Source organism: Ornithorhynchus anatinus, chromosome 6 (assembly GCF_004115215.2).
Source record: "Ornithorhynchus anatinus isolate Pmale09 chromosome 6, mOrnAna1.pri.v4, whole genome shotgun sequence".
In the NCBI taxonomy this organism is placed as follows: domain Eukaryota; kingdom Metazoa; phylum Chordata; class Mammalia; order Monotremata; family Ornithorhynchidae; genus Ornithorhynchus; species Ornithorhynchus anatinus.
In genome coordinates this window covers 21,615,001-21,682,209 of record NC_041733.1, presented here as the reverse complement: position 1 = coordinate 21,682,209, position 67,209 = coordinate 21,615,001, and the positions used below count along the sequence as shown (strand labels likewise).

At 53.7% G+C, this 67,209-nt stretch overlaps 3 protein-coding genes and 1 long non-coding RNA gene across 6 annotated transcripts in view; 1 reads left to right on the top strand and 3 right to left on the bottom strand.

Moving 5' to 3' along the window:
* CACNA1F (calcium voltage-gated channel subunit alpha1 F) overlaps positions 1 to 26,818 on the bottom strand; it is a 34,454-nt gene extending 7,636 nt beyond the window's left edge. Inside the window, exons 1-41 of the mRNA XM_039912444.1 lie at positions 26,794 to 26,818; positions 26,225 to 26,483; positions 25,266 to 25,424; positions 24,152 to 24,294; positions 23,492 to 23,644; positions 22,443 to 22,639; positions 21,261 to 21,364; positions 19,320 to 19,498; positions 18,032 to 18,115; positions 15,775 to 15,859; positions 15,499 to 15,525; positions 15,110 to 15,270; positions 14,621 to 14,846; positions 13,908 to 14,115; positions 13,095 to 13,215; positions 12,232 to 12,316; positions 11,986 to 12,049; positions 11,880 to 11,931; positions 10,865 to 10,997; positions 10,255 to 10,384; positions 9,886 to 9,945; positions 8,788 to 8,894; positions 7,986 to 8,073; positions 7,617 to 7,724; positions 7,343 to 7,395; positions 6,827 to 6,973; positions 6,452 to 6,653; positions 6,101 to 6,259; positions 5,741 to 5,851; positions 5,370 to 5,453; positions 4,836 to 4,856; positions 4,470 to 4,598; positions 4,175 to 4,240; positions 3,633 to 3,724; positions 2,575 to 2,734; positions 2,192 to 2,319; positions 1,356 to 1,452; positions 996 to 1,098; positions 689 to 790; positions 401 to 531; positions 1 to 19 (exon numbers count right to left, since the gene is read on the bottom strand). The exon at positions 1 to 19 is cut by the window's left edge and continues 86 nt beyond it. Coding sequence (XP_039768378.1) covers positions 1 to 19; positions 401 to 531; positions 689 to 790; positions 996 to 1,098; positions 1,356 to 1,452; positions 2,192 to 2,319; positions 2,575 to 2,734; positions 3,633 to 3,724; positions 4,175 to 4,240; positions 4,470 to 4,598; positions 4,836 to 4,856; positions 5,370 to 5,453; positions 5,741 to 5,851; positions 6,101 to 6,259; positions 6,452 to 6,653; positions 6,827 to 6,973; positions 7,343 to 7,395; positions 7,617 to 7,724; positions 7,986 to 8,073; positions 8,788 to 8,894; positions 9,886 to 9,945; positions 10,255 to 10,384; positions 10,865 to 10,997; positions 11,880 to 11,931; positions 11,986 to 12,049; positions 12,232 to 12,316; positions 13,095 to 13,215; positions 13,908 to 14,115; positions 14,621 to 14,846; positions 15,110 to 15,270; positions 15,499 to 15,525; positions 15,775 to 15,859; positions 18,032 to 18,115; positions 19,320 to 19,498; positions 21,261 to 21,364; positions 22,443 to 22,639; positions 23,492 to 23,644; positions 24,152 to 24,294; positions 25,266 to 25,424; positions 26,225 to 26,483; positions 26,794 to 26,818 — 4,762 coding nt within the window. The remainder of the gene's footprint in view (positions 20 to 400; positions 532 to 688; positions 791 to 995; positions 1,099 to 1,355; positions 1,453 to 2,191; positions 2,320 to 2,574; positions 2,735 to 3,632; positions 3,725 to 4,174; positions 4,241 to 4,469; positions 4,599 to 4,835; positions 4,857 to 5,369; positions 5,454 to 5,740; positions 5,852 to 6,100; positions 6,260 to 6,451; positions 6,654 to 6,826; positions 6,974 to 7,342; positions 7,396 to 7,616; positions 7,725 to 7,985; positions 8,074 to 8,787; positions 8,895 to 9,885; positions 9,946 to 10,254; positions 10,385 to 10,864; positions 10,998 to 11,879; positions 11,932 to 11,985; positions 12,050 to 12,231; positions 12,317 to 13,094; positions 13,216 to 13,907; positions 14,116 to 14,620; positions 14,847 to 15,109; positions 15,271 to 15,498; positions 15,526 to 15,774; positions 15,860 to 18,031; positions 18,116 to 19,319; positions 19,499 to 21,260; positions 21,365 to 22,442; positions 22,640 to 23,491; positions 23,645 to 24,151; positions 24,295 to 25,265; positions 25,425 to 26,224; positions 26,484 to 26,793) is intronic.
* A 2,884-nt stretch (positions 26,819 to 29,702) lies between these two features.
* Positions 29,703 to 36,283, top strand: CCDC22 (coiled-coil domain containing 22). Of its 2 annotated transcripts, XM_029067077.2 has the most exons (17): positions 29,703 to 29,857; positions 30,099 to 30,276; positions 30,627 to 30,759; positions 30,955 to 31,061; positions 32,177 to 32,252; positions 32,486 to 32,658; positions 32,884 to 33,093; positions 33,240 to 33,308; positions 33,427 to 33,546; positions 33,845 to 33,964; positions 34,045 to 34,161; positions 34,295 to 34,396; positions 34,482 to 34,589; positions 34,737 to 34,832; positions 35,054 to 35,113; positions 35,219 to 35,293; positions 35,488 to 36,283. In XM_029067077.2, exons 1-17 carry the CDS (start codon positions 29,808 to 29,810, stop codon positions 35,599 to 35,601), a joined length of 1,908 nt encoding a protein of 635 aa, XP_028922910.1. In that variant the 5' UTR covers positions 29,703 to 29,807; the 3' UTR covers positions 35,602 to 36,283. The 2 variants fall into 2 exon arrangements, with proteins under 2 accessions (XP_028922910.1, XP_028922911.1); XM_029067078.2 differs by lacking the exon at positions 29,703 to 29,857 and having other exon boundaries at positions 30,210 to 30,276; positions 30,677 to 30,759.
* FOXP3 (forkhead box P3) lies at positions 36,193 to 61,831 on the bottom strand. 2 transcript variants are annotated; one of them, XM_039912391.1, is made up of 13 exons: positions 61,736 to 61,831; positions 46,527 to 46,731; positions 45,079 to 45,183; positions 44,853 to 44,991; positions 43,612 to 43,786; positions 43,098 to 43,202; positions 41,911 to 41,998; positions 41,548 to 41,628; positions 41,040 to 41,187; positions 38,551 to 38,627; positions 38,188 to 38,289; positions 37,463 to 37,584; positions 36,193 to 36,743 (listed from the first exon to the last, which is right to left on the bottom strand). In XM_039912391.1, the coding sequence occupies exons 2-13, from the start codon at positions 46,713 to 46,715 to the stop codon at positions 36,659 to 36,661; spliced, it is 1,416 nt and encodes a 471-aa protein (XP_039768325.1). In that variant the 5' UTR covers positions 46,716 to 46,731; positions 61,736 to 61,831; the 3' UTR covers positions 36,193 to 36,658. The 2 variants fall into 2 exon arrangements, with proteins under 2 accessions (XP_039768325.1, XP_039768326.1); XM_039912392.1 differs by lacking the exon at positions 36,193 to 36,743 and adding an exon at positions 36,992 to 37,029.
* A 1,087-nt stretch (positions 61,832 to 62,918) lies between these two features.
* Positions 62,919 to 66,224, bottom strand: LOC120638455. The gene is made up of 2 exons (XR_005660127.1): positions 65,889 to 66,224; positions 62,919 to 65,404 (listed from the first exon to the last, which is right to left on the bottom strand). It is a non-coding gene; the product is annotated as an uncharacterized LOC120638455 (long non-coding RNA).
* Between the last annotated feature and the right edge of the window lie 985 nt (positions 66,225 to 67,209).

The window sequence follows — 67,209 nt, the reverse complement described above, 5'->3', positions numbered from 1 at the left end:
GCAGGCTCTTCAGTCCAGCCTGGGGGGAGAGGGCAAAGGTCAGAAACAGCCCTGCCTTCCACACTGGCTCCATGCGCCTTGTCTCCCCCGCCCCCCCCCCCCACGCTTCCACAGATGTCAACTCCCCTGGGGAAACAGGAACCATTGTTCCCTGGGTTTCCCAACGTAAAGGCCAAACCTTTGGACCCACAGCCTCCGTCATCCTGGGGCTCCAACAGACCCAGAGTGTCCAAGCAGGGCTAAGAGTCTGTAAAGATCAGCTCTCCGAAGGCTGTTCCCCTCTCCCGTGGGCCCCCGCATCCCGCCACCCCCTTAGAATCCCTCACTTGAATTGAAAAGTTGTCCCCTCTATCTTTCCTCCCTCCCCAAGTGTGTCCTGGCCAGCCCCATTCCCCACCACCTGCAGGGCAGAGGAACGGCTGGGCGAGGCCTCGGAGCCCAGAAGACCTCTTTCCTTCCGCCGCCTGAACTTGCGGAAATAGTCCTGAATCAGGAAGGTGGCATAGAATTTCCCCACGGTGACCTCCTCCTCTGGGGAGAGAGGGCAGAGGTCAAGGAATGCTGCCCCTCTTCCACTCCTAGGGTTCCCATCCCAGGGGGAGAGAGGGGCAAATGGGTCTCCAGAGAGTCTCCGGGAGACCCTGGCAGTCCCGCTGGGATCCTGGGCAGAACCTGGTGGGGAGCTGACCTTCGGGTGTGGGTATGACCTCATCCAGGAGCCTCGGTTTGGTGCGTTTCCAGATCTTTTTGATGACGATGCGCAGCTCCTGATTGGCCAGATCCAGGTTCCCTGGAGTTGGTGGGGCCGGGCAAGGGCCGAGAGAAGCCGAGGGAACCCAGGCCCAAACAGGGAGAGGGACATGTGAGTGGAGAGGTCCCTTCACCCCCCCTGCTCCCTTCACTGTCCTCCTCTTCCCCCAGTCAGCTGAATTTCCTCCTGTCTTTCTCCCTCCCCCGGGGGCTCCCAACCTCCACCGCTTTCCACTTCTCCTCACCCTCAGTCTTGATCCGCAACGAGGTCCTCACCAGGGCGAAGAGCGTGGCGTTGAACGTGACCGTCCCATCTGCATCGAGGGGCATGTTCATGGCCACGAGCCTCTGTGGGACACGGGGACAGAGCTGAAATGGGGGAAGAGGGAGAGGGGCTGGCCGGACGGTGCACCTGACCGCCTTTCTTCTCCTCTAACAACTATGGAGAGAGGTGAGGTTGGTCCCAACCCCCGGATGCCCCCTTCTCCCCCAGAGCCCCCCTAGGCTTCACCCCAGCAACCCCTCTAGGGAAAATAGAGTCCATTGGAGTTCTGGGGGAAGAGGCTGGAACTCCAGAGAGGGGAGCAGGACAAGTGGAGGCCAACCTTGCAGGCTACCCGGTGAGGACAGAGCTTGCCAAACCCCAGAGGAGGCTGGATCCGACGCAACAGAGCCACCACATCCAAATGTTTGATGCGGCCTCTATGGAGAGAAACACCAGCATTCCCCTGGCTGTCCCACCCCTTCTACCTGGATTTCCACATCTCCGCTGTCTTCCCTGATATCTGCTTCTTCTCCCCTTTGCTTCCTATCCTGGCTCCCCACTCCTCCCTCTTTGCCGCCTTCCTGTTTAGGGCCCCTCCCCTCGCCGCTCTCCTACTACAACCCAGCCCGCACACTTTGCCCCTCTGGCGCCAAGCTACTCTCTGTATCATGATCTTTTCTATCTCGCCACCGACCTCTCGCCCACATCCCGTCTCTGGTCTTGAACGCCCTCCATCTTTGTAACCGGCAGACAATTCTCCCCACCTTCAAAGCCTTATTGAAGGCACAACTCCATGAGGCTTTCCTTGACTAAGCCCTCATTTCCTCTTCTCCCATTTCCTTTTGCTCTCATTTTATTCACCCCCTACTCAGCCCCACAGCACTTATGTAGATACGAACATGCCCAGAATTCATTTACTTCTTGTAAAGTCTGTCTCCTCCTGGAGACTGTAAACTCACTGTGGGCAGAGAACATGTCTACCAACTCTGTTTTATTGTGCTCTCCCAAATGATCTGCACACAGTAAGCACTCAATAAATACGATTGATCAGCTGATTGATTGATCAAGGAGAAAGAGAGAGTATTTGGGTCAGACCAGCTGGGATGGACCTAGGGACTGAATTTATGGGTCCCCAGTGGCTCTCGGGGGTAGGCGGGAGAAGGCCCGGTCTCATACTTGGCAGCCGGGTCATACTCAGACCAGATCCTCTTGAATTCATCCAGGTGATGGGGCCCTAGGATGGACCAGTCACGGGTCAGGTAGTCAAAGTTGTCCATAATGACAGCCACAAAGAGGTTAATGATCTGGGTGGCAGAAACAGGAAGGGTAGGGTCAGACTCAGGGGCCAGTCAGATTGAGGAGGGATGTGGGGGCTCATGATCAACTGGTATGGAGATATGGAGCTCTGGGGTGTGAATGGTGGGTCTGAGAGGGGGTCAGCTCTCAGAGCTGCAGGCATGGAGAGGCTCAGGGAGGGCCAGTGGCATGAGGGACCTGGGGGCTTGGGGATCGAGGGGGAGTTTGGGGTGAAGGTCGGGGCGGGGGGTGTCGGATCTCACCAGAAAGGCACAGAGCATGAAGAAACTGATGAAATAGACAATCGCGAAGTTGCTGCCGCAGGTGAACTCCTCTCCAGGACCATAGTCGGATTCAGGGTCACAGCGTTTTCCCGGCAGGCTGGCCAACATGATCTCTTGCCATGCCTCCCCAGTGGCACACCTGGGCATGAGCCATGCGGGACGAGCCAATTAGGGAAGGGGGAAAGTCAAACCACGGAGGGGTGGTGGAAGCCAGGCAGAGCTAGCAGGTTCACCCCGCGAACGGACGGGTCAGCCCGAGGAGGGACAAGTTGCCCAGCCCAGGGCATCAATCACCTTGAGGATAGGGGTGTGGGCAGAACGGGCAATCCAGGAAGGAGCTGGGCCTATCTCAAGTTCAATTGGTTGATTAGTGTTTTTTTATGGCATTTGTTAAATGCTTACTATGTGCCAGGCACTGTACTAAGCACTGGGGTAGGTACAAGCTTATCAGGTTGGACTCAGTCTCTGTCCCACATGGGGCTCACAGTCTTAATCCTCATTTTACAGATGAGGTAACGGAGGTACAGAGAAGTGAAGTGACTCGCCCAAGGTCACACAGCTGACCCGTGGCAGAGCGGGGATTAGAACCCAGTCCTTCTGACTCCCGGAGCCGTGCTCTATCCTCTAGGCCACGCTGCTTCTTAGGGTTTGGACCAGGATCCTCAAGGGGGCGGAGGCAGTTTGGGTAGGCACATAACCACTAGTGGGAGCGGATGGGGTGGGGGGAAACCAGCCCAAGGAGGAGAAGGGGAGGGCTAGGCCGGATTGGGGAGAGAAAGCTGGCTGGGCTCAGTGGAGAGGCCAGTGCTGACTCTTCCCCTGGAGGGCCGGTACACTCCTGACTGACCAGGGAGGCTGCAGAAGACCAGGGAGGACTAGGGAAGGGCTACCGTGGGCTGCAGCGAGCCGGGGAGGGCCAGAAAGGACTGAGGAGGGCTGGGAAAGGCAAGAGAGGGCCGCAGAGGGCCAGCAAGGGCCGGGGAGGGCTGGTGGAAGCACCGGGGAGGGTTGGGAAGGGCCAGGGAGGATCACGATACCTGAAGAGCAGGAGTACGGCCTGGGGGAAGGTCTGGAAGTTGTTGTTGCGATTGATCTGGGTCCCATCCTGCATCGCCACCTTCCCAAAGGTCTTGGAGAGCAGAAGGAGGGTGGTCACAGCGCTTACCTCCGAGCCCCTGGAAGCCCCATCCTCATCTTCTGCCCGACTCCCCTCGATTCTGATTGCGTTTTCTAATCTGCTTGCAGAGTTCTTCTAGGACTCCAGGACACAAGACCCCCGAGGATACGGATTTGAACAAATCCAGCTGCTTCGAGTATTCTGAAACCATTTCTCGGTCTCTTCCCATTCTAGCTTGGCTTTCTGGTCTCCGGGTCAGGTGGACCACCTACCTGCTGATTACTGGGGAAATCTGCTCCGTGTCTGGGTTTGGGGCAGTCCTGCCCGGTACCCCCCGGGGATTGGGGAGCTGACTGCCAACCCGGGCCTGAGGATCCATGCTCCCGACTTGGCGTACGAGTTGGTTGTCCTGCGTGTGTCCCCCATATTTCGTGGGGGCCAGCCCCCCAAAACCCAGCTCACCTGCATGCCGATGACAGCATAAATGAAGAATATCATAGCTATGAGGAGCGCTACGTACGGCAGAGCCTGGGGTCGGGCAGAACAGGGAAAGACGGAAAAGAAGGGAGAGAAACAATCAGGGCTCTGAAGGGAGAGGTGGAACCAGAAGACCCAGCATGTCTTGTTTTCCTCAGGCAGAGCAGTGCATGCTGAGAGTGAGACTTCCAGAAGAAATAGGGAATTTGTGTGTGTGTGAGAGAAAGAGAGAGCGAGAGAGAGGGCGTGTGTGTGTACTTGTGGTGGGGGATCATTCTACCTGGAAGGATTTGATAAATGTCCACAGCAATGTGCGTATGCCTTCACCCTTGCTGAGCAGCTTCACCAAGCGCATGACACGGAAGAGGCGGAAGAAGGTGATGGAGATGCGAGAGCTGTCCTCCGAGCTCTGTGGGGGCCAACCGGGGAGTCCCTCAGACCAAGCCCCTGTCACCCATCCCACCACAGCTGTGTCCGGCTCCACCTTTTTGATGCCCATTCCTGACAGGGGAGGGGATGTTGGGGAGAAAGGGAGGGACATTAAGGCTAAGGAGTAGCTTCAGCTTTCTCTTCCCTGATTTGACCTAGTTTAGGGTGAGGAGGAGGCAGAAGGGAAAAAGGGGGAAGTTGAGAATTTAGATGTTACCTCCCCCAAGTGTCCTCCATTCTAGAGTCAGATGGGAGAATGACAGAGCGGATGTCGATGGAGGCGGCGGAAGAAATGACGGAACGCCGGGATGGTGGAGGAGAAGATGTGGATCGTGGAGGGGGATGGTAGAGGGAGAGATGAGAGAGATGATGAGGGTCAGCGGGGGGGGGGGGGACGCTAGGGTGAGATTGGATTCGGAGGCCACATGAAAACGGTTTCGAAGAGCGGCAAAAAGCTGAGACAACCTGGGAGGCACAGAGCACCTTGGGTAATGGGGACCACCGGGATTAAATAGACCCCAAAGGGAGAAGTGGTGTAGACCCTTGCTTGTCAGGACCCCTGGTCAGAGAACAAGGGGGGGAGCGAAGGGGTCTGGCTGATGTCACGGGATCTGGGGCGGCAGGAGAGCTGGGTGTCCAGGAAGGGTTGGGAACACCCGGGTCTCTGGAAAGGGAAGGACGCCTGGACCCCAACTAAGAATGGGAAGACTCTAGAGGGTGGGCGTCCTCGGGGATGCCCCGCGTTCCTCACGTTGACTTCGGTCACAGCGATGTCCACCAGGCTGCCCACGACAATCAGTGCATCAAACGTGTTCCAGGCATCACAGAAGTAGTGCTGTGGTAGGGGAGGAAATGGGGTGCAGGGGAAGAGGTGTGATTTGGGGGCCAGGGGAGCAGGAGGGAGGGAGACGGCACCTGGGGGAAAGAGGCAAGCTGTCCGACGAATAATGGGGGACAACGGGAACCGGGCGGGGGACGGACTCCGTTTTCAGGGGAGGCTCCCGATGGACGGAAGGGCCCGTGTCTGCCCAGGACCCCAACCTCAGGTCCACCGGCTTCCTCCTAAGGGGCTGGACAGAATCCCCACCGGAAGGGTGGGCCCGGCCAGCCGGGCAGGCGCACCTTGGGCTTGAAGGCGATGATCTTGAGTAACATCTCCGCAGTGAAGAGCCCGGTGAAGACCATATTGAGGATATCCATGGCATAATTGAAAGGGGCAGTCTGCTCATAGTGCTGAGGAAGGGCAGGAAGCAGGGAAGGGGAGGAACAGCGGGGGATTCGGGCATCTCATCGGCCGCTCAGTCAGGACACGGAAACGTCAACCGGTGGCTACGGCCCCAGAGGGACCGGGAGAGTGGATGGGGGGGGAAGGTGGAGGGAGCCTGGGGGTCGGGGCGGAGGACCAGTTTGGGGAAGGGGGGGAGAGGAGGACTGGGTCGGGGAATAGGTGGTGGGGGAAGAGTTGGTACTCGGTGGGCTGACCTGCATGGCAAGGGCAATGGTGTTGAGAAGGATCAGCACAAACATAATGTATTCAAAGGCAGTCGAGTTGACGGCGGCCCAGACGCGGTGCTGGGTTGGGTTCTTGGGGATGTAGCGGCGAAGTGGTTGAGCCTTGAGAGCATATTCCACGCACTGGCGCTGGCGGGATGGGGCAGAGCCAGGGGTCAGGGGCTGGGGGAGCCCCGAGGAGGGACGGCTGATCCTCCAGGGCACCCCGGCGGTCGGGGATGAGGAGGGGAGAGAAGTCAGGTGGACCAGACGAGGGGGTCGGGGTGGGGGTCGGGGTGGGGGCCGGGGGGTCCCGGCGAAGGGAAGGTCAGGAGGGGACACCTGGTTCTTATCCAGCTCGCAGTTCTTGTACTCCTGCTCTCCCTGGGCCCGGAAGGTGATGATGACGAAGCCGACGAAGATGTTCATCATGAAGAAGGCGATGATGATGATGTAGACGATGAAAAAGACAGAGATCTCCACGCGGTAGTTGTAGATGGGACCCTGGTTCTCTGCGTGGGCGTCAATGGCCTTATACAGCAGACTGGGGGGAAGGAGGTGAGGGCGGGGAGGTCCTCGTCTGCTCCCCTCGTCTGCCCTAGAAAGCACTCCACCCGGACCCTTCTTCCCTTCAGTCCCTCTCTCTGTCAACCTGTCCTCCCTCCAGCCCCCGGCACGTGCCCTTTTCCGTCGGCGGCTCCCCCCAGACCCACTTACTCGGGCCAGCCCTCGAAGGTGGAGACGGTGAAGAGCGCCATCATGCCCGCCAGTACGTTGTCAAAGTTGAAATCGCTGTTGTGCCAGACCCGCTCTCTCACCATGGGGTGGTTCACGTCTCCGTCCTGGTACACGATGAATGTGCCTCTGTGGGGACAGGAGGCTCGGGGCTGGGGAAGGCACAGGGGCCCTCGGCTGGGCCCTTCACCTCTGGTAAGAAGGCCCCCACTCACGGCAGACCCTCAGGGGTCAGGAGTTGCCGAGGGGAAGGGCAGGGGGAGCAGAAGGGGCCGCGCCCTGTAGGACTGTGGGGGTGTCCGATGGTTCGTGGTGGGAACGCTGGGATGGGAGGCTAAACCAGGAGTTTGGAGCTGGGGGAGTGGGCTGGGGTCATCTGCACTATGGGAAGAATCTTTGGATCCATGGCGGAGTCTCAAGGAGGATCTGGGGGAGAGAGATCTTGGGGATCTCTGCAGTGAGTGGGGACCCCCGAGGAAGGTCTCTGGGCTCACTTACTTGCACTCCCCAGGATTGTGCTTGGCCTCGTCAGTGCAACTATAAAACTTCCCCTGCACGAGAAAGTGAACCGGGGAGGTCCCGAGGACTCTCGCTTTCCCCGCTCCTTCTCCACTCCGTCCTTCCCCTTGGAGCCCCTTGGAGCCTCTTCCCACTCCTCTCTTCAGTGGGGGTCCAGGTTCCCTCCCTGGGACCCCAATTCCCTAACCTTTCCATCCCTACCCACCCCAACACCGTGGTCCACCAACTCCCCACCCCTCTGGGCCCCACTCACCTTGAAGAGCTGCACCCCGATGCAGGCGAACATGAACTGCAGCAGCGTGGTGACGATCATAATGTTCCCGATGGTCCGGATGGCCACGAACACGCACTGCACCACGTGCTGAGGACACGGCATGGGACACAACATCCCGCCCGGTTACAGACCGAGGACCCCGGGACCCAGGACACGGGATGGAGACAAGGAGACGAGGTCTGGAACCCAGAACTCAGAGAGTCCCAGGGAGAGGCGCGTGATCCCAGATGAAGAACAAGGACTCGGAGAGAAGACGCACACTTGGAAAGGGCCTCAGGAAGGGAGTGCCCTGGGGCCCTGCATTCCCTCTCTCCGTTTCTGCCCCGCCGCTACAACCCAGGGAGGTACCTTGAGACCCTTGGCCCGATTGATGGCTCTCAGGGGCCTCAGCACCCGCAGCACCCGCAGGATCTTCACCACTGAGATGGCGCTGGAGCTATAATGATAATGATGATGACGACAGCGGCCTCTGTTAAGGGCTTACTGTGTGCCAAGCACTAGGCTAAGCGATGCGGTGGATAGAAGATCAGGTTGGACTCTGTCCTTGCCCCGCCAAGGGGCTCAGAAACTGAGTGGGAGGGAGAACAGGAATTTAATTCCCATTTTACAGATGAGGAACCTGAGGCACCGCAGAGGAGTTCAGTGACTTTCCCAAGGTCACAGCGGGAAATGGAACGGAACGGAAATGAGGTTGATGCTTCAGAACTAGGGCTGGCGGCTCACTCCTCCGGGGACGTTTTTGGGTCACTGAGTGGAAGGTCCGGGGAGTTATTGATGGATGGCTTTTAAGGGCCGCTGACAGGAAGGCTTGGAAATTATTAATAATACATTATTAATAATAATTATAATGGCAATAATGATAATGGTATTTGCTAAGTGCTTGCTACGTGCCAAGGTCTGAATTAATCACTGTAGTAGATACAAGATGATCGTCAAGAGGGACACAGTTCCATTCCCACATGGGGCTCATAGTCTAAGGGGTTGGAGGATTTCTGAATGGAGTCATTGAGCCTGGAGGTCACTGATATGGATTTAGGGTCCGGGAGGCATTGTGGAAGTTGGGGTGTCACATTTTTGGGGTTAGGCATGGAGGTGGGAGGGTCGGGGATGGGATGGCTGAGGATTTCGGTTGAGGGTGGGGGTAACTGACTGGATGCCGAAGGAGATGAGGGAGACACTGACGACCAGCAGGTCCAGCAGGTTGAACCAGTTGCGACAGAAGGAGCCTTTGTGGAGGAAGGCACCGAAGGCCGTCATCTGGAGGGATGAACACAGTTGTCCCTCAGGACGCTCCGGTAGCCCTCAGGCTCCCTGCCCAGGGGGATTCTGCCCACCTGTTTCCACACACACAATGCTCCCACATCAGACACTTTCCCCAGGGGACCCTTAGCCCTACTGCCCTGTTGGAGCTCCACCCTCCAACTGGGAGGAGTAGAGTGGGGTAGGGAAGGCGAGGCAAGCAAGCGACAGTAAGAGCCGGAGCCATGGAGAGTGGAGACAATACTAGTAATAGTAATAATGATAATAATGATAATTATGGTATTTGTTAAGCGCTTACTCTGTGCCAAGCACTGTTCAAGTCCTGAGGTGGAGACAAGCAAATCGGGTTGGACACACGTGTCCTGTCCCACGTGGGGCTCACAATCTCGATCCCCATTTTACAGATGAGATAAGTGAGGCACAGAGATGTAAAATGACTTGCCCAAGGTCACACAGCTGACATGGTGGAGCCAGGATTAGAACCCATGACCTTCTGACTCCCAGGCCCGTGCTTTATCCACTCTGCCATCTAGTACTAATGCTAGTAATAGCTACGGTAGTGTTTACTGAACTCCCACCGGATGCAGTGGACTGTTCTAAATGCTTGGGAAAGCCCAACAAAGAAATGATGCGTTGGGTGCCCTTAAAGGACACGCCGAACAGGGGAGACGGCGCAACTTTTGGGGCTCTGTTTAGGGATGCAGTGCTTAGGGTCAGGTTAGGGTTAGGTCAGGGTCAGAGACACGATCAGGGTGGAGATGGATTAACTGACTGTGGTGCGATTTGCGGTCAGGGTCAAGATCAGCATCAGAGTGGGGACGGTTATGGGCCAGGGTCACAGGTTCGTAGGTGAACTGGAGCCAGGGGTGTGCTGTTAGGGTGAGGTCGGGTGTTATTGGGGTCGGGGCTTGGGAGAGGGAGGTAAAAGATGGGGCGAGGTGAGAGTCAGGGTCCGCTCTGGGGTGAAGGTCCAGTTGGCCCTCATTACCTTGAGTAGGATCTCCACAGTGAAGATGGAGGTGAAAGCGTAGTCAAAGTAGCCCAAGATCTGCGGGGCAGAAGAACAGCCCCCGGGGGGGAGAGAGAGTGTGGGGAGGGTCACTGAGAGACTCCAGCTTCTCCTCTCCCCCACAACTCCCAATGATCCCACCACCCCACAGTCTCTTCCTCTCTCAGCCTCTGCCCCTCTCTCCTTCTTTGTCCCCGGGCCTCCCCACTCTCTCTTTCTTATTCCTTTTTTATCCAAGTCTTTCTTCATGCCTCTCCTCATCTCTCTGTCTCTAGCTTCCAGTGGAAAGTCTCAGATCTCTCTGTGTCTTTTGGAGTTTCTTCTCAGGGCTCCCGGCTTGGTCCTCACGTGGTTCCGGAAGGAGTGAGCCCGGATGGGGTCCTCGGCGGCTAGAGAGACGCTGCTGAGGATGATGAAGACGAGGATGAGGTTGGTGAAGACATGGTGGTGGATCAGCGCGTGGCAGCCGACCCGTAATCTGGAGAACACATTGGGGTGTCGGTGACCGAGGCCTGTCGACTTCTTCTCTGACTAAAGGCCCCCCTGTTTCTTGTCCCTCAACCCCCTTTCCTAACCGTGGTTACCCCAACCCCACTCCCATTTCATCTATCTCTCTAGGCTGTAGGTTCATTATGGGAAGGGAACGAGTCTGCTAATTCTCTAGTGCCGTATTCTCCCAAGTGCTTAGTAGAGTGCTCTGCACAAAGTAAGCGCTCAATAAATACGATTGAATGGATGAATGAATGAATGATTGATAGATTGATCTGACCCAGCCTCAACACCTCCCACTCAGCTTCTTCTTCCAGTCTTGTCGTCGGCCTGCTTCCCGCTTCTCTAGTAATGCGATCTGTACGCCTCTAACTTTTGATCGGAGCTCCTGGGGCACCCCCCCCCCTTTTCCGCCCCTCAAGACTTCCTTGCCCCCTTGTATCTCTGTGCCCCCTCTACGGGCACTCACGGGTTGGTTTGGCTGAGGCAGAAGAAGGAGCTGCCCTCAGGAATGGGTACCACCTTCTCCTTGGGCACCACCTCTTGAAGCTTTTCCAGCTGGGACTCTGCCAAGCTCTCTGCCTCACTGTCCTCCTCTTCTCCTGCAAGTAGGAGGGAAGCACAGCTGGGCTCAGGGCCCCCAGAGCCACTCCCAGGGACCAGGAGGCTTACGGTGAATCTCGGGACACCGGGTGATTACTCCTAGTATCTGGACAGAGTCTTGGCCAGGTGCCACCTAGGGAAACAGCATTATCTATTGGCAAGAGCCCGGGCTTGGGAGTCAGAGGATGTGGGTTCTTATCCCGGCTGTGCCACATGTCTGCTCTGTGACCTCGGGCAAGTCACTTCACTTCTCTGCGACTCAATTACCTCCTCTGTAAAATGGGGATTAAGACCGTGAGACCCAAGTGGGACGGGGGACTGCGTTCAAGCTGATTACCTTGCATTTACCCCTGTGCTTAGAACGGTCCCTGGCACATAGCAAGTGCCTGATAAATAATAATGTTGGTATTTGTTAAGCGCTTACTATGTGCCGAGCACTGTTCTAAGCGCTGGGGTAGACGCAGGGGAATCAGTTTGTCCCACGTGGGGCTCACAGTCTTAATCCCCATTTTACAGATGAGGTAACTGAGGCACCGAGAAGTTAAGTGACTTGCCCAATAAAGTTATTATCATTATTCTTAGAGCTCATGTATAAATGTCCACTCAATTTACTTATTTAGACTGCACTAGTTGTAATTAGTTGCATGTTGCCTCCCCCCACTGGAATGTCAGCTCCTTGTGGACGGGGAACGTACCGCCTTGTTATTCTGTACTTCCCAAGTGCCTACTACGAGGAGCTCAATAAATGTTGCTGCTAATATTACCCTGCTACTAGTACGATTGCTGAGTACCCCTCCCTCCTTTAATACTGCCCCACTGACCTCCTTCATCACTCCTCTCTCCCTCCTCCTCTTCCTCCTCCTTCTCCTCCTCCTCCTCGCCACAGGATACCTGGTCATGGGACACTGGAGTCATTTTGGTCATCAGGGCTGTCTGTCAGACGTTCAGGGGGATGGAGGTCTTAGGACGGGGGAAATCCTGACTCACCGAAACGCCACGATCCTGCGTCCGCTCCCCTTCCGCGCTCCTCTCCTCCATTCTCTTCTTGTCCCTGTGGGTGATGGGGGAGGGGTGGGGTTGGGGGCCCCAGATAATCGGGAAGCCAGGGCATCTGGCTCCCCGAGGAGGGGATCGGGAGCTGTGGGGATAGGTGGGATCAGGAGTCAGGGGAGTTCAAGGGAATCGGGGTAAACAGGTGGAGGGAAGAGGAGGGGGCAGAGTCCCAGATCTCACTTGTCCTGGCCCTTGGAGGTGTTGATATTGTCTCCACCTGCTAGGTTGTCCACAGCGATGGCCAAGAAGACGTTCAGCAGGATGTCTGATAAAGCAGCTCAGGTTGAAAGTGGATCTCCCTCTCTCCACCCCCAAGAGTGCCGGCGACCCACCCCCACCCTCATGAGCCTCTGACGGGTGGCTATAGACCTATCCTAAGGGGGGGGGCAGGAAGGAGAAATGCTTACAGTCCTCTAGACTGTAAACTCCTCATCTAGGTTTAAGCATACGGTAGATAGGAAATGTGTTTAGCAACTCTGTTGTGCTGTACTCTCCCAAGGGTTAAGTGTAGTGATCTGCACACAGTAAGTGCTCAATAACTTTTCTGTGCCTTGGTGACCTTGTCTGTACAATAGGGATTAAGACTGTGAGCCCTATGTGGGATAGAGACTGTGACAGGGACTGTGAGAAGCAGTACGACCTAGTGGATAGGCCTGGGAGTCAGAAGGACTCGAGTTCGAATCTCAGATCCTCCATTTGTGGGCCAGTCACTTCACCTCTTTGGGCCTCCGTTATCTCATCTGTAAAATGGGGATTAATATTGTGAATCCAATGTGGGACAGGGACCGTGTCCAACCTCATTAGCTTTTATCAACCCTAGTGCTTAATACAGTGCCTGGCACGTAATAAGTGCTTAAGAAATACTATTTTAAAAAAAGAAAAATATCATTGATTAATTGACTGATTGAAACCCTAGCTGGCTGTAGGCTGGCAGGAGGGAGAGAAGAGCAAAGAACCAGCTCCCCGTGCTACCCCAGTTCCTTCCACCTGGCCCCATCCCTTCTACTCCCCGTTTCCCTCCCAGAGCCGGGCCCATAGGATACAGTTTCCACAGATGAAGAGGATGATGAAGTAGACACAGACCAGCATGCCAGGGAAGAAGGGTCCCCCATAAGCCATGATGCCATCGTACATCACAGAATTCCAGTCCTCCCCAGTCAAGATCTAGGCAGCGTGGGATCATGGGGAGGTGAGAAGCAGGAAGGAAAAAGGAGGGAAAGGGAGAGAGAGAAGACATCCTCTTACGCTTTGCTTAAACTATTCAGGGAGGCTGTGCGCTCTCCAACCCTGGGCATTTTGAAGAAAATAGGCTTCTGTCTGCCTGCATGGCTTATTATCCACCAGATGGTTCCTCCCTGTTGGCTCTAGGACTTTAGGACTATGAGTTCCTTGAGAACAGGTGCTGTGTCAACCAACTCTATTGTATCATACTCTCCCAAGTGTTCAGTACGATGCTCTGCACACAGGAAGCGCTCGATAAATACCATCGATTGACTGCTCCTCCTTTTCTTTCTATAGCTCCAGGGCACAAGGGTGGGGAGAATGGGCAGCGCAGGGCCTAGGGCTAAACTCAGGCAGGGATGGTCAGAGAGTGGAATCTGTGGCGGGGTGGGGAGAGGGTCGGGGTGGGGGGTGGCGAAGGGTGGGGCCAAGGTTGGGATGGTCTGTGGGACTCGGGTTTGGGGTCCGGGCCGGCCACGGGGCAGGCTAGTGAGGCGGGGCCTGAGACCAGGGCAGGTGGAGCGGTCCTGGGCCTGGTAAGGGGGTTCGGGGAGTGGGGATGCCCTGGTCAGGGGTGGAGCTGAGCTCAGGGAGAAGGGGCCCAGCTCCCTCCTTGGCCTCAAGGGGAGAGTCACCTGGAAAACTGTGAGCAGGGCTTGGGGGAAGGTGTCAAAGGTGCTGCGCTTGGTCTGGGTCTCGTCGAAGTTGAACTTGCCCCCGAAGAGCTGCATGCCGAGCAGGGAGAAGATGATGATGAAGAGGAAAAGCAGCAGCAGCAGAGAGGCGATGGACTTCATTGAGTTCAGCAGCGATGCCACCAGGTTACTGAGGGACGCCCAGTGCCTGGAGGAGCCCCGAGGAACTGTCGGCGCCTCATTCTTGCCTCCCTCTCCCTCCTCCCCTTCCCCCTCTCCCTCCGGACCCAGTCATCCCCCTGCGTTTCCTGAAATGGTTCCCCACCTATCCTTTCCCATCCCTGCTTCCCCAGCCCCCTCACATCCATCCCTTTCCATTCCTGTTTCCCCAGTCTTCGCTAACCCTGCTGGACCCGGGCTTCTGCCTCCCGGCCCCCCAGCCTCCTGGTCCCAAGGCCTCTCAGCCCCCCCGGCCTCCTGGCCCCACCGTCAGTCAGTCAGGTTATTGAGCGCTTACTGTGTGCAAAGCACTGTACTAAAAGCTTGGCAGAGTACATTATATCGATAAACAGATACAATCCCCGCCCACGACGAGTTTACATTCTAGAGGACAGTCTCCAAGCCCCTCAACCTCCCAGCTCTCTGGCCTCCCGGCCCCCTGGCCCCAAAGCCCCCCACAGCATCCCAGTCCCTCCCCTCCCCCCGGCTCAGACCTAGTGACCTTGAAGATGCGGAGCAGGCGGACGCAGCGCAACACGGAGATGCCCAAAGGCTGCATGATGTCCAGCTCTACGAGTGCGGTCTCTAAGATGCCCCCACACACCACGAAACAGTCGAAACGGTTGAAGAAGGAGACGCCGTAGGCCTGGGGGCCTAGGCTGTACAGCTTCAGCAGCATTTCCAGGGTGAACAGCGACAGCAGCACCTTGTTGGCATAGGCTAGAAGAGGACGGCCCGCTGGGCCCCATGCCCCTCCCAAGCCTCCCAGACTCCCAGCTCTTCCCGGGACCCACCTTTAGTCTCGCCAGCCCCCCTCCTAGCTCCCTTGGATCCCCTCTTTCCCCCTCTTCCCTAGCTATTCTCTCCTGCCTTCCACCAAACACTGCCCCCAAACTGGCCATCCCTAGAGGCCGTGGGCAGAGAGGAGGTCCCCAAGAGGCTGGAAAGGAAACGGGAAGGTGCCGGGGAGTGGGAACGGGCACCTTGGATCTGGGTGAGCCAAGGGGGCTGGTTGTGGTGCTCCGAGGCGATGGTCAGCGTGTTGAGGAAGACCAGGAGCAGCACCATCCAGTAGAAGGACGCAGACTTGACGGCCAGCCGGCACTTCCTGCGCAGCAGACGGTTGGATCGGCGGAGCCAGCGGCTGCCAAGGGTTGAACAGAGAGGGGATGGGGCATCTACTTGCCACGTCCCCCTCGGGGCTGGGCACAACCCTCACTCTTAGCTCTAAGCCTACTGCCTGCGCTGTTTCTGGGGGTAGACGGGGTCTCTGCTGTGTCCTAGGGAGGCCTGGAAGGTACGGGGGCCCCGAGGGCACAGGGTACGGACAGCACAGAGAGAATGTGGGGCACGCACGGGCACAGGCACTCACCAGACTTTAGTCTTTGCGATCTTCACTCTGTAAAGGAGGACGAGGAGCTGAGAGGGCTCAGCCTGCTCTGGGGAGAGCCGACCGGAATGTGGGGAGCGTCTCTGCGCGTGTACCCGCTCCCCGGTCTAGGCCGACGACTCCGCTTTCCCCAGACCCTATTCGGTTTGGCACAGCCCCTCGTGGTTCCCTCCCAGGAGGTCAGAAGTGAGCTGTCAGAGGTTCGCCCGCCCCCAAACGCACCCCATCCTCCCTTCCCTCTCCTGCCCCCAAACTCACATGCAAGTGGCACAGCAGCCCGTGGCCTCTTCCTCCCCGGTGTTCTCTGTGGTCACCGATGCCGTCTCACTGGCCGGGAGGCTCGCTGAAGGGAGAGTTTACATCCTCTCTTGCTCAACTCCCCCTTCCTCTAGTTAAGCTGTGGCTCGGTCCCTCCTTGGGCTAGTGGGAGGAAGGGTCTTTCTCCCCTCTCAGGAAGATTGGCACCTGGTCTCTCTTCACCTCATCACCTCTGGGCCTCAGGCCCACCAAATTCACCCCGTCCTCTCTGGCCTCCTGTACGTCCCTAACTCCCCGGCTTTCCTGTCTTTCCCCGTCTGCTTTCCCAAGCTCTCCCCGTCCAAAGCTCAAACAGCCTTCCAGGATTGAGCTGCTTGCAAATTTCCAATCTGGACTGGTGGGCGTCCCGACGGCCTGAACACGGGGGGAGCACCTGCCTAATCACCCCTTCAGCCCCAGTGCTGGGGGACCCTCTTGTCCTTGGGAACAAGGGAAGAGATGGGTGGCTCGGATCCTACTGCTTGTGGATGCTTTCATGGCCACCTCTCCTGTTGGCGTGGCAACTCCTCGGGCTGGGAAAGCATCTTGTCATCATCTGTGACACTCCCAGGCGTTAAGTACAAGTCTGAGAGTCCAAGGGAAAGAACACCGCTGCTGCTGCGGGTCTCTGTGCCTCAGTTCCCTCACCTGTAAAATGGGGATTTAGACTGTGATCCCCATGTGGGACGGGGATTGTGTCAAACCTGAGAAAAGCAGTGGGGTTTAGTGGATAGAGCACGGGCTCGGGAGTCAGAAGGACTCTAACAGGTTCTAATCCTGGCTCCACCACGGGTCTGCTGTGTGACCTTGGGCAAGTCACTTAAATTGTCTGATTAACTCTCTCATCTGTAATATTAAGAGTGTGAGCCCCAGCTGGGAGAGGGACTTTGTTCAACCTTATTAGCTTATATCTACCCCAGCACTTAGAACAGTACTTGGCACACAGTAAACACTTAACAAATACCACAGTCATTATTATTAATAATAATAATAATAATAAACAGGTGACCTCAGTTCTAGCCCTGCAGCAGGTTTATCTGAGTGAAGGCCGCCCACAGAGTTAATAATAATAATAATAATACTAATGGTATTTGTTAAGCACTTACTATGTGCCAAGCACTGTTCTAAGCACTGGGGGAGATACAAGGTAATCAGGTTGTCCCTCGTGGGGTTCATAGGCTTAATTCCCATTTTACAGATGAGGTAACTGAGGCACAGAGAATAATAATAATAATGTTGGTATTTGTTAAGCGCTTACTATGTGCCGAGCACTGTTCTAAGTGCTGGGGGAGATACAGGGTGATCCGGTTGTCCCACGTGAGGCTCATAATCTTAATCCCCATTTTACAGATGAGGGAACTGAGGCACAGAGAAGTTAAGTGACTTGCCTACAGTCACACAGCTGACAGGTGGCAGAGCCCAGATTCGAACCCATGACCTCTGACTCCCAATCCCGGGCTCTTTCCACTGAGCCACGCTGCTTCTCTGATTTTACACTGTGTCACACCCTTGTCCTTCCGTTCCGTGCCCCGGCAGAGAAGTGAAGTGACTTGCCCAAAGTCACATAGCATACAAGTGGCAGAGGCGGGAATAGAACCCACGACTTCTGACTCCCAAGCCCGTGCTCTTTCCACCGAGCCACGCTGCTTCTCTGACTTTACACTGTGTTACACCCCTGTCCTTCCGCTCCGTGCCCCGGGAAGAACACTACTGGCTGGGACCAGAGTGTGACAGGGCCACGCAATACTAATAATGATGGTATATGTTAAGCGCTTACTATGCTTACTGTTCTAAGCGTTGGGGTTGATACAAGGTAATCAGCTTGTCCCATGCGGGGTTCACAGTCTTAATCCCCATTTTACAGACGAGGTCACTGAGGCACAGAGAAGATAAGCGCCTCGTCCGAAGTGACACGGCCGACAAGTGGCGGAGCCGGGATTAGAACCCATGACCTCTGACTCCCAAGCCTGTGCTCTTTCCACTAAACCACGCTGCTTCTCATAGCTTCTCATAGCAAGCCACAGCACCAGAATCAATTCCTCTGCCCAGGTTCCGCCGTTCCTGACTACAGAGGGAAACTCCATCAGGCCTTTCAGGGTTGCTCACTGCCCTACAGGCCCTACTTTAAGGCAGTAGGGGCCACTCTGGGCCCCTCCAAAATGCTTCCCACCTCTCCCCTCTTCCCCCGGACATGGGGCCGGGGGGTGGGCTTGCCTACCGTGGCTGCTGGCGGAACGAGTGGAATGACTGAACCAGTGTAAGCGGCTCCGCTTCTTGTCTGTCAGGTCGGCCAGAGTCACACCTGGAAAGGTAGATCGAGGAGGGGGGAGCCAGGCTGGGAATAAGGAGGCCACGGGGTAGGGGACGGCTGGGGATGGCGGGGACGGCAGGGACAGCTGAGGATGCTCGGGTTAACCCGGGCTGCCTTCTTCACCGCCCGGCCGCCTCCCGAGAGGCCTCGGTCCTTCTCCTCACCGCCGGCATTTCCCCTCCTTGGTCCAGAAGGGAACACAGTGACTCCAGAGGGCTGAAAAGCTGGGTGGGTTAGGGAGCCAGGCTGAGGGTGTGGGAAGAGGAGCCAGGGGTGGAGATGGGGTGGAGTCGGGAAGCCATCATCATCGTCATCATCATTATCAGTTGCTTACAGTCTAGAGGGCCAGGAAGCAGGGTATGGGTATGTGAGCAGTGTGCAGGGTGAGGACAGGGAAGAGATTTGTGAGCTCACTGTAGGCGGGGAATTTGTCTACCAACACTGTCCTACTGTACTCCCCCAAGTGCTTCGTAGTGTCCCGCACATAGTAAGCGCTCAATAAATACCATAAATACAACGACGACGACGATGAGATTTTCAGGGCAACGGACGAGACCACTGCGGCCTGGGGGCGAGGGGACCCCAGAAACAGGGCGGTCTAGTGGAAAGAACACAGGCCTGGACATCGGGGAACCTGGGTTCAAACCCTGGCTCTGTCACTCGCCTGAGGGGTGACCTCGAGCAAGTCACTTAGCTCCTCTGTGCCTCAGTCTTCTCATCGGTAAAATGAGGATTCAATTTCCCGTTCTCCTCCCCGCTTAGACCGTGAGCCCCACGTGGGACGGGGACTCAGGCGTCTGACCAGATTAACTTGTATCTACCTCAGCGTTTAGTACAGTGCTCTGCCCGTAGTTAGATCTTGTCAAAGATCACTACGATGATAATAATGATGGTGTTTGTTAAGAGCTTACTATGTGCCAGGCACTGTACTAAGCACTGGGGTGGGTTCAAGTAAATCGAGTTGGATACAGTCCCTCTCCCGTGGGGCTCACAATCTCAATCCCCATTTTACAGATGAGGTCACTGAGGCCCAGAGAAATGAAGTGACTTGCCCAAGTTCACACGGTAGACAAGTGATGGAGCCAGAATCAGAGCCCAAGACTTTAGGACTCTCAGGCCTGTGGTCTATCCACTATGCCATGCCGCTTCATGATGACAGCGATGACGATAACGAGGTGGGAGGCTCTGGCCTTACGGTGGTGCCGTCTCTCCTTGGCCATCTCCTCCTCCCCCTGACCGTCGTCAGGCTCCAGGTCCTCGGCCTGTGTGATCCAGTCCAGGTAGCCCCGCAGGTCCTCCTCCATCTGCTGTTTCTCCCTCAGCTTCTGAAAGTCTCCCCGGGCTTTGGCCTTCTCTCGCTCCTTGGAGAACTCCCTGAGGGAGGAGTCTGATTCAGTTCCAAAGACTCCCCACTTCTCCCGTCTACTCGGACTCTTTCCTCCCTCCCCCGGAACTCCATCTCCTCTTCTCTCTCCTCTCTCGGGCCTTGGGGCTGTACCCTCCTCCCACCACTATGGTACGGTGGATAGAGCCCGGGCCTGGGAGTCAGAAGGTCCTGTGTTCTAATGCCGGCTCTACCACATGTCTGGTGTGTGACTTTGGGCAAGTCACTTCACTTCTCTGGGCCTCAGTTACCTCATCTGTAAAATGGGGATTGAGACTGTGACCCCCCGCGTGGGACAGGGACCGCGTCCAACCCGATTTCCTGGTATCCACCCCGGTGCTTGGTACAGCGTTCGGCACGGTAAGCGCTTAACAAACGCCGTCATTATTATTAATATCGGTGGCATCTATCAGCTAGGTGGGATCCGTCCTTTCCCCTCCCTCCGCTCTTACTCTTCCAGAAAGATGCTTCACCGTCTTCTCTTTCCTCAACATTTCCCCCAAGGGTGACCCTCGCCAACCTCCCCCGGTGATGCTTGTGTTCCAGAGTCTCTTGACTTTGCAGTGAGGAGGACCTTTCTAAATCGTCCCAAATTTAAATCCCCCCGGGGCCCATTTCGGTTTCTCCCCTCTGGTCTCTCCTCCTAGAAATGAGGTAAGCATGGGGCGGGGGTGAGGAGGGGCAGAAGCTGGGGCAGTTCTTCTGAGCAGAGTTGGGAGGCAGTCTTGACCAGAGAGACAAAGCCCTGATCTCCGGTCTGGCGGGCTCCTTCCCCTCGGGGTTGGGTGGAGGCTGAGGGCTGGGGGATCTCCGGGAGTAGGTGGAGAGGGACCAAGCGGGCTTTTCTGTCCTCTTCGGCATCAGGACCTATCTGCATCTTTGGGAGAATTATATTCTACTCTCCCAAGTGCTTAATACAGTGCTCTGCACACAGAAAACTCAATAAATACGATGGAATAAATGAATGAATGACTGGCTGGAGGTCTTACCGGCCCCCTCAGCCTCCTCTTCTCTTGATCAGGCTGCCCTCAGCCCTTTAGACTTGACTCATGGGGACTCTGTCTTCACCCCTGATCTTTACTGTTGCTCTCGCTGGGGCCCTTCTGTCACCACCCTCCCAACCTTCCACAGCGGGGCCGAGGCCTGGCCTCTGATAATGTCCTGAGTCACGAGATGCAGAAAAGAGACAGACTGGTCTCTGACCTCCAGCCTGGGGGAATCCACTTCTCCAAAGGGTCAGAACATTTTGCCTTCTCTTTTGACTCTCCATCGGGCCACCTCTTTCCTCCTGGCCACCCACCTAGTTTGGCTTCACGAACGCACTGATCGAACGAGCTCTCTGCTCCGTCCCCGGATCACCAGGGTCAGAATTTGCTAGGGGAAATTCCCAGTGACCCTCAGGGAACTCTGAGGCCAAACTTCCTCCTCTGTCCTTTTCCTCTGCCTTGCTTCTAGTAACGCCTCACAGGACTTTCCTAATCCCCACAGACTTTCCTCCTGGGAAGCCAGCCTCAGGAACCTCTGTCTGGTATTACGAGAGGCGGCTTAGCCTGCTGGGAGGTCGGTTGTCCCTTCGGAGCCGGGGTCAATCCCTGATCGATATGTAAGTCCCCCCACCCCCCCCAGGGCATCCCCAGGGCTGAGCCTGTGACTCAACCCTCAGGACTGCGTTTCCACCATCCCTTTCTCTGTGTCTCCCGGAGCAGCTCAGCCCCCGGACCCGGACCAAGCCGGGCCCTTTATTGCTCTTACCCGCTCAACACACCCAGCACCAGGTTGAGGACGAAGAAGGAGCCAAAGATGACGAGGCTGACGAAGTAAAGCCAGGGCAGTTCGTGGCCCATCGCATCCTGCATCTGCCAGGGAAAGGGCACCTGTCAGCGGGGCCCCTGGGGCCCACTAGACTCGAAGCCCCTCCCAACTGCCCAGTCAGTAAGCTTATTTTAGGCAAGAAATGTGTCTGCTAATTCTGTTGTATTGTACTCTACCAAGTGCTTAGTACAGTGCTCTGCACCTAGTAAGTGCTCAATAAATATGATTGATTGATTAGTCGATTGGAATAACGATGATAATAATAACAACTGTGGTATTTGTTAAGCACTTACTATATGCCAGGCACCGTTCTAAGCGCTGGGGTAGATACAAGATGATCGGGTTGGACACGGTCCTTGTCCTACATAGACTTTAAAATCCCCATTTTAGAGAGGAGGGGACCTGAGCTTCAAAGGAGTTAAGTGACTTGCCCAAGGTCACACAGCGGACAAGTGGGGGAACTGAGATTAGAACCCAGGTCCTTTTGACTTCCAGGTCCGTGCCTTAACCACGAGGCCGTGCTCACAGGATCAAGATAATAGCTCTTACTCAATTGAACTCCCCCAAACACTTAGTACAGTGCTCTGCACACAGTAGGTGCTCAGTAGATACTACTGGTTGATTGGATGATTGCCACTGCCTGCCCAGAGTCACTGGGCACAGGCGCTGCTAGGGTGCCAGGGTGAGAAAGCTGAACACACTGGACTGGCACAACTGGGGCCTTCGTCAAAGAGAACAGCTCGGGGAGAGATTTTTTATTTTGTTAACGAGGTGTACGTCATCTTGATTCTATTTATCGTGATTATGTTGTCTTATTTAGATTAGACTGTGAACCCGTCACTGGGCAGGGATTGTCTCTATCTGTTGCTGAATTGTACATTCCAAGCGCTTAGTACAGTGCTCTGCACGTAGTAGCCCTCAATAAATACTATTGAATGAATGAAGATAAGAGGATCTCCTGGGCGGTGCCCAGGGGAGTGGGATGCAGGATGGGCAGAGACTGGAGAAGTCTGGGGTGTGAGGGAGCAGGGTCTGGGCGGGATGGCAGGAGGCTGGCATGGGCAGGGCCCAGGAGGGAAGGCTGTAGGCGGGTGTAGGCACCGTCCAGTTGCCCAGACCTACCCAGTAGAGTACATCCGTCCAGCCCTCCATGGTGATGCACTGAAACACAGTGAGCATGGCGAAGAAGAAGTTGTCGAAGTTGGTGATGCCCCCGTTGGGTCCGGCCCAACGCCCCCGGCACTCGGTGTTGTTGGTTGTACACTGGCGGCCGTGTCCGGAGAAGGCACAGGGGGAGGGGTCTTCCTCTGCCTCCAGCTCTGGGGGGGAAGGGGAAGGAGGAAGGGAGGGGAGAGAGGAAGGGGTCCAAGCAGCCGGGGCCGAAGACCTCAGTCTCCCCGGCACTGGTCCACGTGGCTGTCCCTCCCACCATCTTGAGCCAACCCAAGCTTGGTTTGGGGTGAGAATATTTGATCCGACTGCACGCGGTCCTCCCCTGCCCCAGGCCCGGTCCAGCAGCCTCCCTGCCCAACCCCTGACCCGACTTCTCCTCAGGGTGGAGCGTTCGCGAAGCCGTCCCGGTGGCGTCTCTGCAGTTTCCCACCCTATAGGGCCACTGGGATGGGAGAAGGGAAGGTTGGCAGGACTGCTCTGTTCACTGGGCAAGATGGGCAGCCAGGGCTCACCCCCATTTGACACTCGCCCCCTCACCTGCCATCACTGCGCCGTGGCCCGGGGCAGCAGAGGGAGTAGGGGTGCTGGGGTGTGGGAGGGGCAGGAGGAAGAGGCAATTCTGTGCACTCCCTCCCCTCATTGTACTCACTGTAAAAAGGGGCTCGGGGAGGGACAGTGAGGTGCTCAGAGTGGGAAAGGTGGAGGAGATCCTGAAATGTCATCAGCCCTCGGTGCCCTGTCCCCAGTCCTAGCCTGCACTCTGAGAGGGTGATGATTCTCACTACTTCAGATGTCACCCATGGCCCCCCCGGAGCCCTAATGTGGTCCTAGGTTCAGGGCACAAGACCGCCCTGAACTTTGAATCTGGGGGGCTGGGGCTGGATGTTGACCCAGGCCCGTGCCAGATCTACTGGACAGGCTAGGGCTTCTGGGAGGAGGTGGTCCCTCTGGGAGGGGGCGCCCGGGACCTAGCTGAGACCAAGCCCGGAGGCTGGTACCGGAGCCGACGTAGAAGCAGGTCTTGTGCATGCGGCCGATGAAGAGCTCGAGGCCGATGATGGCGTAGATGATGATGACAAAGAGCACGAGGAGTGCGATGTGCAGCAGAGGCACCATGGCCTTCATGATGGAGTTCAGCACGATGTGCAGGCCTGGGAGGGGGTCAGGGCCGGGCGGGGGAGTGGTTAGTCGCCTGCACACGCCCAGAGATCCTGGGAGAAGAAAGCACCCGTACCCACCCCCGGGAACGTGTCCTTTCCTCACCCACCCGTTAACCCTCCCACCCTCAGGTGCTCTCTGAGCTGCTCCAAGGGGCGAGTCAATGCCAGGTATTGTGCGTGTGGCCCGGGCATCCCTGCTGCCCTTGAGAGAGGGCTGCCCAGCAGGGGCAGGGAGGGGCAGGGTCCTCACTGCTCTCAGCTGGCCCCAGCTTGGTATGTCTCCCAGGGCTCCCTACGCACCCCACACCATTCTATGTGCCAACCTCCACCCTCAGGCCCAAGGATGAATTCACATCTTAGGGCTTGGGCCTGGGCTGGCCCCGTAGTCTCTGAGAGGGTGGTCAAAGGGGAGCAAGTCTTGCCCTTTGGCTTTGGGACCGGGCTGCCCCTCAGATCCTGCCCACGTCCAGCCCCCAGTCTCCGGTCTCGGGAACTCACTGGGCACTCCGGAGACGAGGCGCAGCGGACGCAGGACCCGGAATGCCCTCAGTGCCTTGACGTCGAAGCCACCGGGTTTCCCACTTGGGTGGTGGGCATCCCGTGATCTGTTGGGGGCCTGCTCCAGGAGCACGCTGAACAGCCTGCCAAGTTGGGGGAGGGGGTGAGATCGGTGAGGGGGACCGGTCCTGGGAACTTGAGGCTCCAAAGCAGGCAAAAAGGAGCTGAATTGGGAGCTGGGAACAACCCTCTTGGGAGCTGGGGAGAAAGGTTTACCCGTCCGTCTCTGCATCGAGCAGAAACTCCTAACCATTGGCTTTAAGGCATTCGATCCCCTCTCTCCTACCTACCTCTCCTTGCTTTTCTCCTATCATATCCCAGCTCACGCTCTTCCTTCCTGTCAAACTAACCTACTCACTGGGCCCCGTTCTTCTCTCTTCCACTGCTGACCTCTTGTCCACCTCCTTCCCCTTACCTGGAACTTCCTCCCTCTTCAAATCTGTTGCACCACTGCTCTCCCCAAATTCACAGCCTCCTGAAATCACATCTCCTCCAGGAGGGCCTTCCCCAATTAATTCTCAGGTCCCCCCCCAGGTCTTCTCCAGGTAATCTCACCCAACTGCCACTCCAGCACTTCCATAAGCTCTCAAAAAATACGGTTGATTGATCTACTGATCACCTGTGTACTCACAACTCACACCTTCCTGCACCACCTTCGCCCATATCTTAAATACTTTGAAGTAACTTGTGTACAGACCTTCTTTCCCTTTCTACTCCTCTCTGTAAATTGTTTCAGTGTCTATCTCTCCTGCTGATTGTAAACTTCTTTACAGGGTTCATATCTACTAACCCCACAGTACTCTTCCAAGACCTTAGTATGGTGTTCTGCCCGCGTTAGGTGCTCGGGAAATACTCCCTAGGGGGCTCCCACACCTGGGAATCGGGGATCAGGGTCCCAGGAAAGCAGACGAGCTGGAAGTCTCAGGTCTGGGTCTGGTGGGGTTGGATCTGGGGTCGAAGTCCAAGGAGAAGGGTTCCACGGCGTGATGGGTTTGGGGTTCAGGGTCGGGGCCGAAGCGCCGGGCTTCCAGAACCGGGGCCCCGGCGTGCTCACCCGACCACGACGATGACAAAGTCCAGTAGGTTCCACCCGTTACGGATGTAGGCGCTGGGATGCAGCACTAGCCCATAGGCTACGATCTTCAGGCAAGTCTCCGCCGTGAAGATGATGAGGAACACGTATTCCACTTGCTCCTGCAGGCCAGGGAGACCGCTCAGGGAGGGAACCCCTCAGAGGCTTCAGTAACTTGGCCTCTTCATCCACAGATTCTGAGGAATGCCCCTCTTCCACCACCCCAGTTTGTGAGCTTCCGAGCAGGGCCTCTTGTCCCCGGAATTGGGACTGAGAATGAATGAGGACCTGCCCTGGGGCTCCCGGAGGCCAGAGGTGGGGCGGGATCCGAAGGGGGTGGAGCCTGAGCGGGGGGCTGGGCAGAGGGGTGGGAGTTCCGAGTGTGGGATTTGCACACTGAGCAGATGAGGGACTAAAATTAGCACTATTGAGCTGGCTCACGAGTAGCCAGAAGCAGAAGTGTGCGTTGGGGGTGGGGGGGTCGACACGGGGCATCGCCAGGATTAGAGGGTGGGGTGGGTGGATAAGGGGGAGGAGGGCAGCCTCTAGAGCTGCTTGGGGGGGTTGCTCCCACCAGGTTGTGATTGACCACGTTGGAGTCATCCTCAGGGAAGGGGATGTAGACGCCCAGGGCCACACAGTTGGCGAAGATTGTCACAAGGATGAGAACGTCAAAGGGTCTTCGAGTCAGGGGGAGGGTAGGGAGTTAAGGCATCAAGCCAGAGCAGTCAGGCCACCCCTGGCGGGACCCCCTCCTTCCAAGAATCCGACCCCGGGCCCCCAGCACCCTCTCCCCAGCCCCCAGCTCCCAACTCAAAGCTCCCTGACATCCCGGGTTGTCACTCACTCCTCCTCCCAGCCTCTGCTCCCACTCCAAAATCCAAACATTCCCGAACTGCCCGTCCCCGCCCCACTGCTCGCCTGAACCCCTGTCAGGATACTTCCACTCTACAATGCTGATGCAGGAGCGCCTGAGAGGATTGTTGAGGCTCAGGCAGAAGAGGGCCCTCGGGGAGCGCTGGGTGCCCCCTGCTCCCTGGCTCTTGTGCTTGCCGTGCTGGAGCCGCCGACGGGGGGTGTCTGAGCCGGGGTGGTCCGGACCACCCGCTCTGGGCTCCAGGGAGAGGCCCCACTCGGGTCCCGGGCTCAGTCTGTCAGCTGGCTGAACTGGTCCTTCCTCTGGGGTCTCCTGCAAGCCCCCTGCAGCAGGGAGACACACACTGGGTCAGGGCTGCCCGAGCGTCAGGGAGCCTGTTGGGGGGGGACAGGGGGCGGGCATGTCAGTGCCGACCCACCTCCCCTCTCACACCTTGATTTCATCCCACGGGCAGTTGGGGAGCAGGTACAAACACTGGGAGCGGGCCTGGGGTCGACAGTGCTTTGGGCTCAGCACGGAGGGAAGGATGGGGTGGGGCTGAAGGCTGGGAAGACTGGGAAGACATATAGTGGAGGCTGAAAGAGGTTGGGGAAGAGCTCAGGGAAACCCCCGGGGGCCTCCGCTCCTTCTCACCTTTCCCATTTTGGGATCCCGACATCCTCCTGCAGGGAGTTACGGGGGTCGGCTCCTGAAGCGTGCACCCGTTAGCGGAGAGGAGAGGAGGTAGGTTCGCCTATCCCTGGGGGTCTCTTGGATCCAGGGCCAGGGTAGCCTTGGGAGAGCCACCCCCCCCAGATGTCTGCTCTCTGGCCTCTCTGCTTGGCTCTCCCCTCTCACCGCCCCCCCCTTCCTGTCCTCTACAGCTTGGGGATTAAAGGCTGATGGGCTCCTGGCAGGGGGCGGAGAAAGCCGTGTGAAGCCAAAAGGCTCGAGGATGGAAGTGCTGTTGCCCAGGATGGCCGGGCCTGGCCCGGGAGGGAAGACCCAGGCCGGGGAGAGATTCCTAGCTTCCGGAAGCTCTTGGGCTCCTTGCGGTCGGGGAACTGCTCCGATTCTGGGTGTTCCTTGCGTTGGCTGGGGACCAGTCGGGTTCGGGGACTCTCCGGGGAGATTAACTCCTGTCGACTGCAGACCTGGGGAATCCGGGCTGGCTCTGGAAGAACCTTTGTCTGAAGGACTTTGGAGGGGAGGGTCAATGCTCTAAAAACAGTGATCTGAAAACCAATCAGCGGTATTTATTGAGTACTTACCGAATGCAGAGCTTGGGAGAGTACGATACGGTAGAGTTGTACTATTATACAGCCCATTCAACACGACTTTAATAATAATAATAATAATAATAATAATGTTGGTATTTGTGAAGCTCTTACTGTATACCGAGCACTGTTCTAATCGCTGGGGTAGGTACAGGGTAATCAGGTGGTCCCACGTGAGGCTAACGGTCTTCATCCCCATTTTACAGATGAGGTAACTGAGGCACCGAGAAGTTGAGTGACTTGCCCGAAGTCACACGGCTTACAGGTGGTGGAGCCGAGATGAGAACCCATGACCCCTGCCTCCTAAGCCCGTGCTCTTTCCACCGAGCCACGCCTTGTATTGGATCCCTACCCACAAGGAATTTATAGTCCAGAGGGAGAGACAGACAGGCTAAATTAAAGAGAGGGAAAATGGCAGAGTGTAAAAATACGGGTTTACGTGCCGTGGTGCTGGCGGGTGGGGTGAACATCGAGTGCTTAAAGGGTACAGACACAAGTGTGGTGTAGCGTACTCTATCAGCTTGCCCCCTCCTACCTCACCTCACTGGTTTTGTACCACAACCCCACCCACGCACTTCACTTCTCTAACGCCAACCTACTCACTGAACGTTGATCTCATCTATCTTGGAGCCGACTCCTTCTTCTTGTCCTCCCTCAGGCCTGCGACACCCTCCCTCTAATATATGCCAGACCACCACTCTCCCCATTTCAAAGCCTTATTAAAATCGCATCTCCTCCAAAGGCCTTCCCCGACTAAGCCCTCATTTCCCCTACTCCCTCTCCCATTTGCCTCACCTATGCACCCGGGTAGTAATAACGTTGGCATTTGTTAAGCGCTTACTACGTGCCAAGCACCGTTCTAAGCGCTGGGGTAGATACAAGGGAATTAGGTTGTCCCACGTGGGGCTCACAGTCTTCATCCCCATTTTACAGATGAGGTAACCGAGGCCCAGAGAAGTGAGCGACTTGCCCAAGGTCACACAGCAGACAAGAGGCGGGGTTAGAACCCACGACCTCTGACTCCCAAGGCTCTGCTCTTTCCGCTAAGCCACGCTGCTTCTCGACCTGTACCCTTTAAGCACCGGATATTCACCCCAGCTTTAGCACTTACAGGTATACAGATCTACGTATGTATCCATACCTCTATAAATTAGTTAGACATATCTCCACCTGTGTATATAAATAAATTAAAGACATCTAACTGTGTAGATAGGTTTGTGCTTGTGATTTATTTTAATGTCCACGTCCCCCTGCAGACCGTAAACTCCTTGTGGCTCTACCGGCACGAGCAAGCCCCTTTCCCTCTCGGGGTCTCAGGTGGTTCCCTCTGTAAAGCGAGGACGCTAATCCCCGCTCTTGCAGATGAGCAGGACGCGGGCACCATAGTAATAATGATAATGTTGGTATTTGTTAAGCGCTTACTACGTGCCAGGCACTGTTTTAAGCATGGGGTAGAGAGAAGCAACACAGGTTAGTGGCAAGAGCCCGGGTTTGGGAGTCAGAGGACGGGGGCTCTAATCCCGGCTCTAACGTTCGCCTACTGTGTGCACTTGGGCAAGTCGCTTCACTCCTCTGGGCCTCGGTTACCTCACCTATAAAATGGGGAGTAAGACCGTGAGGCCCACGGGTGACAACCTGATGACCCTGTATCTACTCCAGCGCCTGGAACAGTGCTCGGCGCATAGTAAGCGCTTGACAAATACCCTCCTTATTATTAATAACGTCGGTGCTTGTTAAGCGCTTACTCTGTGCAAAGGACTGTTCTAAGCGCCGGGGTGGACAAGGTGATCGGGCTGTCCCACGTGGGGCTCCCAGTCTTCACCCCCATTTGACGCATGAGGGGACTGAGGCCCGCAGAAGTGACCGGCCCGAAGTCACCCGGCCGACGAAGGGGCGGAGGAGCCGGGGATTCGAACCCACGACCTCTGCCTCCCCAGCCCGGGCGACCGCCAGCGAGTCCCGCTGCCGCCTGCTGAGCCGTCTGTCGACAGCGCGGATTTCCTTGGATTTGTTCTCCTCCTTTCCCGGAGCTGTGTGATTTCTTTTAATGTCCCCGTCGCCCTTCCGACCATAAACCCCTTGTGGCTCCACCGGTACGAGCAACCCCCGTTTTCCCTCGGGGACGCGGCAGGTCCCGTCCGGCAGGGGGCGCGCGCGAGGCGACCCTCCCCCCTCCCCCCTCCCCCCTCCCCCCCCCGGCCGCCCGGAACTACATCCCCCAGCCTGCCCCGCGCCGCCCGGACTCCATATCCCGGCGGGCCCCGCGCCGGGCAGGGAGCGGGGCGGGGGCCGGGCAACCCGTGACTCGGCCCGCTGGCCGCGCTCCGTCCCCGGACGCTCCGCTCGCCCCCCGGGGACCGGTGACACCTCCCCTCTCCCCCGCCCCCCGCCATGGAGGAGGTGGACAAGATTCTCATCCGCTCCCTGCGCTTGGCTGGCACGTAAGAGCCGGGCTCCCACTCGCCCTCTGGTCCCCAAATAGCCCGGGTTGCCCATCCCCTCCCCCCGTTGGGGGAGGCCAGGACCGGCCCCCCGTCCCTCCGGCCCCTCCGGGCGGCCCGGGAACCGCCGACAAGCCCCGTGCCCGGCCTCCTCCGGTGGCTCAACCCCCTGCCCTCTGCCCCCCGGGCCTCCCCTGCCCCTGACGCCCCCCCCCTCCCCCCACCCCCGTTGCCTCCCCAGGGCGGTGCCCCCCGAGGTGCAGAGCCTGCGGGAGTTCAGCACGGAGCTCATCGTGGAATCCGTGGTCCGCTGCCTCCGCGTCATCAGCCCCTCGCTGGGCTCCGGCCTCAGCCCCCTGCTGCCCCCGGGCATGTCGGCTCGCTTCCGCATGGGCATGGGGTTGGCCCAGGCCTGCACGGTGAGCGCCCCACCCCGCCGCCCCCCCGGGGCCGAGGTCGCTTGAGCCCAGGACGGCTTCCCCAAACCCGTGGAGCCGCAGCATCCCCTCCCCGGGCGGGGGAGGACCGTCCCCAGGCGTGCCCGAGGGTCCCCTTTCTAGACTGGAAGCTCGTGCTGGGCGGGGAATGCGTCTGCTGTTGTACCCCCCCCGAGCGCCTAGTACAGCGCTCCGCGCACCGTAAGCGCCCGCGAGATACCGTCGAACGAAAGGATGAAGGAGGGTTGGGTGCTGCTTGGGTTGGGGGCGGGAGGGGCGTGACCCCATACTCCCTCCCCCCTCCCCCCCCCCCCCCCCCCGGCCTTGGGCAGGAGCTGGGCTACCCCAGGGAGTTGGGCTACCAGAGCTTCCTGTACTCCAGCGAACCCGACATCCGCCACCTGCTCATGTTCCTGGCCGAGCGGCTGCCCCGCGACGCGGCCGAGGACGCCGACCAACCCGCGGGTATGAGGCGGGGGCCCCGACGACACCGCGGCGGGACGGAGACTCGGCCCGCGAGACGGTAGCCGGGGCCGGACGAGGTCTCCGGGGGACCGCGGGTGGGACGGCGGCGCGACCGAGCGGCGGAGCGGGCCCGCGCGGGCGGGCCGCCGCCCCGGCCCGCGTCCCGGCGTCGACCGTCTCTTCTTGCCGTCCCAGGCGAGCCCGCGGTCTTGCGCCGGGCCATCGCCTCCCGCGTCAAGGAGCAGCTGGCGATGCCCTGGGTGCCCCCGGCCTGCCGCGTCCCCCGCCTGCAGCGGGCGCAGGTGGGTGCCGCCGCGGAGGGGTGGGAGATGGTCACGGGCGGGCCCGGGCCGTCGGTCAGTGATTCCGTTGATTTGAGAGCGGAAGGTGGGGGAGACGCCGTCCTGAGTGCTGGGGCGAGTTGATGGATGTGACTTCTCCGGACCCCTTGGCGGAGAGTAGGAGGAGGATGGAAGCCGGGGAGGGGGCTGGAAGGAGGTGGGCGTCGGTTCGGTGTGTGGCTCTGGCCTGTTCCTGCTGGCTTGTAAGCCCCTTCGCCCCCACCGCTGGAAGCTCTTCCTCTTCAAAGCCCTTCCGAAATCACATCTCCCCCAGAAGGCCTTTCCCGTGTAATCCCTCAGCTCTCCAGCCTGCGTGCGCCGTCCACGGCCACCGTCTCGGCCCTTCTCTCTCACCCAAGCGCTTAGGTGCTCAACACGCTCCCTCCGTGGCACTTAGGCACATTTCTCTATACTTTGTTGCTTCCTCTGCCTTGGAGCGTATTTTCGGGCCATCGTCACTGATGGTCTTTATCGGGCGCCGTATTAAGCGCTTGGAAGAGTCCGATACTAGCGGGTGGCAGACGGGTTCCTTGCCCGCGACGGTCTCGCGTCTGTCTTCCCTGCTAGACTGTAAACCCCTTGAGGGCAGGGATCGTGTCTACTAACTATCGTATTCTTCCGAACGCCTAAGACGGTACTCCGCACGTAGAAGGCACTCCGCAAATACGATTGATTAGGAGCCTCTAGACTGTAAGCTCATTGTGGGCAGGGATTGTGTCTACTAACTCCGTTGTTTTGTACTCCCCCAAACGCTCAGCATAGTGCTTTGCAAGTAGTAAACGCGCAAGAAATGTGATCGGTGGATTGAGCCTCCGGTCAGGCTGTCATGGCTCTGGGCTCTGTCTGTCCCTGGCTCCTGTCGGGGAAGGCAGCGGCATGTCTGGTGGGAGAGTTGGGGTGGCCGTGGCCCCCGGGCCATTTCTCGTGGACTCTGGTTGTGGGGTAGCTCTGGGCTGCGAGGTGTAAGGCTTTAATTCTGTCGCATTGTACTCTCAGCGCTTAATACAGGGCTCTGACATAGTAAGCGCTCAGTAAATACCAGTGATTTAATCCCGTGCCCACCTTCCCGTCTCCAGGGCTCCTTCCCCCTGGATCGTTTTCATGCACAGCGGCTGGTCCTCCCTGATGCCGATGCCACCGGAGTCCCGAAAGGTCAGTGGAGAGAGGCCGCCTTCTCGATGTCGGGTTCGGCTCTGACTCTCTTTCTCCGCTGCCCTGCCGGCGGCCCGTCCGGCCAAAGGGACCCTGTGGCGCCGAGACAGGTTGTTGTGTCCTTTCAGAGGAGCTGAGCGTCGGGGGTGGGGTCCTGTCCGACGGTGGGGTCGACGCTTGGCTTCCGCACGCCCTGCCGTTCAGCTAGTGACCTCTTCTACCTGGTCTTCCAGAGGTGCGGGAATTCCAGGGGGGCCGCTTCCTACCCCCCGTGCCGGTCCAGCCCGCCCTGCGGCCTTGGCGGGTGGCTTCGCTGCTGGAGTCCCACGCGGCTGAACTCAGTGCCCGGCAGGAGTGGGAGGCAGAGTGGAAGGGCCCGGGGCTCGCCTCCCGTCTCTCCCCGGAGGTGAGCGGAGCCAGCCTCCTCTTCGCTACTCGGTATTTCGGTCCCACTCGGAACTCGCCGCCTTTCTCCTTCCGCTCCCGGCCCCACGAGGGAGAGGGAGCCGGCGTGGCGGTTGGGGTAGCCCAGATCTAGGCAACAAACCCAATTCTGCTTCCTTCCCCGCCGGGCACGTGGAGGGTCGAGCCGCCGGCCCTTCCCGCGGCAGCGATTTTTCTTCTCCCTTAGGAGTACCAGAGGGGGAAGAGACAGCGGCTGCAGCGACGGTTGGTGGAGCAACTGAGGCAGAGCTGGGGGCGGGTGGCCCCCTCTGAGCGGGGCCTCCCTGGAGCCCAGGACCTGGGGGAGCTGCTGCACTCTTGGAGGGCTGGGGGACCCCACATCCCAGCGGGGAAGGGTTCCCGCTTCACTCACGCTGAGAGATTTACCTTCCGACAGGTGAGGGGGCCGGGGAGGCGCGATGGGCGATGGGGCCGCAGCGGCGCCGGGGGCCCGCGGCGGGGCTGGAGGAGGGAGGCCGGCTCCACCCGGGGCCGCTCCGGGGCGAGGCCCGACCGTCAAGCCGCCTCCCGCTCTCCCCGCAGGAGGCCGAGGCCCCGGCCGGTCAGGCGCCGGTGACCGATGCCCTCCTGCCGTCCAAGCGCTCCGAGCAGGTGAGAGGAGGCGGGGCTCCGAGACTGTCTTTCCTCTCCATGGCCTACCCCCGGTCCCCTCCGCTCACACCCTCCCCGCTCCGCCCACCCCGTCCTCTGGTCTGCCCCCTCTCCCCAGGACGTCCAGGCGGCGCGGGAGGAGGAGGCGGCTGCCCTGCAGCAACAGCTGGAGCAGGTGGGGCGGGCCATCGAGGAGGTCGGGGACCACATGAAGAAGCTAAACCTGAGCCTTGGGCAGGCGAGTCACGGGCCGTTGGCGGGGAGGGGGCCGGCCCCAAGGCTCCCGGCAGCTCCGGGCCGTGCTTGGAACCCACGGGGAAGGGAGCCGCTGGGCCGGTTCGGGGCCGAGGGAGGGAACGGAGAGGAGAGGCGGCTGTGGAGAGCCAGCGGTTTCTGAGCGGGAGCGCTGGGCTGGGCCGGGGAAGTGGGGGCCCCGGCTCCCGCGCCGTCTGGGCTCAGGACAGCGGCCGGAGGGAGGGGACCGGATAGGGCGGCGGGAGGAGGGGCCGATCCGACCCGGACGCCTTCGGGAACAGGTTGAGGCCGAGATCCGGGAGAGCCAGTTGGGCGCGGCCGAACGGGAACAGCTGATGCGGGTGAAGAAGCGGGCTGTGGACCTGCTGCCCGACGCCCACGTCAACCTGGCCAAGCTGCAGGTGAGGGGGCCGGGCCCGGGGCAGGAGCGCAGGGGCCCCGAGCGGCCTCGCCCACCTCCTTCGTCCTCTCGTGTCCGCAGCTGGTGGTGGAGAACAGCGCCCAGCGGGTCATCAACCTGGCCGGTCAGTGGGAGAAACACCGGGTGCCTCTCATCGCCGAATATCGGCAGCTCAAGAAGCTGCATGACAGGAGAGAGGTACCCGGAGCAGGCGGGGCGGACCGGGGTGACCCTGGGGCTGGCACTGGGAGGGGAGGCCCGAGGGGGGTCTGAGCTCCCCAACCTCTAACCGAGGCCCTTCTGCCACCGCCCTCCCTACCCCCGCACACAGCTGGAGTCGTCCCGCCAGCTCCTGGAGATCAAGGATTTACACCAGCGCATCCGTGGGGCTGCCGACGAAGCCAAGCGAAAGGAAGAGTTGTACAAGCAGCTGGTGAGAAGTCGGGGCCCCGTTGGGGGCCGGGGGGGCGGGCCGAGGGGGCGGGATGACGGAGCGGCCCTGCGGGTCCCTCTCCTAGGCGATGGAGCTGGAGAACCTGCCAAAGGACGTGTCCCGCTCTGCGTACACCCAGCGCATCCTAGAGATCGTGGGCAACATCCGCAAGCAGAAAGAGGAGATCACGAAGGTAACCACGGCGTCCAGAGGGCTGGGGTCTCCCCTCTGTCTGCCCCCCGGTCCTTGGGGCCTGCCGCTGCGGGACTCCCGCTCCCGCCACCCCAACAGATCCACCAAGTCCTTATCTCTCCTCCCTGCCCCCTCTCCCGGGGTTCAGATCCTCGCGGACACCAAAGAACTGCAGAAAGAAATCAACAGCCTGTCAGGGAAGCTGGACCGCACCTTTGCTGTGACAGATGAGCTTGTGTTCAAGGTCAGGTCTGGGTTAGGGTGGAGGCGGGAGAGCCAGTGGGAGGTTCTGATCCTGACCTTGTCTCCCTCCTCTGCTCACCTGCCCCTCTCTTTCTCTGCCCCCTCCCTCTCTCTCTGTCCTCCTCTGCCCCCTCCCGTCTTTGCTCTTCTGTGCCCCCTCTCCGCCCCGCTCTGCCCCCCTCTCTCCGCCCTCGTCCCGCCCCCTTATCTTCCTCTCCTCAGGATGCCAAGAAGGATGAGGATGTCCGAAAAGCTTACAAGTACCTGGCTGCGCTGCATGAGGTGAGGAAAGGGGGTGTGGGTGCGGGGCTCTGAGCAGGCAGTGCAGGGGCGTGATCAAAAAGGCCACGTTTGGCTCTGAGCTGTCGGTGCCTGCCCCTCCCTCAGAACTGCAGCCAGCTCATCCAGACCGTCGAGGACACGGGCACCATTATGAGGGAGATCCGAGACCTGGAGGAGCAGGTGCGTGTGCCGGCGTCGCCCTCGAAGGCTGCCCGGGGTCACCGGCACCAGCCGTTCCCTGGGGAACGCTCGGGACGGCCCCGGCGGCGGCCGAAAGGGAGCGGTGACTCCTGGGGGCGAGAGGCTGGTAGCTCCCCTAACCTGGGGCTCCCCTGTCCTTCGGTTTCCCTAACTGCACCTCCTGGCCCCCACAGATTGAAACTGAGACAGGAAAGAAGACGCTCAGCAACCTGGAGAAGATCCTGGAGGATTACAAGGCCATCCGTCACGAGAACGCGGGGCTCCTGGGCCGGATCCGGGAGACGTGAGGCTGGGGGAGCGGCAGGACCCCCGGGTCCCAGCCCGGAGCTGGCAGAGAGCAGGCTGCTCAGTGGACGGAGGACACCAGAGGAACAGAGTCGGAGCGCGGGGCCCGGAAGGCCGCCCCTCCTCCCTTCCGAGCACAGCTTGGGCCCCACCAGTCCCTGTCTCGGGGTGGGGGTCGGCTGCTGCAGTGCTGAATCCGGCCAGTTGTCTCCCCCTCCCCCTTCCCCCCCATTGTCCTTTCCGAGCTCTCTTTTGGGGCCGAGGGGGCCTCCTCAGAGGTTAAGAAGAAGGTGGGGGAGCATACCGAGCCAGCCCCCGCTTCCCTCGGGGTGGAGGGCAGAGGGAGTCCCGGCCGGTCTCCTCTCGTCAGACTTCACCTCCACCTCCCCGCTCCCCTCCACGTCGTCTCACCGTCTCCCCGCCACAGCTCAGCCAGGATGCTGAGCTAGCTTTTGTTGTCCGTGAGACACGGGCATCCCCGGGGCGACTCCTTTTGGCTCCGTTTGGATCCCTTTCTTCCTTCTGGCCGTTTTCTCCCCCCAACTCAGACTGAACACCCCCCACCCCGGCCCAAAACACAGGAATCCCCTGGGTGTTTCCTGGAAACCACAGTTTATTGCTGTCAGACAGTTCTTTATCTCAGGGGGGCGCAGACCCCCAATAAATCACAGTTTCGTTTTGCAACACGAGCCGCGTCACGGGGGCCGGGCACGGCACGGGGTTCATCTCTTGGGGTGGCAGAGGCCGGGGAGAGGGAGGTGGCGATGCCAAGCCCCGGCCCCTGCCCTCCCTTCAGTTCTGAGTGCTGTCCCCTGGCGAGGACCGCTGGCGGCAGCAGGGGCCCCGGGCTGAGCCCGCTACCTGAGGGCGGAAAGGGGAGAAAAAGCAGAGGAGGGAAGGGATTTTCTGCTGTCCGGCGGGAGCTGGGGCAGAGCAGGAGGAGGCCTGCTCTCCCGGGCGGCTGCCCCCTCACCGGCCAGCTCGGCCGCCGCGGTGGCCCTGGGCTCCCGAAAGCCGGCGGAAGGGCAAAGGAGCCAGCCTGCGGCCGAGGAGGGGCACTCAGCTGGAAGCCAGGGGCAGTGGTAGCCAGGATTCGGCCAGGGCCAATTGGGCATAAGGCAGCAGTCGCTTGACATCGTGATCCCTGCAGGGACAGATGTGTGGGGGGGGGGGGTACCCCTCCTCAGCAGCCACAGACTCAAGTCCTGCCCTGCCCCCTGCTCCCCCACCCCCCTTTCGGTCAGTCGGTGGGAAATCCGGGAGGCGGAGATGTCTGTCGATTGGAAATGGAAGACGGAAGGAATGTGGCCCAGTGGATAGAGCAGGGGGCCTGGAGTCAGAGGACCCGGGTTCTGATCCCAGCTCCGCCGCGTGCTGGCTGTGTGACCTCGGGCAAGACATTTCACTCCTCTATGCCGCAGCTTCCTCATCTGTAAAAGGGGGATTCAATACGGGTTCTCCCTCCGCATTAGACTGGGAGCCCCAGGTGGGTCAGCGGCTGGTTCCGACCGGATTGTCTTGTATCTACTCCAGCACTTAGTACGTGTTTAACCGATACCACCGTTATTACTATTAGAGGGGCTTCGGGGAAGAGCGTAGCCCATTTCTCAGTCAGGGAGGGGAGAACCTTAGAGGGTCGTCTTCTCCAACTCGGAGCGGGAAGACGTCAGAGGGAGGTTAGAGGCTAGGGAGGACGCGGCCGCCGTAAGCTTGGTTTGGCCCACTCTGTTCCCGACCCGCTGGGATGGATGACGTTCCTCTTCTCCGTCCCCTCTTCGGCTTACGACCCCTGAGCTGTCTGCAGGGCTGGTTTTCGCCCCTTAAAAGCCGCAAGTCTGGCCGGGTCAGGGTTGGTGACGGTACCTGCTGGGTCTCTGGCTCCTTTTCCTTCGGTACTCAACCTCGTCCACTGTCCACACTGCACCCTTCTCGTTTTCCACCCTCACAAAGCACTTGTGCAGGCTGAGGTTGTGGCGGATGGCGTTCTGAAAGGAGGGGGAGAGATGGAGGTCTCGGCGAGGACCAGCTCTGGGGAAAATAAGGCTCGAGGAGCTACGAGAAGCAGCGTGGCTAAGTGAATAGATCACGGGCCTGGGAGTCACAAGGACCTGGGTTCTAATCCCGGCTCTGCCGCGTGTCTGCTGTTCACCCCGGGGAAATTGCCCCTCGAGCATCCTGTCTGGGGTGAAATTTGCCATCCTGAGCCCCATCGATGGAGCCTGTCTTTGGCTTGCTTGCCCCCCTGACCGTTTTTGCATTTTCGGTCTAGTCTGGATGTATTTTTCCAGAGAAAAGGGGATATCTGTGTGACCACCCAGCTTTGGGATTTAGTGGGGTCCAGAATGTTTCCCTGGTTATTCTGTACACGCAGGGCGGGACCACGGGAACTGGCGGAGAGCCCCTTAGGACCACCGTGAGCCCATTTGCTTTCCCACTGCCTGGCTCGGACCAGGCTTGAGCCTCCTAGCTCCCGGCCTTGAGCTGCTCCTCCAGCACACTGCCGCCTCCCCTTCTGGGCCACACTGGTTCTCCCTCCTCAGTAGTTCTGAGTGGAATCCTGACCCTCTCTCCCCTTTCCAAGCCCCTACCTTCCACGTCGCCGGCTGGTTTCTGAAATACGCAAACATCCTGGTGAACCAATGGTAGATCTCGTTGAGTGTCCGTTGCTTCTCGGGTGCCTCCAAGATGGCCTGGTGGGACCCAGTGAGGTCAAGGGATTGTCTGTTCACCAACTCCCCTGGTCTCAGAAGCCTTTTCTTTGGCTAATTAGTAGTCTGGGGGCTCCCAAGGGCTAGTGTCCCCAAAGGGGCTGCCAGCGGAATGACCAAGGATGGGGAAGAAGGGAGAGGTGGAGGATAGTCTGGAAGGGGTTATCAGGAATGAGAGCCAACAGCCTCGACCGTCCCCTACCCCCTCTGCCCACTCTTTGCTCCGCGCCGGGCAGTACTCACCCATCTGATGAGGGTAGCGTAGGTGAAAGGTGGCCGCATGTTGTTGAATTTGAAATACTCCATGTTGTGGAGGATGTCTGAGAAGAGAGGAAGAATCTTTACAGACAAATATCCCCACACGCCTACTGGGGGAGAAGAACTGGGAAAGGAGTAGAGAGTGGTCGCTATTGTGGCGGTGCAGGGTGTCAGGCCTTGGGGCCTGCAAGAGTTTTTTTTCTTTCCTGTTTTTAATCTTTAAGTGTGGTATTTGTTAAGCACTTACTATGTGTCAAACTCTGTTCTAAGTACTGGGGTAGATACAAGTTAATTAGATTGGACACAGTCCCTGTCCCGCACGGGTCTGAACAGATTGAAATTCTCTGCACGGTCGTGGGCCTGGCCTGACTAGGACAGAAGGCAAACCCTGAAGAACACATTTCCGGGGATGTTGTGATGAGGGGTGCTGCACTTGCAGATCCACGTTGGCTCGATAGCAAACTGTTCCCTCCAGTCTTAAATCAGGAGGGTGAGGGGAGGAGGGGCTATGGGAAGGGAGAGCTCAGCTTGCGCTGGTCGTCTTATGGCCCGGCTAGAGATTCTGGATTTATGGGGCCAATCTCGCATTTTGTACCTTTCTCAGGGGGTTACTGGGGTAAAGGCCGGAGAAGCAGCGTGGCGAAGTGGAAAGAGCATGGGCTTTGGAGTCAGGGTTCATGAGTTCGAATCCCAGCTCTGCCACTTGTCGGCTGTGTGACTGTGGGCAAGTCACTTAACTTCTCTGTGCCTCAGTTCCCTCATCTGTAAAATGGGGATTAAGACTGTGAGCCCCACGTGGGACAACCTGATTCCCCTATGTCTACTCCAGCGCTTAGAACAGTGCTCGGCACATAGTAAGCGCTTAACAAATACCAACATTATTATTATTATTATTATTAGAATTGCTTGTACTTTGGCTGGGAATGGAGGTCTCTGGAGCCCACACAACCACACGAGAGTTCCACACTGTGTTTTGGGTCCTCTTATCTGGATCCTGGCCCAGGTGTGGGTTTGCCTCGAGCAGCGCCCTCGAAGGGGAAGTTGGAAAGAATTGGAGCCTAGGAGTCGTGACAGCAAAGAAAGGGCAAGAGGGGAAACAACCATCCACCACCAAAAAAAAAAAAAAAAAAAAGCCATGTAGAACTAAGATGTGAAAACATCCAGTGCCAGTGTTTAGATCAGTGCTTGGCACATAAAAAGTGCTTAAAAAATGCCATCCTTATTATTATAAAAAGTTTCAGCCTCCCTGCCCTTTTAATGCTGAAAAAGTGTCTCTTCTTGGGTATTTCCACAGAAAAATGGGAACCCCCTGGCTTTCCTCCCTTGTTGTGGTGTGGGGCAGGGGAGAGAAGCGGCTAAACCCAGTCAGTATACTTGACAGCGTCTCGGGGACTTTTGTCTTTTGATAGTAAGGTTCTTTTTCATATGGCATTTGTTGGGTGCTTACTATGTGTCGAACACCGTTCTAAGTGCAAGTTGATTAGGTCGGACACAGACTCTGTCCTACATGGGGCTCGTGGTCTACGGAGGAGGAAGAACAGATGATGAATCCCCATTTTATAGTTGAGGAAACTGAGACACAGAGAAGTTAAGTGACTTGCCCAAGGTCACACAGCAAACAAGCGGCAGAGCCGGGATTAGAACGGAGATCCTCTGATTCTCGGGCCCGTGCTCTTTCCATCAGGACCCGCTGCCCTGGAGGGCAGGCCTAGGCCTACCAACCATCCATGCCTACCAACCAACCTATGTCTACCAACTTTATTGTATCGTTCTCTCCCAACCATTCGGCACAGTGCTGTGCACACAGGAAGTGCTCAGTAATTACTGTTGATTGACAGCTTCATCAGCTCTCCATCACTCTTGGGATGTGGGAGATACCTGGGGGCCTCTGGCTCTCTGTTGGCCAGTGTCCACGGACAAGGCTATATCCCATCCCGAAACCAGTTGACCCAGAGCACGGTATATTTGTTGTTAGCTGGCACTCCCCCAAGCGCTTAGTACACTGCTTTGCACTCGGTAAGCGCTCGATAAATACGATCGAATGAATGAATGAACGCAGTGGCCAAGAAACAGAGTAGGTTGGCTTGAATAGAGAGCAAATGGAGCTTGGGTGGAAGGATTCCTGGCGCCGTGGCTTTGTCTGGGTGCTTGGACATTTACTTGTCTTGTCTGGCTTCCCTGTCTGAGACTGTAAGCTTGATGTGGGCGGGGAATGTGTCTGTTTCTTGTTATATTGTACTTAGTACAGTGCTTTGCACACAGTAAGTGCTCAGTAAATGCGATCGAATGAATGAAAGGTAAATCAGTGATCTGTCCCACCTACTTCACGGATGTTGAAAGGATGAATGAAAGTATTGGTCCCCAGGATCATGCTGTTATATGGTGTGTGTGTGTGTGTGTGAGTATTAGTCTTCTCTAAGGTGACACCTCCCCATGAATTGATGGGCCTTAAAGTAGTAAGTGTGAGGCCTCACCTGGACACATGCTGACTCCATGGCTGCTCCAAAGATGCCTTCTCATGGCGAACAGGCTGTCTGGGCTTTCCTTGGAGCTAGGCCAGGCTGTGGCCAAACTAGGACTTAAGGTTCCGGGCAGACAGCCGTTGGGTTTCTCTGTGGAGATCTGAGGAGGAGAGAGAGAGAGAGAGTGACGTGTTCTTAAGGAGACTAAAGGAGAAGAGAATTTCCCTTGAAGAGAAACCAGCTGGGTGCTAAGAACTGAGAGTCTCTGGAGGTCGGGAGCCTGCTGGTGCCAGGGTAAGGGGACAGTGCAACCTGGCAGGGGTAAGGGCACCCCCTCGAGTACCCCTGGTCTTGATCTTGGGGCTGATCGAAGAGCCCAGGGGAGGGAACTTTGGCAAACGGGACCTTCTGGGTAGTGAGGAGGATGATGTTACCACCTCCTCACTGCCCAGTCGCAGTGAAGTGCGGGGCAGTGAGTGCTGGGAGGTGGCCGCTGGGCAAGGGGCGGTGGGTGACTCACAGACGAGGGCAGCTTGGGCAGGGAGAGCTTCCCGGTGAGATGAGCTTGCATCGCGCTGAGCTTCTCCTTCTCCAGGACCAGCTGTGGGGACAGAGGAGCCGGCCATGAGGACTGAGTTGCCCACACCTCTCTCCTCTCCTCAGCTCACCCCTCCTTGGTAATGGGCCCCGCCAAGGGAGAGGGGAAGGGAAAAGGAGACGTGGGGTCTCTGGCGTCTGAAAGAGCCCCTCCGACTACCAACGGCGCCACCCTCTAGGGGAAGGCTCTGTCGGTTGGGACAGGGCTCTGGCCGCTCTCTGAGCCCTGGAGGCCACGGAGAGGGCAGAGGGATCTAGGGAGGTGGTCGACCAGGCTTCCCCTTACCTGCTGCTCCAGGCTCTGCACCACCTCCTTCTGTACGAGGCACTGAGCTCGGCCCTTCTCGTCCATCCGATGATCTGTGTGGAAGTGTCTGGGGACAAGCACGGGAAGGACAGGATATTTTGGCGTAGGCCTTCCCCTACCCCTGACCCTCAGTCAACTGACTTCCTCATTAATAGAGCTTTAAGAGTTTCCACACCTTGAAAGAGAGAGAGGGGAGGGGAGAATGGAGAGGAATCCCCGAGCACAGCCAGAGGCAGGCGTTTCTGGTCGTTTGGCTCAACTACTGGACACACTGTCCTGTTTCTCTTCCAACTGCAAGACAAGCAGCGTGGCCCAATGGGTAGAACACGGACCTGGGAGTCAGAGGGACTTGGATTCTAATCCTGCCTCTGCCACTTGTCTGCTGTGAGGCCTTGGGCAAGTCATTTTACTTCGCTGTGCCTCAGTTACCTCATCTATAAAATGGGGATTAAGAATGCGAGGCCCAAGCGGGACAGGGGTTGTGCCCAACCTGATTAGCTTGTACCTACCCCAGAGCTTAGTACACTGCCTGGCACAAAGTGTTTAACAATTACCCGCTGAGCTCTTGTTAAATCCTGGTTTAGCCGAGCTCAAGGCTAGTATCTGTGAAGCTGAGTGTCCCCGAATGGGAAGAGGATTCAGTCCTGTGACTTTCCTAGCCTTTTCTAGTAACTCTCAGACCCTTCCCTAGCCTCTTAGCTCTTTGGCTGTTAGTTCCTTAAAGGTAGTGAGGCTGTCTCTTTTTTTGTTCTTTTGATATTCCTGATAGTGTCCATTATGATGCTTTGCGCGCAGCATCTCAATCCATAATGTCGAATGCTAATAATAATGATGACGGTCTTTGATAAGCATTTACTATGTGCTAAGTACTGTACTAAGTACAGGTGCAGATATAAGACAATCGGGTTGGTCACAATCCCGGGATTCCAGATGGTACTCACTGGCTAAGTAAGGGGGAGAACGGATATTGAAGCCCCATTTTACAAAGGAGGAAACTGAGGCACAGAGAAGTAAAGTAGTTGACCTAAGATCCCACAGCAGGTCAGTTGCGGAGCAGGTCCTCTGACTCTCAGGCCCGTGTTCTTTCGGGTCATGCTGCTTCTCGATGACTGACAGCACTTCCTGGAAAAGTCTAGAAGCTCACAGGCACCCACAGGGACACTCACTTCAGGAATTCCTTCGATTCTTCGAAGACCTTCTCACAGCCCGGCCACCTGCACGCACCATTGGCCAAAAGCGGGTGAGAGCCGTCTGGGCTGGACGGGGCAGCACTAGGGAGAAGAGGAGACAAGAGGTTTTCAGTAGAGACACTGCAGTACCCTGGGTACCTTCCCCGTGAGCGTGCCCTTGGCCGTTCCCTGGATCGCCACGTCCGTCGCTCAATCGATCGGTGGTATTTACTGAACGCTTACTGTGTGTAAAATCACTGTACTAAGCGCGTTTGGGAGAGTATAATACAGTAGAGTCGGTAGACACATTCCCTGCCCACAAAGAGCACCATAATCACCAAGGCCCAGACGGGAGACAGCGATTCTGTCAGAGGCCTTTGTTGCCAGCTTTCTTTTCTGCAATCCCCAAACGGACACTCTCCCCGTCTCCCACCTCGTCCTTGGATTCAGGGGTGAGGGTGCAGGCCAACGGAGCTTGTCGCATCTGGGGGTCAGACACCCCGATACTGACCTCTCTTTCTTGAGAGCGGGTCTGGGAGCGGCTGTGTCACCGGGGCTGTGACAGCGGATGGCTGGAAAGCGGACCCGGCCCTCCCCGGCTCCGGGGGAAGGGACGGCGCAGAGGTAGTTGGTCAGTGTGTTGGTTGGCTCTTTGGGCACCCATTCCAAGCTAGCCAGGTTGATTCCTGCAAGGAGGATGGAAGAGAAGATTAGGAGGAAGTGCCGGCACCTTGGAGAGGTGGGCTCTGTGGAGTGGGGCAGAGTTAGGCTTCTCTGCTGCTGCTGCTGCTGCTTCTCTGTCCATATCCTCTCTTTCCTCCCCGCCTCCCCGGGGACCCTGCCCTCCGATCTCCAGCCCTAGAAGTGGCCAATCCAGAGGGAAAGTATAAAGATTCCCATGCCTCCTCCAGTACAGTTCGCTACTGACCTTGACAGACCCGCTCGGCATGACATGCTTCCTTCCTAAATCTCCACTCCCTATCTCCAAGGCAAGAACCTTTTCCTCCCCCAGCCCCCGCTCCTCCTCTCACTTCCGCCCCATGGATTCCCCCATCTTGCTCCTTTGACTTCTTCGGTATTTGGCTCTCCGGTCTAGGGGTGTGATTCTCGCTTCGAGTGATAGAGGTTCCGGGTTCAAATCCCAGATGAGCCCTATTTTTAGAGAAACAGAATGGCGTAGTGGATAGAGCACAGGCTTGGGAGTCAGGAGGTCATGGGTTCTAACCCCGGCTCTGCCACTTGTCTGCTGTGTGGCCTTGGACAAGTCATTCCACTTTTCCGTGCCTCATTTATCTCATCATTAAAATGGGGATTGAGACCGTGAGCCCCACGTGGGATAGGGACTGATTTGCCTGTATCCACCTCAGCACTTAGTACAGTGCCTGACATATAGTAAGCCTTTAACAAATAGCATGATTATTTGACCAGCTACTAAATTTGCTCCCTTTCCACTCCCCCATACCGCTCCCTCTTAAGTTCTCACTGCCCCAAGGGAGCCCTCCGGGACCCGCTAGGGAGATGGAGATGGGCGGTCCTGGTAAGGATCCCAAACCCCCTCGACCTCGGTGCCTAAAGGCCGCCCCCCACCTCCCATGCATTCTTATCCATCCCTGAAGCCGACGGCTGTCCTCTGGGTCTGATCCAGCACTGGGGTATCTTCGTCCTCCGGGAAATGGCCAGTAGGACCCCGTGTAAAGGGTAGCAACAGGCCTGGACTGCAGTTGGGGGCGACTTCTATCACCCCATGATTACCGTGAGAGAGGCTGTGCAGCTGGGCCGGGCGGGCTTTCAGGGAGAAGACCCCGGTGGGCGGCGGCACGTTGAGCAGAGATGGGCTGCTCAGCGGCGTCACGTGCAGGAATGGGGTGCGCCCGCGGTTTTCTATGGAGAGCTGTCGAGGGAGAGAGGGGGCTGGCTTCAGTGAGGTGAGTGGCGGGGGAGTGGGCTGGGCGTTGGACAGGCAGCCCGGCACCCGTACCTGTTGTACGAACTGCTGCTTGTCCTGGAGCAGGGCCTGCAGGTGGGGCGATGTGCTGAGGCGGCCTGGCGGCGGCGTCACCATCATGATGGGGAATGCCGGCAACTGTGGGGAGACGGGGTGGGGGGCGAGGGCTGAATCTCTGATTCTAATCACGGCCTGGGCTGGAGAGGCTGAGACCCACCTCCCTCATTAAGAGCAAGAGGCCGAGGAAATACTAGGCTTTGGAGGGGAATGGCTCAGTTTGCTATTAGCACCTGAATATGCAGACAGAGCCCCAGTCTCTTTTCTCTCGGTTCCTTTGAATCTGAGCCCTTTTATTATTATTATTAATATTAAGTGCTTATTGTATGTCAAGCACTCTTCTAAGCTCTGGGAGAGATACAAGTTAAATGAGAAGCGACATGGCCTAGTAGAAAGAGCATAGGCCTGGGAGTTGGAGGACCAGTGTACGCTCACTGTGGGCAGGGAATGTCTGTTTATTGTTATATTGTTCTTCCCAAGCGCTTAGTACATAAATATGATTGGCCAATCCCGACTCTGCCGCTTTTCTGCCGGGACCTTGGGCAAGTTACTTAACTTCTCTGGGCCTCAGTAAAATGAGGATAAGAAGGTGAGCGCTATGTGCGATGGGAACTGTGTCCAACCCAATTATCTTCTATTTATCCCAGCGCTTAAGCAGTACTTGGCATATAGTAAACGTTAAATAAATACCATGACCACCCCCCACCAAAAAACCAGGTCAGACACAGTCCCTGCCGCACAAGGGGCTGGATTCTAATTCTGGGTCCCCCGCTTGTCTGCCGTGTGACCTTGGGCAAGTCACTTCACTTCTCTTTGCCTGTTACCTCATCCGTAAAATGGGGATTGAGACCACGAGCCCCATGTGGGACAGCGACTGTGTCCAACCCGATTTGCTGGTATCCACCCCATTGCTTAGTATAGTGCCTGGCAGAAAAGAAGCGCTTAAAGACCATTATTATTATTATAATTATTATGACCGAGTCACATATATATCTTCAGAATGGCCAAGTGAGAAGGGCAGGAGCCTTGAAGGTGCCTCCCCGACTGAGAGAGAGGCTAGTCTTCCCCTACCCGGGCTTGAGGGGCTGGCGCCCATCCCAGGACCCCAGAGCGGGAGGACAGGTGTTGGGGCTCAGATTCACCCAGCACAGACAGGGGAATTCTGCCTGCTTAAAAGATCTGCATAAGAAATAGACACAGCCTGAAAGTCAGAAACCACTTCCTCTGTTCAGAATCTCCTAGAGTGATTCAGACGAACACTCCATAAGAACTATGACACCACTTCTTCCCCCACCCCAAATACATTGCATTTAAAGGTCAGTGGCTGCCTGTACCCTGAAGCCACCTTACCCCAACCCTTTGACTGAGCCACAGCCGCCCCCCGCCCCCCCGCCCCCAAACCACCACCCCGAAGGGAGCCCTACCGACGGCTGTGGTTGAGGTGACGAAGCCGTTGCGGTGGCATACCGAGGGTTGAGTAGAGCTTCTTGGCTGTGGAATCCGCTGACCCCCCGGGCCACCGGCTCTGCGCCCTTCGACACGGGGCCGGCCGCGCTCTTGGCATTGGGCAAGAGGCTGGAGGAAGAAGACTTGTTCAGCTTGGGGCTTGGCATCAGATCCTCAGATTGGCTGGGGAGAGAACGGACATGGACACGCAGTCTTCCTTAGGATGCGGGCACGTTCCTAGATGTAGTAAGTTCACACCTCTCTAGAACACATCACCCATAGCAAGAGGCGTCGACCTTTAGGATGCGAGGCCGTCATAGAGTCGCGCCTCGCTTTCAGACCTGTGACACGGATGCGGATCCTTTCACCGGTGCACAAATCCACCTACACGTGTGCCCTTGTGCACACACACGCTTAAACACACACACACACACGCACGCACCTTCAACGAGGGCAAACCCCGCTCACTGTTCACGGCCCTAAAAAGAGCCAGACATCTGCTGGAGCTGCATCTGCAGTGAATCACAGCCTAAGTGGCCAGAGCCTGGGAAGACTGAGCGAAGGAAGACGGGTGACCCTTGAGAGGCCTTCAACGTCAGACTCTGGTTCCTAGAAGCGGCTGGATTCCCGTTAGACCGAATCCAGGTAGACCTTGACAACTTAACAACTGCCAACTTGCCAGAACTCCCCCTTCCGGCCCGAGGAGAGCGAGTGTGGCGACTAGTTCAAGCTTAGACGAAGGAACGAAACCCCAAAAGCCGAAGGAAGTTTCCTCTTTGTACGTGTGGGGGCGTGCGAGCGTCGGTACTTTGTTGTCTGGGTCTGGCGGGTCGTTTCCATTTGCTTTAGGTCGCAGATGGTGTTTACACTTCTTATCCGAGGCCTTATCTCTCCCACCCAGGCCCTGGGACTCTGGCTTTCTGGGGAGAACCAGTCACTGAAAGTCACAGTGTAAAGCGAAGTCAACTCCAGCCACCTAGCTCAGGGTTTACCCTCTCTTCTCCAGCCGATATAATCTGTTTACCCGCCCGTACGTTCATTTTTCCCCAGAGAGCCATTGCTCGCGCTCTGCTCCCTGTCTGGAATGTTTTCTCACCACCTCCTTCTCAAACCACTTCCAGACTTCTTCAAGATCTGGTCACAGATCCACCTCCTCTCTGCGGATTTCTCAGATTAACCCCATCTTCCTCTTGATCTTTCCAATGGATAAGCTGGTTGAGCGGAGACTTTTCCCGAATCCTCTTGGTTGAGAATCTTGGTAACCTTCTTCCACCTCAGTGCTTGAGAGGGCTTTGCCAAAGGCTGTTTTTCAGAAGCCCATGCGGGCATACCGCTATCACCAGAAAGGATGAATTAACCACCCCTCCGCACCCGCGTGCTCATGGTAGGGTTGAGGGATATTCAAAATGGATGGATGAGAGATGCAACCTCAGCAGCCTGACCCTGGGCCACAGATTCCACGTTCCAGCCTTGGCTAGAACGTTTGGAAGAAGGGATCGGGACATTGAATGGAAGCTGTGACCTCTAGGTAGAACAACTCTTCAGAGGGGAAGGGTGGGAACAAAGAGCATGAGCAAAGACAAAGAAGATGTCCAGTGACCTAGGTCTCGAGTTGAACGTTCATGTGACTCTAAGTGGGGATAGATTGACACCATGGCAGAGAGAGGTTGGAAATGACTTTGAATTCAACTTGGAAAAGGCCAGTGGGATCATTTATCTCTTTAGACATTGGGATTCATTAATGGGAGGCTGCAAAGGTCCAGAGTTTGGGGAGTGTGTAAGACTTTGGGTTTTCTTCACCTAATACCGGGATCCGGGATAATAATAATAACGACGTTGGCATTTGTTAAGCACTTACTATGTGCCGGGCACGGTACTAAGCACTGGGGTGGATACAAGCAACAAATCGAACTGGACACGGTCCCCGTCCCACGTGGGGCTCACCGTCTCAGTCCCCATTTTATGAGATGAGGTAACTGAGGAGCAGAGAAGTGAGGTGACTTGCCCAAGGTCACACAGCAGACAAGTGGTGGATCCAGGAGCTAGAATCCAGGACCTTCTGACTCCCAGGTCTGTGCTCTATCCACTACACCATATTGGGATCTTGGATTGTGTGTTTATACTGCCCAGTCTCAAAGGCTGGCCCCTAAATCCCAACCTAGATTGTAAGCTCGGTGTGGACAGGGAATGTGTCCACCAACTCTATTACAGTGCACTCTCCCAAGTGTTTAGTACAGTGCTCTGCACATAGTAAGTCCTCAATAAGTGATTGCAGCTGTATCTTTGCTCCTACTGGGCATGGCTAAGAATCTTGCACTCCTTTTGACTGTGGACACTATGTAAAGATGGCAGCTGATTTGGTCAAGCCTTAGAGTGTCTTAAAAATGTAGATATCCGGAAGCAAGGCTGGTTACCCGTGCTTCTGGGGATAGGCTGGGCTTTTTGACTCTTTATTCCAACTTAGTGTTCAAAAACTGTGGCCTGGAGCAAGCTATAGCCAGTTAGATCAACTCTTGGAAAAGATTGAGAAAAAAAGAATGTAGAAGGGAATCAAAAAAGAAAATGAGAAAATATTAAGGTGTTCTGGAAAAAATAGATTTGCTATTAAGAAGTGCTACCTAGACAGCAAAAGATGCATATTAAATCAAAATGTCTAAACACAGGGTGTCCTTGTAGAGAGAGGCAAGGCTCAGAATTTCAAATATGGAGAACTGTCTGTCAGCCTCTCAGTGACTTCTTTCAGGAGGTCCGAAAGTGTCATCCTGATCAGACCACTGTCCCCAGCCTATTCAGGCCCCGGTGGGACCAGGGCAGTGAAAGTCCAGTGACTTGCTCCCCTTCCACCTACCTTTCTCTCTCCCAAACTACCAGAGAGTAGTTTGAGCCAATTGTCAAGCTTCCTCATGATTCCCCTGCTCAGAGAACTACAGTAGATTCCAGTCCCGATCATCACAAATCAGAACTCCTAACCCTAGACTTCAAGTCTCTCTATCATCTACTCCCTCTTTCCCACCCAGTTATTCAGTCAGTCCATCGTATTTATTGAGTTCTTACTGTGTGCAGAGCACTGTACTAAGCACTCCAGTACAATATAACGGTCACATTCCCTGCCCATAACGAGTTTACAGCCTAGACGGGGCAAACAGATATTATGATAAATTATAGAGCTGTGGGGCTGGGAAGGGGGTCGAATAAAGGGAGCAAGTCACGGTGAGGATTTGAGGTGGAGGAGAGTAATTGTCTGCTCTCATCTTTCCCACATTTATTCATTCAATTGCATTTATTGAGCGCTCACTGTTTGCAGAGTACTGTACTAAGCACTTGAGAGAGGACAGTACAACAATAAACATACGTTTTATGCTCTCTTCTCCAGGTAACATAACTGTTTCCCAGCCCATATGCTCATCTTTTCCCAGAGAGCCACTGCTCATGCTATTTTTCCTGTCTGGAAGTTCTCTCATCAGCTCTTTCTCAAACCACTTCCTTCCAAACTTATTCAAGACTCTGTCACAGGTCCACCTCCTCGATGAGGATTTTTCAGATCAACCCCATTTAAGTAGCTCCTGCTCCCCCTTATCCCTTGTTTACCTCTGTCAAATTGTGTACACATGAACTGGTCCCCACCTAAATTTACAGTATTTTAGCTTTTGTTCTGCCTATCTCCTCCCCCTCCTCTCTGGATTTCTCACATCCCCTCCTTCCGTCTATCACTTTCCACCCCCGATCCTCCCATTTTTGCTTTGGTCTTCACCTATCTTCTCTTCTCCCCTCTCTGTTGCCCAACTCCTACTCCATTCCTGTCCTGTTCTTTCCTCATACCCCCTCTTCCACTTAGCTTTATCTTTCCATCTGCTATTCACTCAGCCCCCACGTCTCCGGCCTCTGATTTCCCTTCTCTCAGTTTCCTGACTTCTGCCTTCTCTCCTCCCTGACCCCCATCACCTTTCTCCAAAGCCCCCATCAATCCTTCCTCTTTCCCCCACCTCTCTTAATCCATCACTCCTGTGCTTTCTTCGATCATATACTCTCCAACACACACAGGTACATTAAAAGCCCCATATTCTCACTCCTTTAACTGTGTTCGGCGATATCGAAATGGTGGCTCTAACCTGGGCAGCCACCATTTTGGTTAAGGAAACCCGGGGAATGCTGGAATTCTATTTCTTAAAGGATTCCTTTTGACCACATCCCAGTATTAGACATGGACTATCTAGATATAATGATAATAACAACAAGTGGGGTATTTAAGTGCTTACTATATGTCAAGCACTGTACTAGGCACCGGGGTAGATTCAAGATAATCGGATAGGACACAGTCCATCTTCCACGTGGGCCTTTCAGTTTTAATCCCCATTTTGCAGATGAGGTAACTGAGGTACAGATAGGTTTAGTGATTTGCCCAGGTCACACGGAAGATAAATGACAGAGCTGGGATTAGAACCCATGGCCTCCGATTCCCAGGCCCATGCTCCTTCCATTAGGCGATGCTCCTTCTCCTTTCCCAGCAACTGCCGTCTCTGAATGGGTCAGAGGCCATTTTAGGGGTCAGTAGGAGACCGCTATTGTAGGATAGAAAGGGGCTGTCTCTGTCCTGTCTGTGTCCCTAGGATGAGCTCAAGGAAGCCCCCAAAACCCTTCCCCGGGATTACCGTCAGGACCCAGTTGTCTCCACTTTCTTGCGGGTCAAGTCCCTGAGCAAAAGTGGCGTGGGAATGGGACTCTACATAGGGTACCACCTTCCCAGAGATAGGGTTACCTCAATCCAGGGGTGTCCACTGGATTTTTCATAGGCAGTGGTCTTTAAATCTAATATTTTGGCAATTACATCATTTTTATGCTCAATACCTCTTGCTACTTGTGATTTTTGTCTCTTTCTATGATTAATATTTGTGTTGCGCCTATCTACCTCACTTGAGGTGGGAGATTATAGGGCTTTCTTATATATAATTCTCACAGCATCTAGGATAGTGTTTTGCACATAGTGAGAGCTAAACAAGCACACTGTTTTTTGTGGGATAAGTGACCACTTTTTCTCACTGGCTCTTCTGCTTGCAAATCTACCTGCCTATCATCTGTTAAAAGAGTTTAAGGATGCATTCCTGTAGATAATACTTTTAGCTCATGATTAATGGAAGTCTCTCCATGGAGTTGCCGTAGGTTAAAGCTGTATTCGAAGTTTAAAATCAATCCCTTGAGAAACAGTGTGGCCTAGAGAAGCAGCGTGGCTCAGTGGAAAGAGCCTGGGCTTTGGAGTCAGAAGGTCATGGGGTCTAATCCCGGCTCCGCCTCTTGTCTGCTGTGTGACCTTGGGCAAGTCACTTAACTTCTCTGTGCCTCAGTTGCCTCATCTGTAAAATGGGGATTAAGACTGTGAGCCCCACGTGGGACATCCTGATTCCCCTGTGTCTACCCCAGCGCTTAGAACAGTGCTCGGCACATAGTAAGCGCTTAACAAATACCAACATTATTATTATTATTATTATTAATGGAAAGAGCACAGGCCTGGGAGTCGGAGGACCTAGGTTCTACTCCTGGCTTTGTCTGCTGTGCGATCTTGGTTAAGCCATTTAACTTCTCAGTTTTCTCATCTGTAAAATTCGGATTTAATAACTGTTCTCCCTCTTACTTAGACCGCGAGCACCACGTGGGGCAGGGACTGTGCTCGACCGGACTATAATAATGATGGTATTTGTTAAGCTCTTACTAGCACTGTTCTAAGCGCTGGGGTAGATACAAGGTATTCAGGTTGCCCCATGTGGGGCTCACCGTCTTAATCCCCATTTTACAGATGAGGTAACTGAGGCCCAGAGAAGTGAAGTGACTTGCCCAAGGTCACACAGCAGACAAGAGGTGGAGCCAGGATTAGACCCCATGACCTTCTGACTCCCAGACCTGTGCTCTATCCACTACGCCATGCTATTTCAGCATCTACCCCAGCCCTTTGTATGTAGCTTGGCACATATTACACCCTTAACAGACGCCATCATCATTGTCCTCTAAGGCTCTGCTTTCCTTAAAGGAAGACATGAGGATACCATCCTCAAGTTAATTCTCAGGAAACACACGGATAAATTATCCATATCTTACTTCTGTTGCACGGACACCTCTCTTACCCAACTGACTATAGTTCAGTCTGGGAGAACAGCTACAGACTGACTTAGATAAAAAATAATCTCTCAGGGGACCGCTCGATTAGTTTGGGCTTTCCGTGATTCTTAATGCGATAGAGCATGGGCCTGGGAGCCAGAGGACCTGAGTTCTAATCCCGGCTCTGGCACTCGTCTGTTGTGTGACCTTGGGCAAGTCGCTTCACTTCTCTGCACCTCAGTTACCTCATCTGTAAAATGGGAATTGAGATGGTGAGCCCCATATGGGACAGGGACTGTGTCCAACCCAATTTGCTGGTATCCACCCCAGTGCTTAGATCGGTGCCCAGCCTATAGTAAGCACTTAACAAATACCACAGTTATTATTCTCTGTGCCTCAGTTACCTTATCCGTAAAATGAGGATTAAGACTGTGAACCCCATGTGGTACAGGGACTGTGTCCAACCCAAATATCTTGTTTCTACTTCAGCTCTTAGAACAGTGCTTGTCACATAGCAAGCGCTTAACAAATGCCATTATTATTATTATCAATGGGGCTTTTAATCAAATCTCCAATCATTTCTAAATCTAGTACTACGAGGATGAGATTAGGTTCTGTTAGTTGGGGCAGTGGAAATCGGGGGAGTCTCCCACCCCTGGACACAGTTGCTCCTGCCCTGGTCCCTGCAGAGAGATTGTGAAGGAAGACAAAGGGGTTGCCCTCAGAGGAACTCCATGTGGATGGGAGATCTGAGACAATCAATCAACCGTATTTATTGAGTGCTCACTATGGGCCCAGCACTGTACTAAACGCTGGGGAGACAGCTACCCTGTTCTCCCCCTTGCAGTAGAAATCCCAAGTTCCTTCATGTCTCAAAGTATTAAAACAATAACATCAGCCCTTAGTGCTTATTCTCCTTTCATCAGTAAAAGAAGCAGCATGGTCTAGGGCTAGAGCCTGGGCCTGGGAGTCAGAAGGACCTGGGTTCTAATCCTGGTTCCGCCAGATGTCTGCTGTGTGACCTTGGGCAAATCATTTCACTTCACTGTACTTTAGTTACCTCATCTGTAAAGTGGGGCTCATGTCCAGCCCAATTTGCTTGTATCCACCCCAGTGCTTAGTACAATGCCTGGCACATAGTAAGCGCTTAACAAATACTATAATAATTATGATTATTATTGTAAGGGTTAGGTAAGCAGGTTGTAAGGATTATGTTTTGGTTTTATTGATGGAGAAACTGTCTACTCTATGATCATGTAGAAGGTGGAGATTTGAGGACTTCCAACTCCTCAGCCAACCAATGCTTCTACTGGCTCCTTACTAGAGCGCGTAGGTAGGTAATAGGAAAGTCAGAGGATGGCTTTTGGGCCAATTACCTGGAAAATGTGTGAGATCTCAAAAATCTACTTTCCTCTTTGGCTTTGTGGAAACATTTCTCAGAATCATCTTTCGTGGCTAGCACCAGGGTCTGGGAGCTAAGGGCTGTTTTTGTCGTGTGACCCTGGACCAGTCACTACCTTACTCTTTCTCCACCTACCAGATGGGGTTTTGAACTTCTCAGAAGTCAGACATAAGATTAATTCCATTGCCTTTCAGAAAGCCCTGGCTGGCCAGGGGCTGGGTTTGCAATCAGAGTTCAAGGCTCTAGACAGTTGTCTCCCCCTCTAGACTGTAAGCTTGTTGCGGGCAGGGAATGTGTCTGCTGATTTTTTTGTACTGTACTCTATTGTACTCTGTATTGTATTGTAGTCCGTCTCGCATAGGGCTCACAATCTAAGATGATCACGAGTTCTTCTGAAAATACGCCTTCCTCTCATCAGAATCTGGGCCTTCAGGAGTCCTCTGGGCCCCACATTCCAGGAGGATGGTGAAATGTCTTTTACCTTAATAACAGAAACATTCATTTCCCCTCCCACAGCAGCCCGGCCACCAGAATATGCTCTGATTCACAGGAACTCCTCGACTACACAGAATTTACAGAATGAGTAGGGACCCAAAGATAGGTATTGTCTCTGTTTCACTCTTTATCCCATTTTACTCCTTTCTTAAATTCTGAGCAATCTGAGTGCAAGATCCTTGAGAAGCAGCATGGCCTAGGGAAAATAGCATGGGCCTAGGAGTCACTGGACCTGCATTCTAATCCTGGCATCTGACACTTCTCTGTTGTGTGACCTTGGGCAGGTCACGTAACTTCTCTGGGCTTCAGTTACCTCAACTATAAAATGGGGATTAAGACTATGAGCTCCATGTGGGGCACGGAGTGTGTTCAACCTGATTATCTTCTATCAACCCCACAGCTTAGTATAGCAACTTGGCAAGCGCTTAACAAATCCCATTTTTTATAAAAAAGACCCAGTTACTGGAGTTGGGATTATTCTTTCTTATTGGTAATATGGTCAGTTACTTTTCAGTGAGAATGAAATAATAGTTGATGCCTCAGGGCTGGAACCTTGGGCCTCCTGTCATGTCTGGTAGGCAAATTGGGTGTGGAGTGGTAGTCCATTGAAAACGCAGCCCATTCTGGGTTTTCTCCTTGGCCTATAGTGTTGGAAGTTTCTGTCAAGTTGGCACTTTCTGCCTTAATACTGAATTTATTTTTTACTAGTGTTTGGTCTTATGGATTTTGGGGCTCTGAAATGCTTTCCACACATCATTAAATCAAATGAAAAATACATTCAACCTAAATGAAAGTGACGAGGCAGGGAACAACTGGGTTCTTCCTTCAGCCTAGACTCTTGTCCCAGAATTTCCAGGACCTCTTTCTAGAAGAGTTTGGAATTGCAAGCTTGAGTTCTTGGCACCTCCCCAAGCAGCTCTAGGTTTCCTCATCCATACTTCCTACCCTGCTCCTTAGGAGGATTTCACAGGGGGGAAAAAAGGATGTGATCTCATCCTCCCCCTCTAGCCTGCAAGGTCACTGTGGGCAGGGAACGTGTCAACCGACTCTGTTGTATTGTACTCTCCCAAGCTCTTAGTTCAGAGTCTGTACACAGTAAGCACTCAATAAGTACCACTGATTGATTAGCGGTAGAAGGGCAAAAGAGTGAAGACTTCCACAAGAGGGGTACACAGAAGGAGGCCTGGGTTGGGAGACTCACCTCCTTTGACCAGGGTTTCTCATGGAGCAGAGTCTGGGGAGAAGCGGGAAATGCAAATAAAGACCAGCGCTTTTCAGGAAAGGTACACCTTGCTTTTTTTTTAAATGGAACAGCAGGAGATTTAAGACAAATGGTCTCTTTCCAAAAACTTCTTTGCCTCAGGGATTACCAATCGATGAGAAACAGGAGGGTGCCTTTATATTGCACTCTCCCAAACGCTTAGTACAGTATTCTGCACTCTTTAAGTGTTCAGTAGACACTATCGACTGATTGATTGGGGGTGGGGAGCAAGAGAATGAAGAATTTCAGAAGAGGGATACACAAAAACATGCCTGGGGTAGGAGACTCACCCCCTTTGGCTCAGGTATAGGAATGTACATTCACATCTTCTTAAGGGAAAGAAAAGGAACTCCTTGGAACGGAAAAATTGGTGAAAAGATTTTGAACGAGTCGCTTAAGGAACTATGAGGTGAGAAACTCTGGTCTCCAATTCTTCTGTAACCATTCCTCAAGTGAAATGGAGGAACGGTTCTCTATGAAAACTAAGGGGCCCAGTATTAAGTGCTCTTCAAGCCCAGGGATCTGTAGAAGAATTTCCTATTGTTTATTCTAAAGATGGTTCTTCTCCATTAAGGCCAAGACACGTTAGTGGGTGTAGACCCGACTGTGTGTGCGTGCCCATCTTACATGGGGACAGAGTTTTCTCCTCGACTTCCATGGGTCAGGACTCTATTCCCTCCTTCTCCCTCTGAAAACCCATCTTTGGAAAGTCATAGGGTGGAAATCTGAGGCTGCATTTTCATATTCACTAGCAGCATTTTATCCACTGCTGATTGTTTCTGTATATTTCTACTAGTGTTTGGTCTTATGGATTTTGGGGCTCTGAATTGCTTTCCACACATCGTTAAAAATGAAATCAAACGAAAAATACGTTCAACCTAAAAAAAAAAAGGCCCGCAAGTCGATCAACTGTTTAATCTCCATCTTGTGACACAATGATTGGGCCAGCTTCATTACTTCTTGCTCTCCTTTGGAGGCCCCACACCCCACCTCACCCCACCCGACGGATTTTGGAGAGGAAGGACCGCCTCAAGACGAGTTTGTTTTCAGTCACTGTTTTTGCATTACTCTGTTTCTCAGAATTGTCAGGTGGGGTAAGCATCAGACCCTGCCCCTACTTTATCGCCACTTTCTGCCTCCATTTCCTGGAGGCGGGTCTCTTTCCCATACGCGCTGGTGGTAGGCATTATCGGGGCCCCATCTCCGCCACTGGTACAGAGGCCGGCGCTTGCGCCAGCCCCAAACTTTCCGCTGCGTCATTGGCGGTGAAGGTGCTTGGCGTCAATTGAAAGGAAAAACAAGCACCCGGTTTCATTCCGAAAACCGATGGACCCCCCCCCACCGACCCCGTCAACTGCCCGCTCGGGGCGGTCCCCTGCTGGAACTTTGAAGTTCCATGGGGACCCAGAATTCTAGAGAAGCGTGAGGCCTGCCAGGAAATAATGATTCCCCACCCACCGCCAAGACTCACAGTTCCCGAAGGCTGCAGTCTTCGGTCTTCTTGACTGTAGACTCTAGGCTCACTGTGGGCAGGGAACATGTCTGCCAATGCTGTTGTATTGTACTCTCCCAAATGCTTAGTACAGCATTTCGCACACAGTAACCTCTTAATAAATGCCATTGGTTGATTTTTGGAGTCTAGAACCAACATTCCTGCTACAGTCGCCATTATGACCCAAAATAGATAGGATACTAGCTTCTCCCAACCAACTTCTTGGCAACAGCAGCTCTTCTCAACCCAGCAGTTTGGTTAGGTTTTCTTGACAATCTGCTGTGACTGAATAGCTTTTCTGCCAAGATTAGCTTCTTCCTTTTTCGAAGACATCTTAAGGGATCATTGGGCCTTAGTGAAACAAGTGTAAGTCTGGGAGACCTAGATTTTAGGTCCAGGACTGCCATTTTCCTGATGGGTCACTTTGGGCAAGTCCTTTAACCTCTCAGTGCCTCCTCTGTAAAATGGGGATAATAATTCCTGACTCACCCTACATCACGGGGTTGTTGTGAGGATAAATTAAGGTAAATTAAAAGTGCTTCGGAAAAAATCAAAAAAGCACCATACAAATTAAGGTACTATAATGTCTTTGTTTAGGTCAATATTATTCCCAGATCAACTAGCTCACCCTCCACAGGTTTAACCATTACCAACTGTCCCTTAGATCTTCCCTTGCCAACCCATTTCCATATATACATTAGCCCTATGATGAGCTTAAAGGGATGCAGTTGCCGTTCTGTTACTGAGATATTCCCAAACCAGACTGGGGATAAAGTCTATACAGCACAATTTACAGGATCAGACGGTGGTTTGGGGAAGGCCTTTTTGACCTTAGGAATCTTATGAGACGAAGAACTTTTCACAATACCTGGCATCCTCTTGTTCACAAGATCATTCAGCTCACGTGATTATGCCCTGCCTTACCCCAATCCAGGAGCTCCAGGCAGAATGGATTGATTCTAATATCCTTCCCTGATGCATATTTGTTTAACCAGAAACCAGTCATTGCTTCCCAGGATCGATTTACTGAGAGACTAATTTGCCTTTTCCTTTAGGGTCTCTTCTCCAACACCTACTCTAGATTATCAATTCATTGACATAGTGTCAATCTTAGCATGGAGAGTCTCCCTTGACTCAGTCCATTAGCCAAACTCCATTCATTCATTGAGACCTTAGTGTGGGCAAAACACTGTAGTAAGCTCTTAAGAAACTACAATATTACAAGAAACAGTCACGTTCCCTACCCACAACGTAGAGAGGGAGACAGATATTAATATAAATAAATAAATAAACCTGCACCTTCAACCTTTCCTTCTCATGTTTCCCTTCCCCCTCCCACTCCTATCCTCCCAAGAATGGGAGTCGTGCCTGGGTATTCTTGATTCTCTACTAAAAGCAATGAGTAGTGATAAGAGTTAAGAAAGTCAGCGTTTGGAGGTCGACTCTAGAAAAAGAATGACATATTCTTGGCCTGGAAGCCTTAAGCAGGAAGATGTACTCACCCTCTTTAGTAGGAAAACTCCAAACTTGGGTCTTCATCAACCACATGACTCTGACCTTCCACTGGCCCTTTTTTTCCAGTTATCCACCTCAGTCAGAGACTGTCATTGTTTTACTTGGTTGTTTGGCAAGGGGCAAGTCTCTCTAGAGGGAGGTATTCCCAGTGGCCTTTCATAAGTCAGTGTGTATGCCTGAACACTGAGAATATTAGTGCCCCAGGGTCTCTTCAAAAGATCATAAGACAGCCTCATATGAACTTACTATATCTGTCTAAGCATGGAAAGGGACCGTGATAAAAATGAGTGATAAATTAAATTGACAAAAGTATTGTCCAGTCATTTTAGGGGGCTTGAACTACTATATCCATGTTTGTGCATATTCAAAATGTAAATTCCAAGCTGTATTGGCTTGGTTTAATGCACAGAAATACATTACCACATACTTGTTTATGTGTGTACTATGTGTGAACAAAAGGTTTAGGGAGTAGATGCAAATTGGAATGATACTAATCCTTTCTATGTTAAGCAAAAACAATGAAGTCTCCCCACCTGTAACTCTAAAACAGCAAAACCCTAAAACCAAAAAAGCATCTAAAAGGAAGAAAAGAGTCCCTGCCTCTCTTGTCACTGTAGAATGGCAGCTCAGAGAGCAGGAAGTACATTTTAGACACATATGGAACAGAGCCAGTGCAACGTAGGTACTCAACGATTATTCTACATTTGCCGTAGTTCCTGCACCTTTCTTGATTTTGTGCATTTGAACAGGCCTACCAAAACCTGAATATGAGCATAGGTTTGAGTCTGGGTAAAGAGAAGTTTTCGGGAGTTGATTAGAATGGTGCCTACAAGAAACGATCATGATGAGGAAAAGTTAACTGCTGCAAGATGGCCGGGCCTCGGTCCTGAAACCTCAGGATTTCAGACTGTGAGCCCCTTGTAGGACGGGGACTGTGTCCGACCTAATTGACCTGTACCTATCCCAGCACTTACAACAGTGTTTGACACATAACGCTTAACAAATACCATAAAAAAATTGAAAGAAAAGAGAGACTTAGAACCTTTGCTAAGGATTCGATTCTAGTGCTAGTGGTTCGCACAGGGTCACTCTCATTCTCTGCCGGTCGTGCTCCCACTGGAGCCTGGGATGTGACTAGTGAAAATGAGCAGGACCCGTTAACTGCCAAAGTGACTGCAAAATGGCGCTCTCTCTTCTCCCTCTCCCTTCTGCGTCGCCCTTACTTGCTCCCTTCATTATCCCCCCTCTCAGCCCTACGGCTCTTAGGTACATATATGTAATTTATAGCACAAGATGGCACGACTCTATTATGTATTATATAATATATACACATGTAATTATAACTAAATTCTATATTACAAATTATTTATTTATATTAATGTCTGTCTCCCCCTTTAGGTTGTAAGGGGGTTGTAAGGTTCTCACTGTGGGAAAAGAATGTGTCTGCTTATTGTACTGTTGTACTCTCACAATCGCTTGGTACAATGCTCTGCACACAGTAAGTGATCAAACAATACCATTGATGGACTGATTGATTGATTGACTGATTGGATAGACTTCACCACTAATGACAGAGCCCCAGCAGGTATTTGCCTCTTTCCGGAATGGGCCAAGATTTCTGATTTCCCAGGTCTTCTGGTTTCCAGAGTCAATCAATCAATCACTTGTATTTACTGAATACTCAGCATATGCAGGGTACTGTGCTAAGCATTTTAGGAGAGTACAATATGACAGAATTAGAGCACATATTCCTTGCCCATAATGAGCTTAAAGTCCAGAGTGGGAGACAGGCATTAATATAAATAAATAATGCAAAATATATAATTTAATTATACTTGTAAGATATAATATGTAAATATATTGTACAATATATAATAGTCATGCTATTTTATGCTATTTCCACTGGGTCAGAGTGGGGTTACCAAATAGTATATATTATTCCATTAATATATGGGGGACACTGGAATACCTGCACTGGTAGGGAGTCTCCTTGGGCATTTGCAAGGTGAGCAAGTTCTGATGTGACTTTTATCCACATATAATGCCAGACCACCACTCTCTCCACCTCTGAAGCATTACTAAGGTCACATTTCCTCCAAGAGGCCTTCCCCAATCAAAGCCTCTTTTCCCCAGTTCACTCTCCCGTCTCCGTCATCTTTTCACCTCGATCTGTGACCTTTGGACACTTGATATTGTCCCCAACCCCCCAGCACTTATGTACATACCTATAAATTATATGTTATAAATTATTTATTCATATTAATGTCCGTCTTCCCATCTACTGTAAGGTTGTTATGGGCAGGGAACGTGTCTGCTAATTCTGTTGTACTGTACTCTCCCAAGTGTTTTGCATAGTGCTCTGCAGGTAGTAAGTGCTCAATAAATATGATTGATTCATTGATTGATCCACAGGACTGCTCAGAAACGTCCTCCTCTTTCCAGTCACCCCCTGTCCTTCCATTATGGTCAAAGCCTCCTCCTTGATCCAAGTTAATGCTTCAGGAACCTACCATGATAAGTAATTCCCCTTTCTCAACAATCAATTGATTAGCAAAACCCATCCTTTCAAATTAAGAATTGTTAAAGAGTCCTGTCATTAAGAAGAGGGTAATCAGCATCTTTTTAAAAAGGAAATGGCATATTCTGGTTTTTTTAAAACCAAGAAATAAATCCGAGACCAATGGAGTCAGCTTAAAAGCCTTCATTATAAGCTGAATCTGCTCCCATGACAGATCTCTGCTTGCCCATTTAATAAAGTTATGTGGAGTTTTTCTCTCACCGGAGGGTTTGCGAAGGGTCAGCTGAGAGAACAAGAGTGATCATTTCAACTGCTATAAAAGCCTTCAGCTAAGGTGCATAAGACACAACCCCCAAGGACCAGATAAATCATAAATTCCCCCCAAAGAAAGGGAAACCTTGACTGGGGAAGACTTACCCTAGGGCCTCTTCTCCAGGTCTGGAAAAGTCTCACTCAGTCGGAAGGTGTTCTAAAGGAAGAAAAGGAGCTGGGGGGGGGGGGGGGCAAACTCACAAAACCCACACTCCTTGGATAAGAGGGCTGAAAAGGAAAACAGAGGAACTACTTTTTAGCAAAGAAATGGCCTTTCATTTCTTAGACATTCATTTTGTAAAAAGTACCCAGATTCTAAATTCTTTGAGGGCTGGGATCGTGTCTCCTAACTCTATTATACTCTCCCAAAGGCTTAGTACAATGCTCTGCACAGAGTAAGCCCTCAGTTAATACCATTCATTGACTGACTGAACCTTTCTCACATCTTCTTAATCTTGTTTAATGATGCTGTCTTGTTCTTTAGACACCAATAAAGGCATCAAGTACACAACCAGGGAACCATCGAAATCGGTTGGAAAAGATGTATATGGGAATCATTAGATCATCAGAGAGGAGTGGGTGATTCACAGGCTGATTCTTCATGTTTGGACTGACGATAAATGACTCAGAATAATTGCAATTCAAAAGTGGTAAAATCTTCCTATGGGATCATATTTAAACTCAGAAGTTTTTGCATGAAAAAAAACCCAACACAATCCATTGCTTGTTTTCTCTTCCCAAACCGAGTTTGTGAATATTACAAACAAAACACGGAAACACGAAGTGAGATATATTCACGATGGAAACAGAATCATTACAAGTGAGCCTCATGTGAGACAAGCTGATTATCTTGAACCTACCCCAGAGCTTAGCACGATGTTTGGCATAGACTGAGCACTCAATAAATACCACAATAATTATCCAGTTCACCCCTTCAGAAACCCTAACTTCTGCCTCTAAAACAGTTTCCCGAAATATATTTAGTTTACTTTAACATCGCCAACAATGGAGTTCCTACCATAGCTTCCTAGGGGGAGATGAGACCGGAAGCTAATGAACTCAACTACTTGAAAAAATATCGCAGAAATGTTTACCAATTCTATAACCTAATATTAAGAAAGCTTTTACTTTCAGAGATTTGTACAAAACCTGAAAATTGACTTTTGATTTAAACAGGCTGAAGGAAAAATAAAGGGGGAAAAATAAATGTGCAGAAATTTTAGTTTACGTTGAGTGCCTAGGACCTTTATAAAATTGAATATCACTTGTTCCCAGGAAACAATATAACTCTTAGCTAATCAGTTTGCATTTTATTAAGATATAAATGGGAGTTTTAATTTTATTAATGAAAGCTGAACTTTTTTTGACAAAAGAGGATCATTTACAGAACTAAGATAAGAAAGTACATGTGTACATAGATACATATTCCTTCTCGTTATTAAAATATAAGTTTCTGCAAGTATAATATATGTGAAACTATGGAAAATTCTTAAACTAGACCACAGTAAAATTGCTTCCATCATTTAAAGGGCATGTACTAACAAATTTTAAAGTCCTAGAACACTAAACATAACTATTCAGATGAATAACTTTTCAACTTTACTCTGTAAAAATAACATCAAAATTCAATTTTCAAATTACAAGTCCCTGGACCAAATTCCTCCTGGGTAGAAATATAAAAGGTAGGAGCTTCAAACTGAGTTTGGGCATACATTATACTTATATGCATAAATATGTATTTAATAAGTTTACTTTCCTCAATTTCAATTGCAGAAAAATCCATCTACATCAGATTTTAGTAAATATGTCAGCTCTCCCTCTTTTCTGCCCTCCCCTTCTATGAACAAATATTTTTGAGAGAAATCACTCACCTCTTAAGACTGACAGAAAAAGATCAGGTCAGCTTGAGAAAAATACTAAAGTACCAAAAAACAAGTTCGCTTTTATACAGGGAAAAAAAAACACTGTCTCAAAGCCACAAACCTCTTCTATTAATCCTTTTTTTTTCTTGCTAATCACAGAGATTTTCTTGTAGCGTTTTTTTTTTTCTTGTGAATGTGACTTAAACGGAAATTTTGAAATTTTGGGTTTTTTTCTCTGCCCTTTACAGTCACTTGAAAATAACAAGATTTTTCTTTCCTCTTTTTGAGTAAATGAATACCACAGAGGTGAGACTATCAATAAGACAACTGGTTATATAAGAAACCACAACCTAACAACACATATAAATGGTTAAAAAACAGCTAGGAAAGCATTGTGAATCTACAGTGCAGAGGAATCGGGAGTAACAGGAACGATAAATGAGAAATTTATGGTTAAATTCTGATGCCACTGTAAATACGTAGATTCAACATTTATATCAACCATGCAATAGAAATATTTTCTGAGACATAATCTGTAGACCTGGACAGGAGAGGAGTTTAACTAAGGCTTTTATAACCTTGGGACGTCGGCCTTGCGTGACTGTAGGATGAGGAAGCTGGCTCAAATCTCAAGCATATGCCAACTCTGAATCCCAACACAACCCATCGTGTGTGTGTGTGTGTGTGTGTGTGTGTGTGTGTCTGTATGTGAGTGGGGAGACAGGGGTTGGGGGGAGTGTGCGTGGGGACGGGGGTCGTCTTTGGAATTTGTCCTTCAAAAGTCTCAGGCTTCTGTCAAGAATTTTCAAACAAGGCCTCCCATGATTGAATGTACATTCAGTCTTGCCATACCAGAGAGCTGGCACAAAGATTCTAACTGTTCTGCTTCCACGTAGGTTAATAAACTCCGGAAATAATAAGACTCTCCTTGGCCCCTCTGGCTCCAGATCGTGTTGGAGTGTGCGGGGACACACACAAACAATTCGCTCTATGCAAATGATTTCACAGTAGTACAGTCAGAGTTCCTAGAGTAAATTCTTTCCATTTCCACCAATGGCCCCACATTTCTGCCCTCTGACTAGGACCTCTGAGTGTAAGGATGAGCCTGGCTTAATGATCGCCGAGGTGCCAACATTGGAAATCTTCTCACTTCCATCTTGGTGATAAATTTTATCTTAGCAGGGCAAGACAGAAACTGAAATCCCTGAAGATCAAATACTCGCATGATTAAAGTGCGGTAACAGAGTTCTTGAAATTGCTAAATTGTAACCTCGTGTAACTCTTGGGTAAAAACTGTTTAACAGTGGTGATTGTGCTGCTGGAGTTCACAAATTGAGAGTCCTGGGTGAAAGGAAGGCTGAACCAATGGCTATTTTCCAAGGGGAAAAGGCCAGAAAGGTGGCGTTCAAAGAACTTGGCACCTTGTTCTTTCTCTTGGGGGCAAGACCCACCAAAATCTCAAAATGAAAATTCAAATAGGGTACGGATTTCCTCTTCCTTCATCTGAAAAAAGTGCTCTGTAATGCCCTGGGAGAATTGTCCATTTGCTCAGATGGTCGCCCACCGTCCGATACCTTCCATGGTAATGGGGTGCAAAGCTTTAGTCAATGTCAACTAAAGCAAACTCCACTTTGCGATGGTCTTTCCAATTACGGGCAAAGTTACGGCACTGCGAATCCAGCTTTCAGGATAATTTTAGAGAAGCGAGTTCACTTCCTTTCCTCTGCTCCCCACGACACTCAAGGGGCTCCTCTTGGAAATAGTTTTCCTGAAAATACTCCCCCAGAGCCCCTTCGCAAAACCCTAGGGTCAGAACTGACAAAGAATTTTCCCAGTCAAAATGACCACCCACCTATTTTCCTCTCAGCAGAAGGAGCTAAACGCCTGGTTGTGGTTGCTGGAATGCGTGTGCCTGGAGAGTAAGCGAGAAGACATGATGTTGAAAATGCCAGGAACAACGCTTTCTCCAATGTTAGATGCTTAGTCAAGATTCAAGAAGAGGCCCCCTTGAGATGGAAAGAACTAGGACTTTGCTGAATAGTCTTATTGCTTACTGGGGACAAGGAATGTGTCCACCAACTCTGTTATACTGTACTTTCCCGAGCTCTTCGTACAATCCTCTGAACACTGTACGCACTCAATAAATACTACTGATTGATTGATGGATCATGCTTTGTATGCTAAAGACTTGAAAAAAACTTTTTAAACCACCGACCCACTATCGCGACAAATTTAGCTGGACTAAGCCAGCCATGATCTTGGCTGAATTTGAGGAGAAAATGATCTTCCTCCTAACTCTTGAAATTCCACCATCCCTATAGGAAGTGCTCTTCAGGTGCCCTGGGCCTGGATCTTGTTCTTCTCCCTCCCATCCTCGGGCCTGCCCAAAGCCTCACCTCTCCGGAACGGCGGCAGGACCACAGGGGCTCTCTCCAGCCCGCTCCCTCGGCCAGGGCCCTCTCCGGTGGTTTCGGTCCAGTTGGAAACCCCATCCTGTACGGCCGCCACCCGAACCTTGGCCGACATGTTGGCAGAAGCTTGGTTCTCTGGATTGGTACCGACTGCCTCCCAAGATGATGGAGGGAGGAGGAGAGAAGCACTCTTTGGGAGAAGCTCCTTTGGACTCTTGTTCAGTCTTGGCCTCCAGCGATCTAAAGAATAATTGAAAAAGGTGAAAAAAAGAGCAATCAAGTTGTATTTGAACTGTTGCTTTTCATCTTGTAAACATGTGACGTGGAAGAGCAGAACCTTCCCCACCCCCAAGATAGCACACCCCCTGTGACTGAAGGGGTACTGGTTTTTGCCCACCCTTTTCTCCCCTCAGATCCACCACCTCCCCAATAAGGGCAACGGAACAGGTAAGCTTCTCTCTTCCTTCCTCTGCTTTGTAATAGTAGTTCAGCTCTAACCCTTCTGGACTCCTCACAGACTTCAGTGGGCAAGGCCAATCTGCTTAAAAAAAACACACAAAAAAGAAACAAACCCAAAAACCCCTGACTCTCACAGCCATAACCAATAACCCTCTCTTTCAAAACACAACTTTCACTGAGTGTTCTTTCTGACTTGGCAAGGCACACACCTGAGAAACTGAGATCATCTACTATTCAACTCTCTCACACTCCTGTCCAGGACAGTCCCCCAATTTCTCTCTGGACCTCTCTCACCTTCTCTCCTGTCACTAAACATTAGCTCAAACCCCCCATCTTTGTCAAGGCCCTGAGATTTTTACTAGTAGCATGTCACTAGATGCCTGAGGTAGGAAACTAAAAGCGACCGATAAAGCTTTGAGAGCATCGTTCCCTATGAACTACTTTTGAAGAATACATTTCCCTGCCCTGCATAGCCTTCTGCTCAGGTTGCTTATCCTTGTTTCAAACAGCAGAATTGTCTTCTGAAACTAGGTCCAAGGAGAAAGATTTTTTTTTGGACCAAGTTGACCCAAAGAGAGAGTTTGGGAGAAAAAGCGAAGAAGGACAAGGCATCATTACCTGCATTCATCCATCAGTCAATTAATCAAACTTATGGTTTGCAGAACACTATACCAAGCACTTGGGAGAGTACAATATAACAGAGTTGGTAGACATGCTTCCTGTCCACAGTTAGTTTAGAGTCTAGAGGGGACATCGATCAATCGATGGGCGACATTTACCGAGCACTTACTGTGTGCAGAGCACTGTACCGAGTGCTTGGGAGAGTACAGTATTACAGAGTTCGTAG

Coding starts and splice junctions, on each gene's coding strand:
- CCDC22 (XM_029067077.2), top strand. CDS start 29,808: ATGGAGGAGGTGGACAAGATTCTCATCCGCTCCCTGCGCTTGGCTGGC. Junction 33,547..33,844: donor TAAACCTGAGCCTTGGGCAG/GCGAGTCACGGG, acceptor CTTCGGGAACAG/GTTGAGGCCGAGATCCGGGA. Junction 35,114..35,218: donor ACCTGGCTGCGCTGCATGAG/GTGAGGAAAGGG, acceptor CCCCTCCCTCAG/AACTGCAGCCAGCTCATCCA.
- FOXP3 (XM_039912391.1), bottom strand. CDS start 46,715: ATGCCAAGCCCCAAGCTGAACAAGTCTTCTTCCTCCAGCCTCTTGCCC. Junction 44,992..45,078: donor AGCAGCAGTTCGTACAACAG/GTACGGGTGCCG, acceptor CTCCCTCGACAG/CTCTCCATAGAAAACCGCGG. Junction 43,203..43,611: donor CCCGCTCTCAAGAAAGAGAG/GTCAGTATCGGG, acceptor TCTTCTCCCTAG/TGCTGCCCCGTCCAGCCCAG.